The sequence below is a fragment of the Haemaphysalis longicornis genome, unplaced genomic scaffold, assembly GCF_048455015.1.
Source record: "Haemaphysalis longicornis isolate Haplotype H1 unplaced genomic scaffold, Haemaphysalis longicornis Haplotype H1 scaffold_6, whole genome shotgun sequence".
Classification (NCBI taxonomy): Eukaryota; Metazoa; Arthropoda; class Arachnida; order Ixodida; family Ixodidae; genus Haemaphysalis; species Haemaphysalis longicornis.
Window position 1 is genome coordinate 90455549 of NW_027526407.1, and position 72089 is coordinate 90527637.

The 72089-nt window shown below is 45.1% G+C and overlaps 1 protein-coding gene across 1 annotated transcript; it reads right to left on the reverse strand.

Moving 5' to 3' along the window:
- Positions 1-2617: 2617 nt before the first annotated feature.
- LOC144143135 (uncharacterized) lies at positions 2618-56473 on the reverse strand. The gene is made up of 19 exons (XM_077674942.1): positions 56336-56473; positions 47850-48087; positions 45583-45687; positions 44764-44859; positions 43226-43351; positions 37314-37481; positions 32612-32686; positions 30802-30879; positions 29940-30032; positions 27789-27845; positions 27274-27300; positions 27143-27199; positions 26043-26099; positions 22435-22461; positions 22302-22358; positions 19883-19942; positions 19753-19812; positions 2775-2834; positions 2618-2656 (listed from the first exon to the last, which is right to left on the reverse strand). The coding sequence occupies exons 2-19, from the start codon at positions 48081-48083 to the stop codon at positions 2618-2620; spliced, it is 1476 nt and encodes a 491-aa protein (XP_077531068.1). The 5' UTR covers positions 48084-48087; positions 56336-56473.
- Positions 56474-72089: the final 15616 nt, after the last annotated feature.

The window sequence follows — 72089 nt, forward strand, 5'->3', positions numbered from 1 at the left end:
CCGTTAACTCGCCTAACAAAAAATGATGTGCAGATCAGTTGGGGCCCAAAAGAGTGTGCAGCGTTCGACGAACTGAAAAGTCGGTTGCAGACTCCACCTGTGCTCGGCCACTAGGACGAGGACGCTGACACTGAACGGCATACTGACGCAAGCAACATCGGGTTAGGTGCATTGCTTGAACAACGGCAAGATGGTGTAGAGCGGGTTATCGCTTATGCTAGCCATACTCTGTCACGCGCCGAAGCCAACTACTCTACAACCGAGAAGGAATGCTTGGCTGTCGTGTGGGCCGTCACCAAATTTCGGACATTCTCTATGGGCCACATTTCAAGGTAGCTACTGACCATCACTCTCTGTGCTGGTTGGCCAACCTGAAAGACCCGTCTGGACGTCTCGCTCGCTGGAGTCTCCGGCTACAGCAGTTCGATGTCAGTGTCGTCTACAAGTCCGGCCGTAAACAGAGCGACGCAGACTGCCTCTCTGGCACCCCAATCGATAAAATCTGTACAGAGGAAGGCGATGATGACGGCTTTCTTGGAGCCGTCACTCCTTCTGACCTTGATCAAGACCAACAAAATGACCCGGAGCTTCGCCCAGTCATTCATTAACTCGAAGGATGTACCTCTCAGCTACCCAGATCTTTCGCACGCGGCCGTACATCATTTTGTCTGCATAATAACATCCTGTATAAAAAAATTTCGATGCCACGAAAACAACATACTTCCTCGTTCCACCAAGAAAAATACGTGCAGAAATTCTGCAGGCCTGTCACGATAAACCGTCTTGCGGACATCTCGACTTCGCCCGTACCTTACCCCGCATACGTCTACGGTATTACTGGCCGAAGCTTGCGGTTGATGTCAAGCAGTACGTACAAACTTTCCGAGACTGCCAGAGCGGAAAACTCCGCCCGAAAAGCCCGCCGGTATTCTCCAACCGGTTGACCTTCGAAATTACCGTTTCAGCAGATCGGTATGAATCTTCTGGGGCCTTTTCATTTGTCATCATCCGGCAACAGATGAATCGTCGTCGCTACGGTCTACTTAACGCGTTACTGTGAAACAAAGACCCTTCCCCGAAGCGCGGCCACAGAAGTTGCCAAGTTCTTTATCGAGAACATCGCCCTTCGTCACGGTGCCGCGACAGTTGTTATCACGGACAGGGGAGCTGCGTTCACAGCACAACTTCTTAAAGAAGTATTACATCTCAGCTGCACAAGCCAACGGAGGACAACCGCCTACCCACCGCAGGCGAACGGACTAACGGAGCGTCTAAACATGACCATTGCCGATATGCTCTCTATGTACGTTGAAGTCGACCACCGGAACTGGGATGCCATACTACCATACGTGACATTCGCCTACAATACGGCGGCGCAGGAACCAACACGGTTTACCCCGTTTCGCTGGGTGCATGGTCAAGACATCCTGACAATGTTGTACTGCATGGTTTTACCTGACGAGTGCTCTGTTGTCACCACAGACGCCGAAGAAATCGCACTACGTGCAGAAGCCACACGGCAGCTGGCTCACCAGCGCATTCGATGCCAGCAAGTAAACGATGCCCGGAGGTATAATGCGCGTCACAGGGAGGTTACATATCGACCAGGAGACCTCGCCTGGGTGTGGAGCCCTGTTCCCCGGAAGGGTTACTCCGAGAAACTTGATGCGTCGCTAATTTGAACACTACAAGGTTCTCGGCCAGACAAGCGACGTGAACTACGAAGTTCTTCCTGACGTCACGGTACGTTCTTGTCGCACCACGTCACAGTCCGACGTCGTCCACGTAGCGCGAATGAAGCCGAACTACACCCGCTCGACTGAATCTTGAACTGCTGTATTTGCCGTACGACTCTCGGGACCATCAATTGGTACGATGCATCGGGACGATGCTTGCTCAGGGGAGGGGGTAATGCCGCATGCCTGGGACAATCTCCCTGTGTGGATATGTGTCGTTCTGAACATTGGGTCTGAGAAGAAGAGGCTAAGGTGCTATCACGGCAGCTCTGGTGTTCCGTCAGCTTCGGTGCTGTCTGTAGGTCTTTTAAACCCAGTAAATACTTCTTTTGTACCTTTATTCGTGAAAATATTCGCCAGAAGCGACACTATCTTTTCAAGGAGGTTCCCACACGTTATTCTGTGAAGCTGTATGAAGAAGTTTTTGTTACTTTTATGACAGGTGTTATTGACATTGGTCTGCGTGCGAGGAACCATACCTGCGACATATGTCGGGGAATCAATGTTATTAATTCAATGAGAAGGGTATGGTGTGTGGAGACGTTGTTCAGTGTTTGCGTCTTTTTAAAATTTGTTCCGCAGTCTTTTGATGTTAAATCCGTCATCCCGCCGACTGGTGGCGTACCACAGCCCCCACCAAGTCAGGTTTACGCAGGGCTAGAATATGACTGTTCTAACATGCGGTCGTGATCACTGTTTAAGTGTAACACTGTCTAACGTTTCTCAAATGGCTACAAACCTGTGGTAATTGCAATGTGGTTACCCACTTCGCTCCGATTGCAGAGGTCCTGATTCAGTTGTCCGCTACATTAGATGCCTTCAAATTGGCGGCGGCTTTTTTTGCTGTACAACTGCAACAACAATACCTAGAGTCTTGCACTCTACGGCGAATATGGGAATTTTGCGGCAATGGCTCTCTTCTGGAATGGCAGACATTTTAAGCTCACCAAAAAGAATCTTTAGCCAATGACTCATATAGGTGCGTCTAGAACAGCAGTCGAAAATGAAAGGAATGCACAGTTGTTTGCTTTTACTTACTTGTTCGTCGGTGATCTTCTCTGTGAGTGATTGAACCGTCGTGAGCACGACGGCATTTTCCTGCGAAGCAGCGAAATAGCACTACAGTATACGAAACAAACAGCAAGCAGTTTTATATATATTTCCACAGTGCATGGAGAATACCTTATTTCAAAGGGTAATTTAGAGTACACCAGAAACATTGTAGAAATCAGGGCATATCTGAAGTTTTGCCAACGCAGTCTATTAGTGAAAACCGCATGGCAGCTTAGCATTGTTCTGTTCAGCTTGGTTCGCGGTATTGCTTGTTCTTATGACCGCAACCCTTCTGCAGTGTGATAAACGACCAAAGAAAATTTTTCTGAGGATTGTCCTCTTCCTTCGCATTTCCCAGGAGACAGCACCAAAAAATCTCGACAAGGACACTCTCTTTTCAATGAGTTTTCCTCACTGAGTTTTTCTGGGAAACAGAATGAGAGCATTTCTTTTTAGTTTTATAGCAGTTAAAAGGGACATTGGACTGCGGTCGACGAACCACAGCTGCGACTTCTGTGTTGGAATCAATATTAATAATAGATTGGTCAGTGATGCACTCTCGGTCATCACTTCCTTCAGCTGCCTCTTTTACAGTACGCGTGTATCCTAGGTACATAGTTTCGATAATTCGCACTTCGACGTTTTCGTAAACAAACCGCCTCCGACGAGACGTTGCACCTTGGGGGTCGATGGTTGCTGGCATTGGCTCTACATGTACGGGATCTCTTCAAGGTGGATGTAGCCTCAAAGCACTTGTTGAATTCGTTCAACGTTTAATTTTTCCGCTCATTCGTGAATAGAAAATGAAAATGATTGGATCGTACTAGTACACCCTTCATGATGGTGGCGAAGAAGCCTCAGCTGTCAGGAAGACGCGGCTTGCAGCAGCTGGCAGTCAAGTACTGCCGAGAGGAGCATTGGAGGTTGTGTAAGTGCTGGCGTCATATCATTTATTAAGAAACTCGATGCAGTTAACCTTAGATTTTGATTTCGCGTTTGCTTCAAGGTGAACACTGCATACGAGCAATGAAAATGGGTTTTGAGAAGCACGTCATGAACAAAAATGTGGAGTGCGTTCTGGGAAGTAGAATAACGCTCTTTTTCAGAGAGTACCTCGTGGTTACAAGATCCAATACGACGCGGCACGTGTACGGCATGAACAGAAGTGTACTAAACATCGGCTAAGATTAGAACGAGTAGAAGTTGTGGACTCCTAAATTTTGATAATGAATATGTTTGATTGAGCCCTAATTCGAATGGCTGGTCGATTCTTCTCTGTGTGTTTAGCAAAAAGTTTCCGTAATCATGTGGGATGTGGCGACACGGCATACAGTACTGAGACTACTGGAGTCAGGTCACCAGTATGAAAGATGAAAGGCCTTTGACCAATTGACTGCACTGTATGCAAACGGGGCGAATGTTTTCGCAGCACCCACAATCCAGTTCCCTACTCGCCATACCTTGCATCACATTGTAACCACTTTATTGAGGCCCTGATTCACTGTGTTGTTTCCAGGAGACGTTCCACAGTTCATCCGTAGGGCAAGGTAAAGGGCAGGTGGTAGCTCAGCCGTAAATAAAAAATAGTGGTCATCGAGCATTACCTCGGGTGCACCATGTCGTCGAACACGTGCTCATAAAAATTAGGCTATTTTCAACATGGAAGAAAATAGAAATATCCAGGTTTTCGCACACCTACTCAAACGCCTCTTCAAGTATTCAAGTGCCGCAATAGTCCAGAGGCTCCTTGTGTTTGACATTGTAAAAAGGATTAACAGATCAACTCTCCTATGGTGAAAGGGGACATAGGGGGTTCTATCAGATACATAAATCCGGCAGGAAGCACTGGGAGTGAGTTTCGTCAATGCAAATGGCGGCAAATTTTGGTTTAGGCATAGACGGCTGTGGGATCACATGACCAATAGTATATTTCCTGTAATCCCGCTACCGTGCGCCAGTCACCTAAATTTCTGGCAGCTAAATAGTTTTGCCGACTTCGACAGGAGTGACAATGTTATTATATTTTTGAGTGGTTGGGCAGTACTTTAACGCGGTTTTGTGCCACTGGCTACAGTTCACGATAGTGTCAGCGGGGTGGTACCCTTTGTCCAGGGCTCGAACGGCCTCTGCTGTTTTGCGTGCGTGTTGAATCAGACCCATTTAACCTTAAAAGCAGTCGCTGGGCAGCAGTTGCTCTCATTGCTCCGCATTAGGGATTCTGATTTTGAGGTGGGTCGTTGTGTTTTGGCATTGCCGTGTAATTTGGTAGAGGGTGGGTTTTTATTTTTCACAATGGGCATGCATCTGGATATCGAGTCCAATTAGGTATGCTAAGCAAGTTTAGAATTGAGAAAGGGCTTGTCTGCAGCTGTCTCCAGTCAGTGACTTCTGGCTTCGTCAATGATTTGTGTGGCGGAGGGTACCTTCTTTTGACACCCCTCCAGTATGCCAAAGTGGCCGAAGGTATTCCGGAGCGATTGGCGTTGGTTTTTCGAGGTCAAAATCGTCGGGTGGTTGGTTAGTAGAGTAGCCCCGAGCTACCCTGTTCGTTTCTGCGTTCCCCTCTTATCTCACGTGCACCGTGACCCACCGGATCGTGTGTTGAATCTTAAGTGGATTCTCAGGGTGTTTGGGTTCGCCACGTTTAGCCTAGGGGAGTTCACGGAGTGCCCGGTAGATTACTCGTTTCCTTCTTAAAGCATGCGCAGTCCTCTTGCGATTTGGAAATTATAAGTGACCCGGGAGCCTTCCGCCACTGAGAAAGCAACAGCTATCTCCTCGGCGCCGGTCACCGCAATGATGTAGCCACACACAAGGGCTCACATGAAGATTTGAGTCAATGATCACAGCCACCCGGTGTCATTTCTTTCCAACTTAAGTGGCTGCGTCCACGTACACTGTGTTGTTCCTGGAGGAGAATGCGCGGCGTAAGAAATGCGCTCTTACTTTGCGCCCGCCCTGATGGAGATTGGGGTCCCCATTTTTATGTATTGGGGCCACGCGGAAGTTCTGTGGTATGTCGTTAGGACTGTGTGTGCCCTTTGACATTTCTCTGATATGTTCCTTGTAACGCATTCGGCAAAGGGGCGCCCTATCCGTCAGTGTGTCCGTCAGCGTCTTCGTATGGGTCCAGAGTTGGGCTGATTTATGTTCTTAAAATTTGTTATGGACCCCAATATTCGGAAGCTTTTCTGTTGACGTGCATATCGCTAGCCTTAGCGCCGTCCTTTACGCTCTTATAATTCGGCATGTTGCTCTTTCGAAAGGTTCCTGTTCAGGTAAGGCAGACTATTTGGCGCCTTCTGACTACCAAGCCCCCAACAGCTCCAAGACATCTTTTTCTCATTTTATGGTGCGTCGGTTTGGAACTAGCGTTAGTATTCTGTAGATCTGCGTTGACGTGGTTTTGAGCAATGCTAGGGTGTGGGTATTGCGTTGGTTGGATTGAATCCACACCTCTAGAATTCGTGCCGTTGTTTTTTCTGGTATCTCTTTGCCCTCGATGTATACTTTAATGCTGAGATGTGGGTACACGGGATCAGTTCGTTTTAGCCTGTGCAGCCTAATGCGGAATATTGCAGACTTTTGTGTTGAGCATTCGAGGCATCTTTCGTGACCGTGCTGTTCGATGCATGTGGTTTCTGCCTGTAGCTTGGCTTCCCTTTCCTTCATGGAGCCCTTGGTTTCAGTTTATAATATTATCCGCGTCCATGGCACGTATAATGCCGCGCCGGTCTTCCTAACTTTAGGTGAAGCATATCATCGCTTCATTAAACAGTAGCGGCGATATTACAGAGCTCTGGGGGTACCTTTGTTTGGTATCTAGAATTGTCACAGTCAAAGTCATCTATGCCTGTTGGTATGATCGGATGGATGATGTTATAAAACGCTGCTTTGTTCTCAAGGGCAATGACTATCCATTCACTCTGGTAGTTATGTTCTTCAGAACTTCCTCGTTCAGTTTTAAAAGAGAGCACAACTTGTGCTTAGTGTATTGCTCGATATCCGAAAAACTTGTGAGGGAACAATGCGTGCTCTTCCGTACGGTTTTGAAGCCATTGTGTTATAGTAGCTCGTACACTTTGCCGTGGCCAGATTTGAGCGAAATCGGTGTAAGGTTCCCAAGCTCGAGCGTCTTTCCGAGGGTGGGGTGAGTATGACCTCCGGGTGTTTCCACTCTATTGCAACAGTCTCCGCCTCGCAGTGTGCATTAATGAATGCAGATAGCCATTGGATGACATAATTAGCTAAGTTGCGTATGATAGCGTTTGCTACTCTATCTGTCCCTGCAGCGGCGTTTTTGTCTGTACTCCGTATGGCTGCATATACTGCTCCTTCTGTAAAGGCTCTGTTACGTTTGGAGTTCTTGTTCTTCTGCATTGGTCATTGCAACAAGGCTGGCGATGATTGGCGAATCATTTCCCCCTAGTTTTGTCAAGTCATTCAGATTCAGTGTCTTCAAACGGGTGTACGAGACTGCCAGAGCTCTTGTGCTTTTTTTTTCATGGGTTTGATCGGATCTATGAGGGCTCTTAGATTGTTTCACGGTCGCGAGGTGCCCAGAGTTCCAGCTTCACCGTCTGTGAAATGTTCCCTCTTGAGTCTGGGAAATTGAGTGGCGAAAGTTGCTGCCCTATCTGTGACCTCTCAATCTTGAGCTTCAGCTTCCTGTTCTGCTTTTGGCATCTTTATCGCTTTACTAAGACCCGTTTGGCTTCCCAGAACCGCAAAAATATCCGTCTACTTCGGGAGTGCATGCTGCACGTTGTATGCACTTCGTGCAATCTGGCGGACGTCTCGAAAGGTGCTGCACCACACCACTCAGCAAGTGACCTTATTTTTTCAAGCTAACATTCTCCTTTTGTTCTCAATGAGAACTATTCTCTAATTTTTGCTTGTACCATTCTTTTTCTAACACCTCCAGCATTTATTTGCATGTGTAGTATGCAGTTCTCACTTCCTAGTGTTTCTTGTAGCTTCTCCCATGAGCTGTTCATATGTATGGAAAGAGTATGTGTTTTGCAGACACTATTGCCAATGCTTGTAGGCGTTGCTGGCTCCATTATAAGCTGGAGTACAGAACCATGTGCTGCCTCGGTGATAGTTCTGTCGCGAAGGCTACGAGAGACGTTCGAACTCTATGACATGCACCCAAAATATCCAGCCCCGGTTTGTACCACGCTCGCGGCGTTCGTGGCTGCTTACGCACTCGCGCCGCGTGGCCCGCACTCAGTGCTTGTCACTCAGCCTCAGCGCCATCGCTGCTAGAGCGCCGCCACTGTTCTTTACCTTGTGTCTCTCATCGGTTATCCCCAGCTGAGGTCACAACCAATAAAGTGTTCAACGTCAATTAACGGGTTGTTCTTCGCTATATTCGGGAACAACTTAAGTACTGCAACCGCTCATGTAGTGTATCCCTAGGCAGTATCATCGAACCCGTATGTCATTGCGCGAGTGCGTTTTGAAATGAGATTGCACATAATGCATAACATGGTCTTCTTTTCACACCTTGTCTTTTTCTCAATCGCTACAAGAATATAAAATAACATTAATTGACAGAAGTCCCAAAAACCACTCGTGTCACGTTCGAAATACTCGGACTAGGTCACTTTCTGCGCCTCACACAGCAACAGCCGGCTCTGGTAATGATGCGCAGGGGCATTTGCCGTTGTCGTTATTAGGTTGTCCCACAGAAAAGGTTGCACACTCCGTGGAAGACATCGGCGAACTGAGGGTTTTTTGTCGGTGTGGACCGTAGAGGTTGACAACAAATACACTGCTTTTGCAAGGATGTTTCTCGTTTTTTCACGACAATTTGCGCGATCCCGTATTCAACATTGGTATTTTGTTTGACGTCACGTCTGATAGCTGTTGCCGTGCTTTCTAGCACGGTTTCCACTTGGCCCCCAGTGTCCCCCTCAAAGACCTCGTACCTTTGTAGGGGGGGTCTTCTTCCAGTTCTCTGGACCGCCATTACAGTAAGCGGCATCAGGTGTGTATTTATAGATTTTTGAAATAAGCCTTGCTTTCTCCTTTACCTTTGGGAATTCTACTACCATAAGCCTAATTTGTTTTGGCCTGCCCGGCTAGTGTTTTTTAGGCTAGTCGTGGGAGTTAATTCTTGTGCCTGGATTCTTCTCGCCGTTACGCAGAGGTACTAAGACTGGCCTGTGCTAGGAACTTTTAACCTTGTCTTTGACATTGCTTCTAGGCAGGTGCTTTGTGATCGCACCGTAACTTCGTTGATTTGTGCAACGAATTTTTGTGTCATTTATTGCGTCATTTGCTTCAAATGGTGAAAAGTAACTGTATGCTTGTGAAGCAGGTAAACCTGCTTTGGAGGCTGTTTCTTCTTTCACTTTCTTGTTCTCACAGTCTCGTTGCGAGTGCTATGTAGCACGACCAGGCGCCATGATTGGCAGGTGAACACAATGTTCATTTGCGACAGAACATTGCTTTGAAGTGCGAGGTAGTGCAGAACACAGGGTTATGCTCCAGGAAGAAAAGTTATCTGGCCACCAAATTAGGCAAATACCTTCTGGGTCCGGGATCGCCACGCTTACGCGTCAGTAATTTTTCAACGTGGCTTCTCATAAATAGGCGTTCGCATTGTCTCTGGCACCAGTCTTGGCAGCCACCGCTGGTGCAGTAGAGAGATAGGCCGCATTTGTTTGTCTAGGTCAAGGTGTACGATACACCGAGATCAAGTTCCTGTTTTAGCCGGGATAAAGATAAGCAACCGTATGAACTTCTCATAACCGCAAGCCATCACAACAACTGATGGTCATTGACTATGATGAAAGAACTTCAATAAACAAAAGAAAAACTTTCTGAGCAACAAATGATAGCGAGGAAATTTTTTCTCTAGTTGAGCAGCTTTCAAGCTATGAAGAACGTGCCGCTCCGGTATTCACTTGCTTTTCACTTCTGCTTTATAATCAATGCCGTGCGGAATCTTTTCTTGGTAACGCTGGTACAGATGACAGTCTAAGCCTTATGATCTAACTGTCCGATGCCAAGCACTGTGAGTACGCGTTCTTCAATTCGCAGAGTTACGTGGTTGCTAATGCACTCATGTAATTCTTTTATTGGTGGGTTAGAGCTCCATTTATGGACGAAATGTTACTATTGTAATGTAGGCAGTCGCACTCATCCAGGGTATTTGACTGTGCTTTTGTGCGATATCTCCGGGAAAGTTCTGACTGTAAGTTCCTTTTTTTGAAGATAAGGGGCGTTCAGCGTATTCTTCTTGTTTCTTAACCCGTAGCAAAGAGATTTCCCTCGTCCTAAGCAAATGAACAAGTTTTGCTTCACCGCAAGGATATCATTTCTGGAACTTGTATTACGGCTCTCTCTTAGTCAAAGTCAGTGCTCGCCTAAAGTACAAGCAAAATGACTGCGTCCAGGAGATTGGAGATAGAGACAAAGAGAGAAAGAAGGCTTCAAGAATATTGCGTAGATGTGACTGAGGCAAAGAGTTGGTATCATGATCATTATAAACATCATCATCATCATCTTCGTACTGTGTAACCTCAGGGCAGGACATTGATCTCTCCCTTAGATATGCAATAATTTTCGGCCTGTACTAACTACTACCCATTTACCTATGTAAATTTGTAATCGCCTCTGCTCACCCAACATTGTGCCGCCACCTGCCACGCTTGCCTTGTTTAGGGATTCATTTATGACCACCGGTTCCTATTGCCTGCGCATTGCATGCCCTGCCTACGCCCATTTCTTCATAATTTCTTCTAATATGATCTTCACACGTGTTTGTTTCTTGACCCACGCCGCTCTCTTCTTGTCCTTTAATCTTATACCTATCATCTTCCGTTGCACTGGTCGCTAAGTTAACCGCAATTAAAATTGAGCTCTTTTAGTCAGCCTCCAATTTTCTGTTCCGCAGGTGAATACGGGTTAGTTGTAGCTAGTATACACTCTCCTAAGCAGGGACATTCGTAGGGTTCCTGGGTATCTGAGAATGCCTCCCGGCGGCACTCCACCTCATTGTTATCCTAATAATTATATCTCTCTAATGGTTGGGATCTCTCTTAATTACTGTGCCTAAGTAGTTATACTTGCTCAGAACTCCCACTTCTTTGCCACCCCTCTGAAACCGCTGCGCTCTCTCGAGGACATTGAGGATTACATTAGTTTCGTGCATAATACTTTTCAGGGCCCCCATTCAACAGGGCTTGTCTAGTACGGTAATCTTTTTTTCGAATTCGTCCCCCGAATCACTTCGCAAGGCAACGTCATCAGCAAATCTGCGGTTTCTGAGGTGTACTTTATAAAACGTACTTCCACTTTTCCCAATCCAATGCCTTTTCTAAACATAAATATGCGGTGAATAAAATTTGAGATTGTGCAATCTTGTGTGCCGCACCTCCATATAGGCATTTTACTGCTCTCCTTATGGAGTACCATGGCAGCTGTGAACGTATTGTAGATTTCCTCTAGTATTATTACGTTATGCTCCTCTACACCCTGATTCCGCCATGCGGTTAGGACTGCTGAGTTATGCAGGCATTGCAAAGTCATACTGAGTCATGCTGAGGCATGCTGATACCGAGTTAGTTGCTTCCTCTGAGTCTCACGAAGGCTTTATACAGTCGAGTCCACTTATAACAATACCGGTTTTAACAATATATCGGATATAACAATGGACAGCCGCGGCACCGTCAGCTTTTCATTGTATTCTATGGCAAAATAAACCGCTGATAAGAATGCTGTCATGATGCAATATCGGTTATAACAATTCAATGTGGGCAGTGGAACCAACCCTGAACGAAACAAAAATGCAAAAACGCTGCGACAATGCCACCCCAACCCCGCCTATTACGCAAAAGGGCATGAGAGCATACGCGCGGCGGCCAGGCGATAGCGCAGTCGACCTCGCACGCGGCCAGTGCGCGCCGAAGAGGCTCGCATGCCACCGCTGCTTTCCCCTGCCACGCCGACGCGGAGAAGGAGGAGGACCGGATGGGCGCCTCTACGGGCAGTGGGGCAGTCCATTCTGAGGGTGCGCCGCCTGTAGAAGCGCCTAATCCGCCGAGGCAGCAGCGCTGTGTGCACTGTGCCGACCTCCCCTATTCTTCGCTAATTTGGCCACGTCTCCAGCTCCGCCGTTTGCACGTGTTCCGAGTCTGGTGCTTACCAGCGTCGTTTTCCTTGCCTGCTGTCACTGTTCCTGTTCTGTGGTCACTGTCTAAGCAACAAAGTTTAAGCAACTTCTCCCTCATTAAGTGCTCTTGTTTATCATGTTCCCCTCATTAAATGCTTAAGTTTGTCACGTTTTCTTTGTTATTTTCGGCATAACCCGCATATCACAATAATCCGTTATAACAATATTATTTTCATGGCACCTCAATATTGTTATAAGCGGACTCGACTGTATATGCATGGGCCCTTTCAAGCAGTAGGTACGTACTCGTTCAAATAATCGAAACCGCGCTCATGAGTGAAAAACGTCACTGGAGACTTGTATACACTTTAAGGCATCACCTAAAATTTGAATAGGCCACCCGGGGTGATGAATGTGGCTTTCTATCGGTCGCGCTCCTCAACCTCAGTTAGCCAGGAGTCCTTTCTTAGGCCAATCAGCAAGAATTGACGGACTTACGAGAATCGATCCAAATTTTTATCAATGGGTGACAGTTATTGAACGTAGTTTTTGTTATCCTATCTGCAGCCGCTAATAATGCATGCAAAACCTTAGTTTTCTGTTCTTCCTTGAAGCCGCAGGACCAACTCGGGCGAGGGCTTACTCGTAAGTTCAGTGGCATTGTCTTCGGGCATGTCGGTCAGTGGCTTATGCATGACTTTTCTCTCTCAAAATAACTGAGTAGGTTGTTAATTAATAGATGCATCTCATTGGCGCTATATGTCTGTTTGCGACCGTGGTTTATAAAGATCTGATGACTGAAGCGCAGCAGTCAAGGAACTCGTACAGCAGCTGTTATGGCTCTCACAGATGCATTGGGGATAGCTTTTGGTCGATGTCTCTGGCAACACGCACAGTTGGGCACGATGAAGTTGTTTAAATGCTTAAATTTGGTTCCTCGAAGATGGGCGGTAAATTTGGGCATCCTTTTAAAATGCGAATCAGCTGAAGCCAATGCATATAAGCTTATATTTGGTTACTGGAGGAAGGATGGTAAAGACGGGCATCCTTTGCAAATGCAAATCAGACGAAGCCAATGTCTTGTGTAGTACAGGACTCGCCCAGACATTTCCAGACAGGAATTCGTAACACCGATTGTAAAGCTCTGTTATTCTCCGCGCAACACCAGTTTTTAAACCAAAACTGTCTTTGCCTAGCTGGTTGCGACCGTATGCTAGAACGCACTGAAGCAAAGTCGGCTTTACAAAATTGGAGGGCACATTAAGATTACGGGTTCTCACTAAAGCAGGTATTACTAGGAGAAAAGAATGGACAGTGAGCCACTGCGTTATGCTCATCGAATTCTAAAGATGGTGACTCTCAGTAGTGTACGTAGCCTGAATATTCTCGTTCTCGGGTCCGGCTGGGAAACCATCACTTCATTTAGACTTTCTGGTGCCTCGTGTCCAACCCAGCCGACCCCCGTTGCTGTTGGGTGATAGCTATCATATAAGTGACGGCAGGCTGATCACGTGCTTTGTGACTGGGCAATGAGGAAGACAAATCTGTAGCACTTTATCCTGCACACAGGGTACGAAAGAAATTTTAGCTGTGGACGTGGTAGGATAAAATATCTTGCGCAGCTGCCCTGTTACAAAGTTCCGCAAGATCTCAGTAAAAAAACTAGTTGGCAACGTTTGTAGATGACTGTAGTGTAATAGCTCGTTGAGGCATTGGTAATTCTGCGATAAGGATGCCTGTTGGCTGTCAAAATCCACTCGGTATTTTTTGCTTCCATCCCAAATGTACACACGAGTGTCGTCGTAGTCTGTAAAAGTTCTTCCAAGTTCTTTTTCCTTGCCCCTGCTCAGTCCACGCAACGTCTCTTCGCCTTAATTTGGGTCGGCGCTACAGAATAGCAGCACAACTTCAAAGTTGATCCCTGTATTGTTGAGCACATGGTTTGTGTCCTTATGAAGATCTTCAGCAGTTTATAGCAGTTGTGGGTAGTGTAGGCTCGCCCCAGGAAATTCACACCACAATATGAATTGGTACGCGAAATTTTGAGGTTTTCAGACTAGAGTCAGGCTTCCGTTTCTAAGGAATAGAAGCTTTGCCTGCAGCAGTTTGAAGACCATGCATTTTGACGAACGAATCATTTGTTTATGAAAGCAGGTATTCATGTCTACAATAGCCTGTCCTTGGAATAAAGCAGGCGTTCTCGGACGATACTACAGGACGCAGCAGACGAACGGTGTTCTGCTTGTTGCACCTGGTAAGTCGTTCTCGTGCGTCTGGTAATTCTAGTCTCCTCTCAAAGCCGTTTCAATTCCAGGGTGTTCCCTAACAATCAACGGCTTGTGCGAGTCTGACTTGAAAGATGCAACCCTGGCCAGATTTTGCTCGGTTGGCAGGCTGTATAGAGCCATTCATCATCAGTAGAGGGTACCCAAGTCCTCCACCAGCAAATCAAACTTTTAATTTAGGGAAACAAGCATTACTGGACGCATGGTGGTTGAATCGAAAATATTGATACGCGGTAGTCCGGTATCTACAGAAGGCACAGTAAGACCGACTAAGCGCCGTCCAAGCAAGGGAACCGAAGTCCACACGCGTCCCTCTCAGCGTCTTCTTTCTCATCCCTCTTTGATGATGCTTCCGACTTGACAATGATGTCTCGTAACAGAACCCCCCTCCGTTGAGAGCACCGTCTCGGTGCTGCTCAGGGCATAACTCTAGGCTGGGAACGGTAGGGCTTTAGACGGACGACATGGACGATGTCAGTCTTCGGAGGGCGCGATGAGTCAGCCAGAACGACAGGGGTGATTTCATAGTTTACAGCTGTCACTTGGCGCAGGACACGATAGGGGCCGTAGTAACGGGTGAGCAGTTTCTCAGAACGCCCTACTTGGCGCGCAGGACGCCAGAGCAGCACGAGGGAACCTGGTTCAAAGTGACGGATGCTGTGGCGTCGATCGTGACGAGACTTTTGCGAATCATTGGATGACGTAAGCTTGGTGCGCGCTATGCTGCGGGCAAAGTCAGCCAGGGCAATGGCATCTTGGGCATAGCCAGAAGGCGGCGTGTTGTCTTCGATTAAGGTGTCTAGGGGCAAGACCGGCTCTCGACCGTAGAGGAGGTACAAAGGCGAAAATCCGGCGGTATCATGACGGGACGAGTTGTATGCGAAAGTAATGAAAGGTAAAGCAATGTCCCAGTCGCGATGGTCATCCGAAACGTACATGGAAAGTGTATCCGTTAGGGTTCTGTTAAGTCACTCCGTAAGACGGTTGGTCTGCAGATGGTAGGAAGTCGTAAATTTGTGCGTAGTTCCGCAGGAGCGAAGGATGTAGTCGACTACTCGCGACAGGAAGTTTCGACCGCGGTCAGTCAATAGCTGACGAGGAGCACCATGATGGAGGATAACCTCGTAAAGGAGGAAATTTGCGACATCAGTAGCGCAGCTGGTTGGAAGGGCCCGTGTTATTGCGTAACGGCTCGCGTAATCAGTGGCCACTGCAATCCACCGATTTCCGGCCGCAGACTGCGGAAAAAGACCAAGCAGGTCTAAACCAACGCGGAAAAATGGTTCAACCGGTATGTCCACTGGCTGAAGAGGGCCCGCGGGTGGCGTCGTGGGTGCTTTCCGACGTTGGCACTTGTCGCATGCACTGACGTAACGGCGAATAGAGTGGTAAAGCCCTGGCCAGAAGAAACGCCGTCGGACACGGTGGTACGTTCTTGAAACTCCTAAATGACCAGCTGTTGGATGGTCGTGCAGTTGCTCCAGGACGTCCAAACGAAGGTATTCAGGCACAACAAGGAGCAGCTCGGGACCTTCCAGGCGTGCATTCTTACGATAGAGCACACGGTCCTTGAGTTGGAAATAACAAAAAATTCAATGCGGCACGCACACACACAGCTGGCTGGCGCCGCATCTTTTCAAAGTGCTACGAGTTGTGCCGCGCCTCCGCCAGATGGCGCCACGGGTCCCGCGACCGAGAGAAGACGCCGTGAAACATCCCCCCGGCGAGGGGCACGATCAAATGCAGAGCATTTCCGGGAGCGCACGACGTTAAGTAGTTTGCGTTACGTTAATGTTGTTGCACTTGTGGCAACTGCTGACGAGAGAGCGCTCGTCAGCAGTAATTTGAATGAGTCGATATAAGGCGCGTTCGTAGCGTCCCATTCAGTGTCGGCTTTGTGGTGCAGTGGGTAGAGCACCATGTACATTGCGTTCCGCCCACAGGGTCGAGGCATCAAAACCGGACGCCGGATAGTATTTGTTTTATATAGTAGGGAGGCGTGCGGACAACGACGGTGCCGACTACGGACGTCAACGCGGGTGACATCGTGAGTTACTGAAATGCTCTGCATTTAAAATCGTACTGATGGGTCCGAACAGGAGTTATTCAGGCGTTCAATGATCTGGCGCAAAAATTCATCCTGGCGCTGCTCTTTACCAAAGTGGAGGGAAGAGGAAATCACCAGAAGGGATGGAAATGCGTTGGAAAACGTAGTCTCAGGAGGTTCGACAGAATAGCGCGACAGACAGTCGGCGTCTTGGTGCAGGCGGCCCGATCTGTAGACGACTGAATAAAAATACTCCTGGAGGCGGAGAGCCCACCGCCCGAGGTGGCCGTTTGGATCCTTCAGTGATGCTAACCAACAGAGCGCGTGGTGATCCGTCACATCGGAAAACGGTCGGCCGTAGAGGTATGGACGAAATTTGCCCACAGCCCACACAAGAGCGAGACACTCCCGTTCTGTGATACAATAATTTCTTTCTGCTGGAGATAGGAGGCGGCTGGCGTAGGCGATCACGCAATCCTTGCCAGATTGCCGCGGAGCCAGGACGGCTCCAATGCCATGGCCGCTAGCGTCAGTCCCGATTTCGGTGGGTGCAGACACATCAAGGTGGGCTAAAATGGGCGATGTGATGAGGAGATGCACTAATGTGGTAATGGCTTTGGCCTGTTCAGGGCCCCACTGAAAGATGGTGTCCTTTTTCAAAAGATCGGTTAGAGGACGGGCGATATCAGCAAAGCCTCTTATAAAACGGCGGAAATATGAGCAGAGGCCCACAAAACTGCGGACGACTTTCGATGAGCGGGGTACAGGGAAGTCCTTAACTGCTTTGATCTTATCGGGATCGGGCTGTACTCCTTGAGCGTCGACGAGGTGGCCCAAAATGGTTAGTTCACGCCTCGCGAAGCGGCACTTCGCTGAATTGAGCTGCAGTTTGGCCTGACGGAAAAGAGCAAGGATTTCACGCAGGTGCTGGAGATGAGTCTCGAAGGAGGGAGAAAACACGATGACGTCATCCAGATAGCAGAGGCAAGTGGACCATTTAAATCCGCGCAGAAGAGAGTCCATCATGCACTCAAAACTGGCTGGCGCGTTGCACAAACCGAACGGCATAACCTTGAACTGGTATAGGCCGTCGGGTGTGACGAAAGCGGTCTTTTCTCAGTCCATCTCATCAACTGTAATCTGACAATAACCTGAGCGAAGGTCTATGGAGGAGAAGTATTTCGCCCCATGAAGGCAATCTAGGGCATCGTCGATTCTGGGTAAAGGGTAGACATCTTTCTTGGTGACCCGCTTGAAGTGGTGGTAGTCCATACAGAAGCGCCAGGTGCCGTCTTTCTTTTTTACCAACACGACGGGTGAAGCCCATGGACTACAGGATGGTTCGATGATGTCCTTTGCGAGCATTTTTTCAACCCCCTGCTGGATGACTCCTCGTTCGGAAAGAGAAACACGGCACGGCCGGCGATGGATTGGCCTGGAATCACCTGTATCGATGCTGTGCATCACAGTTGTGCTTTGCCACGAAGGTCTGTCACCAGAGTCGAAAACGTCTTCAAATGATCACAAAAGGCAGCGCAGTTTGCTTGATTGAGCTTGAGATAGTTCCGGACTGATCAGGGGTGCAAATTTATCTGGCGCGGTAGGTCGATGGTTGGATCCATGTTGTTGCATTGGATCACGGTCTAAAGCATATACCGAAATTTCAGCTGCCGCTAAATGGATGAGAGCGGCGACGGTTATACCTTCTGGAAGTACTTCAGTATGGAGCGAAAAGTTGAGCACCTCAACCAAATGATACGCGGTAGTCTGGTATCTACAGAAGGCACAGTAAGACCGACTAAGCGCCGTCCAAGCAAGGGGCCGAAGTCCACGCGCGTCCCTCTCAGCGTCTTCTTTCTCTTCCCTCTTTGATGATGATTCCGACTTGATGGTGATGTCTCGTAACAATATAGTTACTTCCAATGGCTGCACGAACAACCAGACTACACTTATTCGGTTTAACGTCATGTGCGAAGTGTGCTTTGCATGGTGCCATCAGCAACTGCCGAATTTTTTCTCTTAGCATATTCTTTCGGTGGAAGACGACCATCCCAAATGAGTACGCGGGCTATTGACGGATGGTAACGGTGACAGGGGAGAAAAACGATGACTCGGAAACATAAACTCATTCCCTAAGCGGGGCTAGAGGAGCCTAAAAGATGACTCAAACTTATTTCCGCAGTGGCGGCGAAAAGTACTCACAAACTGCATTCAACAACAGACCAAGATGATGAGTTCCATCCAACCTGGGCATTTGAAAGAGGCGCCCACCGCGGCCAAGAAGAATATTTGAAGCAATTGTAGCCGCAACGCTTGCGTTTGCGGAGCAATGGGATTGACGTCGGGCTCTCAGCGCGAGGCACCTGTCGTAAGTCCCTGGGGGGGAAGCGATTTTCTTTTCAGCGCCTTTCTTTGTACTGATCTGCGTGGTCCTCTTACTTCATCGGTCGCGTGCAAGGTTAAGTAGTGAATTAGCTGAGAGAATGATAACCAAAACTTCACCTTGTATACACTTCAACATTAAGAAAAGTGCGGGAAGTGCCTTGCAGTAGTACCTGTAGACCAGTGGTGACACTTGAACAGATGTCGCCGCTTGAAATGAAGATTAGTTACACCCAAAGAGTGTGCTTGGTAAATGAGCCTATATTACACGTAATATGTGGTTCCACCCGGTACCCGTGAGGATTACCACCTCACCCACGCCCACGTCCTACTGCGATCGAGTTTGACACGCACGTCCTGCCATGCGGCGCGGAAAATGGATAGTGATGACTACTGGGGAGTTTATACTTTATATGACGAAAGGGGCCACGAGGTGCTGCAAATCGCACCATTTTACACCACTCCCACTTCCCAATACAAATACAGTATTACACTATGCACTACAAGGGTATCTTTCATATACTCTACGGCCCTTACAACCATATGCGGCTTCCTACTGACCCCTCAAAACTCGCACTCTTGTCTTGGCTCACATTCCTCCATGGCACTCTTGTTATTTCTGTCTACATCATCCTTCTTTCTTTCCATTCCCCTCTATATAGAAATTCTATTGGTCCAATTCTACTTCCTCCTTTCTTAAATCACCCCACGCTCTTCCAATCTCATTACCTACGCTTTCGCATCTTCACCTCTTATATTATTCGTCCGACTTAAATCCTATGTTTCGCTCTCCTTCCTGCCATTCCTTCTCGCAAACATCAACTACTTTTCGTCCTTCCCGTCCAGGGGCTCACCTGGCACACCAGTGAGAATAGGATGATACATTGATGGGCACCTTCTGGTGAGTAAATTGCGATCCAACAAAGCACGCAAGTCAGTATCCCGCTCCACTAGTGAGGGCAACCGCCGGTACCCCTACTGGCTGATAAAGATGCGGCCCACGCAGACCAAAACGTTTTGCTTTTACGTAACACTAGAAAGACGGCTGTCAGAATAAAAGAGCGACCAGGGCCACTAGTACGTTCATACAGCCTTCCACTGAAAAACGGTGAAAAATGTGCTTACTTTGCTAGTCATTTCAGTTGATCGTAACAATAACTCCCTGAAATGGTCTTGAATCTGACGCTGTAAAAAAAGAAAACAAAAAAGTCAAACTTGTGTTGGTACTGTTTTATAACTGTTTATGTGAACTCACCTGGGAATTCAGAATGACCTGTTCCTGTAGTTGCGTGTACTTTTTCCACTCTGTTTGTAGCTGTAAGGAAATAAAGATTTCTGGCTGAGTACGTCCTTCACAACTATCACTTATACATGCCTAATTTCATAGTTTTGAGCTATAAATTCTTACGTATTCCGAAACTGAGAATTTATTTTTCCAAGATACACGTGATTTAGACGCACCGTTATCAAGGTACGCGCCAAGAAATTGGGGGAGTAGTTGAAGAGTTCAACAGTCGTTGTACTCTTGGGAGCGCTGGCGCACTCCCCTCGAAAGTAGCGGTGAGTTTGATGCAATGTTCGCTCCACATGAGGGGGAAGAGTAAAACAAACTGAGTATTCTTCTCGTGTGGGGCTTTTGCCTCTGAAAAAACGTCGGTCCACCGCTCTCCTTAGCTTATTGCATAAATATAATCACGATGAAAGGCTGTCGCCACAACCACTCACAACACCAGTGCGCATGTCGAGACGACTTCACAATAAGTTTAGTTTTTTCCGCATTTATGACACCCCATTTGTATTTATTACAGCGGCACTGCCTCGGATATTTTTATGTGGAATGTTCTTTTAGATTTCGTTCCCGCCATAGCTGGCAGTGAAAGATTTTGAGAACATGTATGTCGACATTTTTTTATGTAAGATGATGCAGAAAAAAAAAACCTTTTGCAAGCCTGTCACATTTTGCGTCGTGTTATTTTTATTGCATTTGCTTTTTACTTGTGCAGAAGGCTGTTCATTTTTCTCTGCTTGAGAGCAATTTTCAATGAAGTTGTAGAAATCTTTGTTTTCTTTTTGTGTGTGTTACCACATGTTCACAGGCTTGCATCCTGTGTGTTTGTGCATATAACGATTGATGTCCTCTTGCATTTTGTTACAATGTTTTCTTCTACATTTATTTTGTTCTGAAGCTTTTATAAAGATTTGTATTTACCCCTCCCGCTTACTCAATGCTGGTAGGATCCTGTAAGGTATTGTGAATAAATAAGCGTAATTATAATGTCTGACAAGGACGGTATATGATTGGATGCAGAAAGAATACTTAAAAGCTTCGGAATGTCTGGCATTCATAACAAAGAAAGTTCACAACAAAACCGTGGCACGCGGATACGATGGTCTTGAAGGAACGAGGCAGGTGACAAATATGCAATACCCTCACACACCGTGCTCCTTGCTTTCGACAGGAACTGCCACAAGCGCCTTGCCGAAATATATGAACCGCATTTCACCGATGTATACCTATAAAGACGTACTTCCCATGCCACAAGGAGGTTTCAGCGCCAAATATTCGCAAATACTCTTCCCTCGCTTCCCTCGTATGTTTCCTTTTGCCACGTGGATGACAGGGAGACAAGTTACCCGGGCCGCAACCTTCCATTTGGCGCGAATCTTGCTTACTGGCCCTTGCGAGATAATCTCCAACTTCTTTGGACTATCTACTTCCTGTACCTCACACCGAGTGAACACGAGGGAGATTTAGGCATTTTGCCTTACTAAATATTCATGTCCACAAAACTCCACAATCTATCAACCTGTGTCTACGTGATATATTCAAACTCAGCCATATATACGTTACTCGGACATGTTACCACACCCTTCACCGCATCTATTTCGATCGCGTGTTTCCTATGCTTTGTGCGTTCTCTTGAGGAGCTGTGACTGGCGATTGCGAGTGCTGCGTGTGGCAACTCTGATCTGTTTTGGCCTCTACGTAGCTTCCTGCGCGCACCTAAGCATTTCAATGTCCAGATTAGGTAGTGTTCGACGTGTTTAAAATCATGTGTTTTGCGTACACCCCTTGCAAAATAGCCCCGCTTCAGTTTAGATGTTAGCACCAGGAAACGGAGGCACCCATTCTTACGTCAGGAATGTTAATAGCAGTCGCGCCCGCTCCCATGAAAGATATTAATCTCTTAGTCTCTTACATCTTAGTATCTAACCCCTTAGTCTCTTCTTATAAGCACTTCTTGCATCCGAACAACACGGGGAATCCGAAATTCTACAAGGCATATGGTAGGCAAGGGTGATTACCCGTTTTTAACTTACCGAAGAACTGAATTTTTGCACAGTCACGCTTTGGATAGAGTAATAGTAAGGTAGAGATTGGATGACACTAATTGCGACAGAATTGGCGGCTGACCTAGCCGAGCCGAATTCATTTTTATGTGAGATCGCCAAGCCCCCTACCTTCCTTTTAAAAGGACTTCATTGTCTTGCCACCAATTTATTTCTGTCTCTCAGACGCGAATTGACACACGCAGGTGCTGGCGCTTAGGAAATCGAACTGATGAGGGTGTCGGTGGTCGCTACTGGTGAAACTCTTGACATCGTCGTCGGCAGTGGCGGGTTTAGCCCCTGAGTTATCTTTGATAATATAAAAAGATATTCATGGTTCTCACGCTTTTCATGTCCTCTTGAAGCACAGACACGGTCTTCTTCAGAATATCTGTGTCGCACTAGAAGCAGACAGATGTTTCACTAATAAAAACCAAGATCTAGTTAAAGGGCACTTTCAATTACGCTCACACTTACATTGCTTTGGGTAGTCGTTTGCTGCAGCTGTAAAAAAAGGATGACAGTCACTCACCGAAACAAAAATAAAAATATATAAAACCGCAAATTTCACAGATAGAGACCAAAAGTAAATCGGCGTTTGCCATAATATATATTTTTAAATATATACTTTGTGCATTACGGCTGTAATGTGGAAATGTTTTGAAAGGTGGTCAACAGGGCGTGGCACACGTAAATTGTTCGAGCAAAAGTTCGCGCGACATTCTCCATTCTCAAGCAAGATAAAGGAACTAGGCTACTGATATTGGCGGTACGAATCAATGTTGGACGGCCTAATGTTGCTTGTGCATTTTTATGCGAACTTCGCGCAGAAGATGGCCACATGGTACTCACATCTCCGTATTTGTTTTCAATTGATTGCATAAAGCACTTTGGTGACCAGCCATAAAGCACGTTAAAGCATAAAACAAACGGCACACACTGAAGGAGCTTTCTGAACGATTTTCCAATAAGAATACAAAAACGTTCCCCAACTTTTGCGCAGAGAAAAGTACACGGGCATTGACGGTGCAGATAGTACCAAAGAGGTGGGATGTTTGCTGAACTGTCTTGCGAGAGTCTCTTCTCGTAATGCTTGTCAACAAACTTTCTTTTCACTTAATAACTCTGAGGTCTGGCATGTGAAGGCGAGCCATTCCTCATTTTGACCGAAGATAAGAGAAATCTATGTTTGTGTGCCCTGCATGCAAACATTGATTTTGATCCAGTAAGATTTTTTGATATGCAACAAAAAGTACCCCGATTTCTCTACCCCTGCAGTGAAAACGTGACGTCTTGTATTGTGCAGTGTAATTGTGCAGATGGAGGCACGAAAAAAACGTTTCTGTAAAACAACACTTCATCAATGGCGTTTTTATTATGTGAGCCTCACATCCTCCTCATGGTTGAACGTGGTATTTCTATGATGTGGTGCGTGCACATGAAAACTTGTTAGTTTGCTTTGAACACTTGCTAAATGATTCATTCTTTGTATTTCGCGTCAAATATTTTTTTCAACACGCAGAGCGGCGTACTTTGGTGCTCTTGTGGTAACTGAACTAACGATCATGTTTCCTATGGGTACAAAGGCTACCGTGGTGGCAGCCGCAGCATGTATGAGGGCATATGTTGGCTTTGGGCTTGTGCTGACCTGCCTCTACTTTCGCAGGGCAGAAAGTGGTCTGGTTTTGGCAGCACTTGATTAGACCGTCTTGTTTATAGTTATGCCCTCACAGGTGGTGCGAAACTGGTCTCTCAAGCTGAAATAACAAATGTAGACATGAGTGGGATGGCTACCAGGGAGGAACAAGCGTAAGAATGATGGATGCCGAAATGTGATTCTCTACAATTTTCACACAAGCGCTCACGCATGGGAGATGTTATGATCGGTGGATTTGCGAGGAGGTTTAGACTTTCTTTTCCCCATTCCAGGGGACTAGGAGTAGCCTTACGACCTGCAGCTCCGGCACGCCCAAAAAAAACGTTTTTTTTTACAAAATTAGGTGCCGCAAGTGTCACTCGAACAACATGGTGCAATGAAACTCGAACGTCGCCACAGATTGTGCTTTCAGCGCAATTTGAATTTCTGGCTTGCAGAAAGGGTATGTCTTTATGGGCTAAGAGTCATTTATCTATGCGCCCCTCAATCTTACTGAGTTGCCATTGATTTGTACTGACAACAAAAAAGAAGGTTGGTTATTTATCAAACATTTCCCAGAAGTTTGCTTATGTATAATCGTTTGTGTAGTTGATGTATTTTCAGTGTGCAACGGATATTAGTTTTGCTTTGAGCATAAGAAATGGTGTGAGGAAAAATTGGTGTTCGAGTAATGTGGGTTAGGAAGCAATCTTCCTAGGCAATAATAATTGCAGACGACCGTTTTCTAGTGATAAATTGCAAACAAAGAATGTAGCCCAATTTCGCGTTTTTCTGACGGGTTGAGTACAGAAAACTATACATATTATTCAACGTTGCTACAATTTGAAGTAGCTAAGTACAGGATAGTCCAGGGCAACAAACACTTCCAAAAACCTAGCGAGTCACTGTGGCCCAAGAAATATTCTCGTTATATATAACTGCAGCATTTTCGTGCCATAAACATTGCTGGATTGCTTTTCCGTAAGTGACATCGTTGGGAAGAAATAATCTCTAATTAGGAACACTAACAATTTTTACCGTGATTATGGTTTTTTTACCGATACCAACACTACTAATAATCGCCATCCTGACCCCGCTGTTAGGAAGCCTATCGAAACTATATCAGTGGGTATAGAAGTTGGCTGTTATAATTACTTTTTGTATGTGCTCTTGATTCGCTGTATTTGCCTGCTTAAGAATTTGAATGTCGTTTTAAATAATAAAAAAATACCTAATGAGATTTATTGCTGGTGTCTAAGTCTGCCGAAATAAATACAAGAAGCGTACGTTCTTTTCATTGATCACTTGTTGAAACTGTCAAAATAAGAACAAGTAGATCTGAAACTAAGCGAAGAATAATTCGAGAAAGTATGAACGAGGCACAACGGACATAAACGTAAACAGAGAGGATTTATTTCGAGAGATTACACAATCCCACCGTTATATGCTAACCAATCATGGTAGCGGTAAAGTTAAAATACACGAACTTAAGCTCGGACATACAAAAAGTCCCTTCAATTTTGTCCTCTTTTATTCCAAGTTCATTGGGACTTGCATGTTTCCAGTCACTCTATACAAAATAGCAGTAACGTCGGCATGTAAAGTGCTGAAGCCAAACTATACATCTATTTTAGCTGGTACAAATAAAGTCCACGAACATTACGGTAATACTCTAAGCTTTGCTACTTTGGATCATTCGTTGCAGTTTGTCCTCGTTTACGCGTAGAATGTCACACCACTCTATTGCTTACGTTTACGCGTTTACGCGTAGAATGTCACACCACTCTATTGCTTGCTCTCAATGCTGTCGATTGAGCCTTTTTATACCGTCAGGCTCCCCCAAATTAATATACCACAGCAAGTTGTCGGTTAGGACAAATCTTTTGGTGACGAAAACATAGGTTAGCACAACACTTAGTTCACATCTTATAATAATATTGACATTGATGAAAAGTCATCTTGGTGAAGGTGATCGCAGGCAGCGACTTAACAAGCGTCTCAAGTCATCATGATTATGATAACTTGTCATACATCTTATGTCACTGCCAACGATATGCTAATTACCAGAAAACTGCGCCAAAAGCCCCTGTGCTACTTCAACATTGTCCATCACCATCCGTATCCCGATGTAGGTAGCGCTCTATTGCCCCTGCTTCCCCCTTTTTCTTTCCGTTCGCTATTCTATCTGGCAATATGAACTCTCATCTGGCGAATTTTGCCTTAAAGCTTTTGGGGTCGATCGTCAGTTTTCTTAAAGCTTTTTTGGTCTCTGGGTTATTCATTCAGTTTTTATGCGGCTAAATGCTTATCAAAAATTTCCTCACCCTTGGGCTTTCAGGGTGCTCAGAACTCTCCGCACGCAGTTACACCTTAGGTGTTTGAGTTAGCGGAGCAACATACAGTTCCTGAGCCACCTAGGATGATTTAATAAAATTTGAGTGTTTCTTACATTCCTCGTGTCCACTTGCAGAGCTGACATGATCGACTTAAGATGTTCAGTGTCGTTCTAGAAAGAAAACATTGCTTTAGAAAGTAACAAATGTGGATATACCAATGTGATAAAACGATGTTGCCGAAGCTTGCGGCCTTTTTGGGGGCTCATTCGCTGTTTTAGCAGAAAAAAAACGGAGTCGTATCTCACAATGGCTGTGCACTAAAATTGGAAACCAAGAATAATGTTTTGGGTAAAATCCGCAGCCATTTTTAAGAGTATCAAAAATTAAATAGGAGTAAAAGATCCTAAACATTTGGTTAGAAAACTGTCAGATGTAAACGTCGAACAACTAACAGTATTTCAGTTAATCTTGAATATTGGCACAAATTTTGCCGTGTTAACGATTGGCACAACGTGTTTGAAAAGTACATTTTATGATAAGCTACAAAAACCACCGCAATTTTAGGACACATTTTCGAGCTCTTTCATGTTCCTGCGAGCCGTAGTAAAATTTTACTAGAAACCTAAAAACCATGAATGTTTACACTAACCAGTTTCATCATGTTGTTTTGATGGTATTACTTGCGTTGTTAGGAATGGATAGTGGGAAACTAATACTGCAGTTCTGCCTTTGTTAATAAAAGTAGTGTTGAAAAAATTAGCGTTTCATACAAGTGGCCAAGGAATTTTCAGGCGAGTTGACAAAACGAAACCGTGCTATGGTTTGTATTTCGCTACACAGTATGGTAGCGTTACGCCACTTAATTTTGGCAAGCCAACTCACTGGCGAAGATCTAGTATGTCAGTATCGCCCAGGAATATTTATTATTTTATATAAAACATTCTTGCAATATTTCTATGCCAAACGAACATCTGGGCCTAGAATGATTCGTATAAAACATTTGTGCAATGTTTATATGCCGAACGAACGTCAGGCCTGCTCTTTTATGCGAGACTAGGTAGCAAAAAACAACTCATTGGAACATCCTGAGACATTACATCGCATGTAATTCATCACAAAATACCCCACTTCCCGTATTCGATCTCTTGATTTTGGGGTAACGAGCCCAGCCGCATTATTGCTTTGGGTATGCAGTGTTGAGTGTATTACTTACCTTTGTTATTTCGTCTTCGAGGGCAGACACTGCCTGTTTAAGAGCTTCGATTTCATTCTAAGTAAAAAAAAATCCCCAATTAGTAAGATTGCCCACGGTTTAGAATGGCAAAGCGCATCGTAGAAGCTTACGTCTTTCTTGGTGACCATTCGTTGCAACTAGAAAAAAAGATTAAAAGAACTGTAGTTGAGAGAAGCTTTTTTTGTGTAATACCTCTATGTGCATCCTGTTTTCTTACTTTTGCTCCAAATCTAGCTTACGCTCCACTATTCAATACATCTTGACCCTCTTTCTACTCCTTCGCTCTAAGTGATGTCTTCCACCTTCTTCCTTCCGGTTATCTACCTCCCTTTATTATACATTTTTAAATTCTCCTCCTCTTCGTATTGGTTACAAACGCGTCTTAGCTAGTCCACCTTCATCGCACTATTCCGGTCTCTTTTTTACCTCCCCACTCCAAACTATCTCCGTGCAATTTTTGACATCCTTTCTGTTTTTTTCTGTATTCTTAGACACTACTTTACGCCAATTCCCGTTGACCATCAAACGTCTTCTCACTTCAACTGTCCAACTCAATTAGTACTACCAATTCTCCTGCTAGAACCCCCACCCCACGCAGTTAGAACACAATTTGCATGTCTCTTACACTTTTTACTTCCTCTTGCAGTGCAGATACGGTCCCTTTCACAAGATCGGCTTGATTCTGAAATGAGCAAAAAGATGTGACCGACCGACCAACCAAAAAGCGGCCACCGCGGCCTGGGATGGAGCTCGCGCCCTTGAGTTCAGCTGTACCACGCCTTAGCTCCTGACCCAAGATGAGCAGAAAGTTTAGCGCTGGCCACAACAAAACCTGGGGCTAACAGCCCGCTATTACAACAAAAAATATTCCGCCACTTCGAGGTGCGTTTTTCTGCAAATAAAAGGAATACACTCTTATGTGGCAAAAACTGTACTTCAAAAAATAAGGGCAGTGTCAATACCAAGAATTTTCACAACGCCTCTCCAATGACCAAAAACTGACATAGAAGCATGGCAGTGCTCATGAAGAAGGACGTAAGGCAGAGGCAATTTATTCCGGTAACGATGCTCAACAATCTTCGCCTCCCTCTTAGCGCCTTTTTTTCGTTAGCGCGGTGATGTTTCCGATTCTTGGACCAGATAGCAAGCTTGACACCAAGTCTGATTGTTTTATCCTTGATGTAAGCTTCCATGGCATACTGTAGTGATATCTTATCGTTGAACTGGCGCATGCTTGAAACCACTGGTTTTTACATGTATTTAATGTCGTGTAATAAATCGTTCTTCAGTTGGTCGTCATCGCTCTAGTTTGTCATTTCTTCCGTCCTCGTCGCTGCGCTGTTTTTACCGTGAATAATGCTTCCGAAGTTGCATTTACACATTGTGGCAAGGAACAGCATAAGGACGCAGGACATGTATGTTCCCGTGAGGCTTAAGATGTGGCATGGGAATGTGGGGCCCCGGGTGGCTGCTGAGTACAAGCGAAATGGAAATATTTTCAGTGTTCGGAAGTTTATAATCGGAAATTGCTGCCGCATCTCCGCGGGCGCTTATTAGTGTCGTCGTACTATGTTTAGTATTGCAGGCAGCTTGTGGTGGTCCCGGGTCTCTGTGACATTCTAGACGTAATGAGATAATTTGTTTATTTAAACCCTATTTACTGGATATGGTTATGAATTAAAAAACCTTTATTTCTGTTCGTTTTGGTTGATAATATCGGGATACCATTTATTTGGTGGAGCCTTCCCCAAATTTTGTAAACTAGTTTTAGCCATACGACACAATTTTGTGACGGCGTTGTTGCCAGGGTGAGAGGTGCTTTTGCGTGATGGCTTCAGTTTTGGGCGTGGCTTGTGACCCTCCCTGCTGAACACCTTTGGAACTGCGATTGTGGATGAACATATTCCAGTCCGCAGGCGCGCCTCTTCAAAAAATCACGTTTTTTTTTTTGTTCGTGGTATGATCCTTTTCGGCGAGCATCATGTCTCGCATCTCTTCTTTCACATTACGGATCCCGTTACGCCTTATACCAGCTTTAGATCTGCGGTTGCATTTGGCCGCCGCGATTTTATTTTAAGTGCAGAGAACCTTAAGCGCTCGCCTTGACGTCCTAGCTCACTCGCTCGACCCAAGTATGTAGACCACCAAGGCGGCATCCCGGGGTAACGCTGTTGTTCGCGGCGTCCCTAGAGGCTGCGAAATCCAAGTGGTTTATATAGTCATAAGCGTTCCAAATTTGTGAAACGCTGGCGCTTGTCATGTATCTTCCCGTTATTCAGCGCAAAGAAAACTATAGGTACATTTCAGGAAAAATATACATCATGATCTGGCAGCGCCGCCGTTTCTTTAGTTAAGGACGCCCGTTGGGTTGGTTTTTGCGCTAGTAAACGTGAAATGCTGGAGTGCAACTCCAGCACGTGCCGGCAGAAAAGCACAAAGAGCACAGAACTCCCGCTGGCGCAGCTTCAGGCAGGGGGCACGCGAGCACTGCGAAGGCGAGAAATTTGAATTGCATGGGGTGGTAGCAGTAAGCCGAAAAAAGGTGGTACAGCCCATTATGCCGAATCACTGCTGTGCACTTCCGACAACTGTGACGTTGAGTGGAACAGCAGTATTTTTTTTTGTTATCACTGATGGTTTTTTTGTGTGAACACTTGCTTAGGCAGGCAAAAGAGCATCTCTAGGCAGGCTAAACAGCACCGGTCAGAAGATATGCGTTCTTCAGTAAAATACTTAGAAGCCACCGTAAATATTAGCGGAAGCCTTCTACTCTTACCTGGTTTTCGGCTTGTAGTTTACATATATGTCCTATAAGAAGGTCTGCATGCGTGGTTGTCCCCCCGTGTGCGGGCTGCTCACGTCGCGCCGCCTGAAGGCAAGTGTTGGCAATTACTACATTTTTAAATAAGAAAATATTATTCCGTTGTTGAAAACTTGCTTTACCAAGATGAGTTATTTAGAATAGTTTTATTACCACACTGTACTGCGATGGAAGCCCAAAAGCGCAGATGCGGTATCCTACCTTGTGCTATTCAAAGACAATACCTTAATATTTGGAAATTATACAACGGAACCATTACTGTTTTAAATCAGCTCTGGTCCAGCCGAAAATATGAAGTTTTCTGCTTCTTCAGCTACCCTGAGAGGAAATGGGAATGTGGAATCATTATAATAAATTCCAGTGTTGGAGAAGTAGAGTGGTTCGTTTTACGTGTTTGATGGCTTCTTTGCCCGGGGCTCTCTGGGATCTCATCATCCTGTTTTCTCAGGAACAAGTAAACGCAATAAAATAACGATCATCCGTGCAGCTCTTGTTCCTGCGGTGCCATAAACACTTACAAAAGCCAAAGGGAATGTAAGTCAAGACAGTGGAACATCGCAGCCATATTTCCATCTCTAGGACTAAAATTAACTTGCGAAGCGTTCAATGGCTCTCTGTTTATAGCGCACATACTAGAAAATGGAGACGTTCGGTGGCACAATTGCTTATCTAAGCACGTTATCAAATGAACCCCTGTTGAAAATCGCAAAGGTCCGCCGCTGTACGACATCTGCATATTATAAGAGAATAACCACAGCAACATTTCTTTTGTTTTTCGGGTGCTGTGAATTCAGTACATGCGAAAGCCTAAACTCACGACAAATGTGCACCCGAGCTTGTGGAATGAACAGTTGACTGGCATCTCTTCACATTTAGGGTAATGTTCGTCTTGAAGCTGAAACGGAAACAAAGGTTTAACACGTAGTTCCTAACAAACAAGTTGTCAGGCAGACGGCGAACATTATAAAATTAGTACCAGCAATTACGGTGACATGAGAGAAGTTAAGTGTGTAGGGGGTACTACACAAAACATATGGTGACATGTAACAAAAGGTATATTCTAAACTGATACTGCCCGTAAAATCTGTAATACGTTCTCCTCTTTCACTTAAACCCTAAGTGTACAATCCCTTTGTCAACATTTCCAATCCTTACCTGCACTTGATGAATACACTAGAGCAAAAGCGCCTAAGCAAACGGGAAGCCTGCACTGTACATTACCCCACAGCTGCAGGCTTCACCATTACTAGCGCCATTTACACCAGTGCGAGTTCACCCCATTAGCGCAAACTTATTCTGTCACAATTACCCCTGTACAGTATCAAAAATGGTTGCCATAGATCGTATTTGAAGAATATCGAAATATAAAGTTTTTTCACCCCTCTTATGTGGCAGAGAGCTTGGCTGGAGTATTCCTTATTGAAAGTCCATATCAAACACAGAAGCAAGCATCGGGGCACCATGAAAACGATCAGGTGTAAAACACGTTCTGCATATACTGCGAGCCTTTCTAACCGAGTTTGCAGCCTGGTCAATATAAAATTTTGCAGGGGCAACGCCCAGAAGCATTAACCCCAAAAATTGAAAGGTAACCCTAGTGCATGCTTGGTTAGGTTAAGGTGCTCGCACTTATCTTGTAGGCTTTGTTTTATGTTTCTTACGTACTCCTCAGTGGCGGTATGTTTGTGAACTTGGACACGACGCTATCTAAAATGCTGTTTACAATTTTCTAACACAATAGCACAATGGAGCGAAAATAGAAAATATCAGGTTACCACACCAGCCTGACATAACTATCAAAGTTTCCGAATAGCACACTAGTACCCCTAGGATAGCCAGTACTTTTATTGCTCAGAATAAAAAATGATGCAATTGGTGCATAATAAACTCATTCTTTGTGTTCAACAAATGTAAATTGCGATGTCTACGAAGCTCGCTGTTAAAAAGGGGTATCTAGAATTTTCAAGTTTACTCTGATATTCTGACAGTCAAAGTGTGATTTGTCGAAGTCTCGTGCATTGGAAAGGCCCAATTGCGCCCCGAGCTTTAGTGCTACCAGCCTATTGAAAATATTCTCCAAGTAGGGATTCTTGTTTTGTTCCCAAGGCCTCCTTGGTTTGAAGCTGCAACACCAGCTCTTTAGCGCTCCGTTTGTAGTAACAAACACCACAGCAGCCTGTCCATTTTTTTGTCAGAAAAAAGACCCGAAGAAGAACATCAAAACCAAGTGGCTCATCGTCCTTCCGGAAGGAACAAGAATGTACACTCTGCTTCTCCGAAATAGCGGTCGTAGATGTATGGTCGATTATGCATCACAGCAATCGTTTAAGATACCTTTTCTACTCCACGAGCAGTCAAATCATAAAAAAACAACATTGTGCGGTGTCTACAGAATAGTCTATATATTGACGAAAAAAAGAAACATTGGCACTTGGCTGTTATCCGGGAGGGACATATCTTAATGGGCAGCAACAACGGATGAAAAAAGAAACAGCAGTCACATGTACGCAAAGCGTGCATGTAATGTCTGATATCCTTGGTTGCAATATCGGATGTTCAAAGGGTCCACGTTTCAAGATGACGACTGGGTATTCTGAAAAATGGCAGTACCATGCCAGGGTGTTCACCTCTGCAATGGTACGAAATTCTTTTTGGCAGTGCTCACACATTCCGGGCTGATGTCGGCAGCTTGCTTCGTGTACCTGTAAATGAAAGATAAATTGAGGAACGTGCTTGCCGACTGAGGCGTTCCGCTGCCACCCGTTGCCGAAAGGTGTATTTTATCTCTGGTTTTATGTTTTTTTGGTTAAGTGATATAAAACATGACAGAGGTGGTGCTCCAGCAAAGTAAAAAAAAGGTTGACAAGACCGGCAAGAATTGCAACAGTCAGTGCACAGAAACAGGCACAAAAAAATAATAATCTCAGCACAGAAATAAAATGCAGTGCCGCTAAGCAGTACCGGTTTGAAAAGTAGTTCCTCATAACAACAGGAGTCATCTCTGGTAACAAATCAAGCGCGGTTTTAGTTGGTAAAGTGTCCATGGTTGTTTGCTACCCTGTTGTATGGTGAATAAATCCAGGGTGACGCTTAGGAACGGTTTTCGTCCGGGTAGAACAAATGTACCCGATACGTAGCCCGATGACGGCGCTTCGATGCCTGAATGTCATTTTTACTATTTTTCACGTTTCGTTTGAACTTTTGGAACATTTATGCTGTTTTAAATTCCGGTTTTATATGGCACCACCGACTATCCGGTGTTGGTGCTATCTTGCGACGAGAGTTTTGGGGAATTTAGTCTGTTCACCCTATCTCTAATTTGGCGGTATTCTCTCCTGTTGTTTGTAGCACAGTTTGGCGGTACTCTCTCCTGTTGTTTGTAGCACAGTTGAACACGAATGCTAGAAAACACATCGATCTAAGTGTCCCGCTCACCCTGGTTTTTATCGGTCGTATCATATACAAGCCGCACGATTAAGAAAGACCATTAAATGTATTTCGCTAATTCTACAATTAGCTTCGCTTTATTGCTGGCACTGAGAAAGCTCTGGCCCTTACTTTTTGAATACCATTCTTACAGTATCACCGACCATTACACATTCTATTTAGTGCTCATATAAAATATTGCTTTGTTCGGTTTTTTCTAAACATTTTTTTTGTTTTTTTTTCTTTTGCCGCCACGGCTGTGTGACGTACTGATTGTGTGCATCAAGGCACACTATCTCTATTTTTTAAGCGGAAAAGTTTTGTATGCAAATTCTTTTTATCCTCACTTTGAGTTTTTTTTCATCTCCGATGCTCGGCGTTAAAGGGGCCCTGAAAGGCATTTTGAGCACACTAAATGAAGTAGCGCAATCGTTAGACTGGGTCGTCAAGGTCATCTGAGCCAAGTATTACTCTTTTACGCGCAGCGGAAAGCTCACACTTTTGTTGCAAAGTTTGTCGTTTTTTTCTCCCCCTTCCCTTCGTATTTTTGGACGCCGCCATCTTTACATGTCTACATCATCGATTCCCAGATGTTCGTCATGAGCTAGACATCCTGCTATTGGGCGGCTTTTTCACGCACTTCCGGCAAAGTGATGAGTCGTCTGCTCAGCGTCGGCTCGCCGGCTGATCTGCCAGCGGAGTGTCGGAGTGCTTGGGCATTTTACGAGAAACGAAACAAGTGTAAAACAAATGCTTAACCGTTTGTATTGAATGCAACACGGCCATAACACGACATGGATATTCTGTTACCTGAGTACGTTCCATAAAGAAAGCGTTGAAGCCCCGTGGCACATCTTTCGTGCAATCGCAGAGAACGCCCTGAGCCGAATGCCCGGGTCTGACGCATACATTTTATTCAACTTCAAAACAATCCAGAGATGCGTTTCGAACGAACACAACGTCACAACATGCGTTGCAAGTCTGAACCGCGATTGACAGACGATGGGTTGCCTCCTCCTGCCCGTCGCAAATTCGGCACTCACCTCGCGCGCGCGGTTTGCGGGGACGAACAGCAAGTCACTTAACTCTGGCGCGCAAGCCGAGATGGCTTTTAGCCACGCACACTGCACATACCCCATGCGAGGTTGAGTCATACGTCACTCGAGAAAGATAATCCAGGCCATAGGAAGCACTATCCACCCGCAGAAGCACAACGTCGCATTTCATCGCGAAACAAAGGCGTCCACAACACACACACCATCGCCTCCTGTAATGCCAAACGCATCTCACACTTCTTAATGAGAGTAAGTGGTACGCCTGCAGTGCCCACATGTCGCGAGGTGGGGCCCCGAGCTGAACCGGGATCACGCAACCGTAACTGACCTCTGGGGCGGTTTGTGCCTTGTTGCCAAGGCAACCGATGTTTGAGATCGTCAAAGAAAGGCGCTCGCTCCAGCGCTAGAAAGCTCAGAGCCGCGCCGGAGCATGTTTTGCCAACGTTGCCGCTCTCCACCACGCGTCGCCCCAAGCAGAACTGGTCACATGATTGAAGCGTTTTGTGCACGGGTTCTGTATCGGTTTAAAATGTCTTTTTCACATGGCGCCGGCATGAATTACCACCACCGCAAAATAAGACCCGGCACCAGCGGGGCCACATCTGATACGGCGCTTTTTCGATAAACAGTGCGCGGTGCATGAAAGGGACCGAGCGCAAGATCCTCCCCAGCGGCTGCGAGTTCGCCGCCGATTAAAAGTCACGTGCTGCACTGCAGCAACGCACACCGCAAAAGGGCAAGGCCAGGCCACCGCACACATGCGGCCAGATTTTTCGTTCGCTTACCCATCCTTGAGCGGAGTGCGGAATTCATGGTGTCAACAAAACTTGCCCGTAGCCATGGAGGAAAAAAAAGCTTTTTTTTCCTCCATGCCCGTAGCAGACGGCAGTCGGAGGAGCGTAATGCGGAAGTACGTCACCGCTGACTAGCGCAGCATCATGGGAGGGAGTGCTCGCGCGCCGTCAACAGTTGAAAAGAGGAGGAAACGCGGCGCGACGATAATGCGCGGTTTTTGATTTACGATTTCTCAGCTAATACTCATCGCTTTAACAAACTTCTTGCGGGAGGAGATTGCTAATACATTGTCTTATTTGGTTACATGTACATCCATGCATCGGCGGAAGGTATTTCAGGACCCCTTTAAGGGACTTATTTTTAGATTAAGGTTGCCTTCCTTCTTGTGCAGTGGCACCTTGAAAGGCACCTTGTGGCACCTTGTGCAGTGGCACCTTGAACTGCTCTCTACTGACCAGTACGGCTCAAAATTAGAATACCTAAATGTTTTAGGAGTCAATTGTTGACATCACCGTAACCTCAGCGGGCGAGTTCGAAGCGTATTTGTAGTGAATGATTTACGAACAAGGTGGCAATGTTATAGAACACATGCTACCGCTTCTTTGCGCACACAGCGCGCTATCTCCTTCTACCGCATACAATTCACCAAGTTCTAGGCTACCCGATCCATGACCAGAATTTTGTATGGCGAAGCTACATCACGGCACCCTTAAAAACAAAGTGGCTGACGCCATCACTAGAAAAACCCGCCGCGGCAGCTCAGTGGTTAAGGCGTTTAGCTGGCAAGAATGAGGTACCAGGGTCGATTCGCGGCCACGGCGGCCGCTTATCTGATGAAGGCGTAAAGGAAAAACGCCCATGTGTACGAGATCTGGCGCACTTTAAAGATACCCAGTTGGTCGAAATTAATCCAGAGCCATCCCCTATGGCGCGTCTCATCGACTACGTTGCCTCGGCGCGTTAAAGCCTACAATCAATCAATCACTCAATCAATCAATCAATCAATCAATCAATCAATCAATCAATCAATCAATCAATCAATTGATCGATCAATCAATCAGTCAACCAATCAACCAATCAATGAAGCCATCACTCAAGAATTCACTGATTTAGCGAGCGCTGGGAGAAGTGCTGCCGAATCCGACCGCTTGCTGAACTTCAAATCTTTCTCAGACCGCACGCAGCACCTCAGACTGCCGCGTCAGACACTTGCTTCCCCTGTAAAAACATCTATGTCGAGAGCACGAACGCAATTTACGCGCTCTCAAAGCTACTATTCTACAATCCTATCCATGTCCTCCTTTTTAGCCGTATAAACTCCTTGCTTTGCGATCTTGCGGAGCATGAGGAACGGTGCACCATTAGCTAGGAGGTTGTCATAAATTACCACTCATTTCTCCCAATCGGCAACTTTCTACGGCCGAGCTTCGGGAGAGCGCCTTCGCTTGACCGGTCTGAACGACCAGCTTACGCTAGCTGAAAGGGCTATCGACCACTCGCACTCATGGCAAGTTGAAATTAGGATGCCTCCTCACAAGCTTCCATAAAAGTCTCCCTCTTGGCTTCAATAAAAATCTTTCTCTCCCTAAGTAATAACAGGCATCCCTATAAAGACAACGACTCGTCGAGTTGTGTCACACTATATCGACTCTGGCATGATGCAAACTTGAATGATGATGAGGTTTAATGCGCCGACACTATACATGCGATGAGACGCACAGTAGTGGAGGGCTGCGGAATAATTTTGACCACCTGGTGATGTTCAATTTGCGCCGAAATCTCGAAAACACTGGAGTTTTTGCTTTGTGAATGCAAGCTTCATGTCAGTGCCCATTTATAGGAAGTGTACGTAACGTGCTGGAGTCGTAGGATCGTCCAAATGGTCTCCTCAAACTGCAATGTTCGTCTTTTCACGGCAAGCGTCTAGTTCACTGAAACCATACACAAATACAAATAAGTTCATGAGGGCGTTTTGCAGTCGAAGAGGGTTGCGGGTTTTTTATAGTGGGGGCAGTAGTGGTAAGATCTGCTGTTGCCAAAGACAAATTCGTACCTCCTTGTTGCAGGACTCGACGTCCCCACGGCAGAATTTGCACTGAACCACTCTCTTCGGGCACTTCTCGCTGATGTGCTGGGCGACATCCTTGCGGTCAAGAAGAGTGCTGCAAAGCGGGCACTCAACCTTGGTTTTCAGCCCGCCAATCGTATTGTTCCCATGTGCCTGCAAGGCAGAATGAAATAAAAAGAACATAACACGTTACTAAGCCTTATATTTGTGGTTACTGAATAAAAGTGTCACCTGCAAGCTAACCGACAACCATACCAAGCATTGGTTTAAAATTGATGAGACACAAAAAATGAGTATATAATGAAGGAGTGCAAATATATAACCAGCACAAAAAAGAGTTGTGAAAAATTGGGACGTTAAAACTCCTCGTTTCTGATTAATTGAAATATTTATTGTTTAGTGCGCAGGTTCGCGGAGAGTTTTTTTTTTTTTAAATAGAGACATAAAACTTACTTGTGGTAAAAAACAGCAAGCTAGATAGAATTGCTTGCAAGTCCGCCTGTTCAAATGCAGAGGAAATAAACTAACTGCACATACATTCTGCTGTCTCTGGTAAAATATTGGAAACTTGCTCCAGTTTTTACAGACTTGCTAAGGGCAAGCCTTCCCTTTAGGGGATAGAAGGATGGGAATCGGTTTTAAAATCTTCAGAAACAAAATCAAACAGTCCAGTAACCAACACAGGCGTCATGAGGCACCTTTTGAAGTCCCGTAAGAAGCGAAGACGACGAAGTGTATGCCGAGGTTGGAGAAAAGGACGTGGAAAAAGAGAGAAACAAATGAAGAGGAAGATGTGGCGCGCGCTGGAGGCAGCAAAGAGCATGTGGTTTTAGAAGCTCACGGCTGGGTGAGAACGCCTAGGAGATCTTTATTGCGGAGCCGTAATTTCGACTCGAAGCTCTCGGCCGGGCGAGAACGCCCAGCAGATCTTCGGGCCGTGCTATGCCAGGTCTCTTCCAGCCTCGATCGGCCGTGGCGCACCCGGTCTATTCCCACGAGTTGTTCATCGGCCGCAGCACAATCATCTAAAAGGGCATCAAGCCCAGCGCACCACATAGTTTGATATTAATACATACTACACGATAAATCTGGCGCTGCATTCCCGGGCCGCCGTGGGCGGCGCCATTGCAGCAAGCTACGTTCCTCGCCTACTTGGCTTGGTTAGGCACATGTCTTCTTTGTTGTCTCGAAGCAAAAATCAACAAAAATGGGTAACACTGTTTTCATGTTTATATTGCATGAAGCTTCTAGATAATCCGCGAAGAATACATCTTTCTGGACATTCATTTTATAATACCAAAACAAAATTGGTTATTCTTCTGCAGTAATATTGCTGCTTTTTTGCAGGCAGAGGCAGCTTTCCAGCCTTTTCGTGAGCCATGCCTAGGAAAAGTGGAACGTGCCTGCCCAGTACATGACGGAACCCTAGCTGAAGCGCGGCTTCGTTAGACAATGACGCTAGATTTCCCTCTAGTGTATATTAGTATGAAACTCTAAGCAGCGCACTGAGCCATGTGCACCGAGCAGGCTCACCGACAGGGACCCACAAGTATGCGCTAACAAAGTAGAGTGGGACTTTTTTTCATACGACTTTTTTGTCATAAAGCTGTTGTTAATAAATTACCCTGCGTTTAGTTTGTGCACATTACATTGTAATTTGTCCCGTCAATATATTTGTTTTGTGTCCATAGCCAAATATTCTCGACTTCTCACCACCAGATAAAATTAACCTCCTCATCCATAGAAATATTCTGCATCATTTGCATAACCTTAGTTGGGGTATTAGCTACCTTCTGAATTTCGAACCCTGACCTCCAAACTCCGAGTTGTCTGGTCGTCAAACAAGCAGAACCTCTACATTGGCACTCTTATGCTGCTAAAAGTTTCAATTCACTTCGTTTTTGTCTGATGCATTAGGCGCTTAGTTTTATTTTCCTCCTTGAGAAAAGCATGACAAACAGGGCCAGCTTGCTTAATCTTATGCGCCACCGGTGCACGTATTATCACACGCGCTTGAGGGTATTGCCTAGACGTTTGTTCTCGATTCTCTACACGCCCTGAGACGCAATGGAGGTCATCTAGACGTAGTGATACATCCTCGATAGATTTGTGTGGTTAGCATACATAGCTATTGTAGAAGTGGTACTACATTGTTAGATTTCAAACAATTGCAGGCGGTGGCACCGTAACATCCTATCAACTGCCCTGCACAGCATCGCTAACTATTACGGACAGCCAACCGGGTAAAGCTGCCAGACAATATTTCTAAAAAAGGTAATTCTCGTCGCTTTATTTTTTTAAGTACGACATGTCCTCCGTTAATGTGTTTTAAAATAATGCTGTTCAGTAAATTTTGAGGAGTATTGTAATTGGGCAGTTTTGAGGTAGATACGACAGCTGCAACTCTAAGCAACACCTATACAGACATAAAAGTAGAAAACTCCCTTTATTAACAAAAGCCCTGATTTAAACTAGGCAAATAACACCATTGCGCTTAAAAAATTCCTTCGCTTTGCGTAGAGTTTTGAAAAATATTATGTGCCTTCATCCGGGATAGTACAGCCAGACGAAGAGAATCACGCTTCGTGCAATGGAGACCCTACAGCTGAATGCTAGTCGAAGTTGCATAAGTGAGTAGATGAATGGTTTGCAAGAACCAGTTCATGCCGCCAGTTGTGGATGCTGGCCACTACGGTGACACGTCGGAGTAATATTTTATAGGGTAGAGTAAAGATATAATGGATTAAGAACACCGTAAGCCCAAGGAAGAATTTTTGCTTTTTGTACCTTCCGCTCTCTGAATCCGCAAATTCCGTGCCGAGTACCGTTTCATCCACCGAGGACGACATTTGTGCGGGAGGTCAAGGTAGGATTTTTTCCCCTTATCGCTTTTTGTTTTAACGCCTTCGTGCCCCCGTAGGGTGACGTCGTGTCCCAGCGACGAGATGTATCTAAGACAGTGTTTTGCAGGGCTAGTAGGTGCATATTAAGTTTAGACGAATCCCGCGGAACGTTTAAACAAAAGACTAGGCAGAAACAATTATTTGTCAGGGACACTTCTTAGCTGAAACTTTAATGGCCGCTACGCATGCGGGCATACGTTTGACTGTCTCCAGAGGTGTCACAAAACATTTCGCCCACGAAAGTGCTGGCAAGAAAATGTGCTATTGTGTTTTATCAGTACTTGTTGCGGTCTCGTTTATTTGCAAAATTTTGTCGCGGGTAGTATTCTGATGCTTTTTCTTTGCTACAGGCAGGGAATTTAGCCACTCTCTGCTTCGGCCCTTCATATCAACCTGACATGACTAGGATATGCGAGGACAGTAGGGGACGCTGCTTAGATCCTTCAAAAAAGCGACACCCCATTGTCAAGAGTCGGTTTCCTGGCCCCTCAAAGTAGCTCTTCACTGTCCACTTTGAGAAATAGCTTCCGCTCGTAAGACCAGCCACTTAGGTCGACTCTGATTTGGTTACGTATTATGGGACTTCGGCTCTCCTTAACAGTTTGTAATGGGTAGCCAATTTGATATAAATATTTTAATTATAACGTGGGGATATAAGTTCTGGTTATAAACTCTTTCATGTCCTGCCCGTCGTTCCCAAGCCTTCATCCGTCTCCCAGCTGGCAAACATCACACAACTCTCTTCAACTTTCCGACAAGAGCCTCTGCAGGACCTGGAAGTTTGTCGGCCGCACCTGCAAACCTCAGGTACCAATACCTGCTCACTCTCGTTGGACGCGGTCAAGCCCGTGGAAGCAAAAAAAATTTAGTACAACTGCGTCAAGCACAGGCATGAAAAACGGTTTGCGTGACCTTTTTAGTTGTCAAAAAAAGTTGCGTGGATCTTTTACAAAAAATTTTATACGGATGTAAAAACATTGCAGGCCAGCATTATGCACAAGCTACCTTTATGATGAGCAATTACCAAACCTGCCTTCCTGCTAGTGAGACAGGCAGCCTGTTTTCTAGAGCCTGGTCGATTCTGCGAAGGCCACCACTCATGATTTATGCCTTCCAAGATTTGACGGACCTTAAACGATTGGAAAGCTTATGTATGGGATTGGGTAATGATTTTATATGCGGACATTCATAGTCTCCAGAACTACTCAATCTGGCTTATGTGTCGATTTAATATAAGCTTGTGTTCGCTCCCCCCACTCGATTCTAGCGTATCCATCACGAGATGGTGTTGGCTAAATTTCTATAAAACCCACACCCTAACCTTTCCAGTATTTCTCGCGTTTGCTTTTACATGTACGACGGCATAACCGACACGTTAAAAAAGGTATAGTCTTAAGCGCTTTAGCTAAATAAAACCCGGGGTAATTGTCATAAACCCATAACATTATCAGGTACAGTCATTTATAAACCATGAGCCGTAATTTGATATGTATATTCGTAAAGTTTCAACAAAGGAAGAAATTTCTACGCTATGCCGTGTTATGTCCCACTATGCATACCCTGCACAGGTCGCTTCACCCTCTCACGAATCTTAGCGTAATGTGAAATACACACAATAGGTGCTGCACCGCGGGGATGTCTCTTACACAGAACAACACAGTCGAAAAGTAACGCAGAGCTCCGCAGGTTGCCCATGCATTCGCCAAGGTCACAGCTTGCCATCTAGGCAAACCTTATACCTCTGAGAAAGTTTTCTGAGCACCCCAGTGCGGCACGAGTTTAGTACGAGATTCAGGTTTCCTCTAATATGTACGAATCGGTGTGCCACCGACGCAGTCGCCGACGTCAGGACACCGCAAATAAAGGCGCCGGAACAACGCACCCAAACGAGCGAACAGAGAAGTGAAATAATTATTTTTGGCCTTTTTATTAACATTTGCACTTTCTTAAGTACAGCACACTAAAGTAACAGGAACAACAGGTGCAAAACGGAGCCCGTCTTAGTTCCTGACTCAATGCAATCTACATTCTGCATGCATTGACTAATTGAAGTAAGGAGACTCAGTCTGTAAAACTGAATAACAAGGATTTAGGATGGAGCGCTAAGAGAATAAATTGGATGAATTTGCCAAATAGAATACATCACTAAGCGTTTAAATTGGATTACTCACATGATGAGGACGGTTGAGGAAGTGAAAAAAAAAGTGTAATAACGAGGTGTATTAAAGTATACTCGGGTGCTTATTAGGCAAATTAATATTAGCGGAAAATGTGGATAGTTAATCATGTGTGTGGAAGTTTTACATAGAGGTTTTCGGTCAAAATTCGCGACAAACAGCACATATATCACAAAGGAACGGGGAAATAGCGTTCATGAAACGTGTCTGCTTCAAATTGTTCTATCTGAGGCAGTCGCTTTTAGGTTACCTTCGGGATAACAGAAGAAACGCGGCAAACTTTTTAACACCACGCCAGCGTTTTTGTCCCTGTACAAAAACGTTCCTAATTGCATACAAGCTCGCGCTGCTATAAACATTTCATTTCTGAGAGGTGTGGGATTTCCGCATTAAGATTACTTAAGGCCGAGTTCCTCGCCAAATTAGATAGGTTAATCTACTGGAAAGGGCTGTTGGCAGGTAAGAAGATAAGCTTATGGAAGGCGGTATCAAAAGGTAGAAAAGACACAGAATTGCGGCGTTGCCTGCCTGTCCAAAATGAAGTGAAGCAAATCTTGCAGGTGCCTAATAAATTGAAATGGTGCAGGATTTTGGTAAGATATCAACTAAATTTTTCTTAATTTTCTTGCAATCTCACCACCTTCGAACACACCGGAATCTAAGGCGATCTGCCGGAACATTTTTATATTTCGTAGGAAGTGAATGCGAAGTGGTGCTAAAGCACAGTCACAATTTGCTTCTTGCCGCTAGCATGTTCCCTCCGTTAGGGCCTAAACACGCCTGTGCTTAAGAACCGGAATAAAAAATATACACTCACCTGTTGCGTGTTCCCTTCGCCAGGCCGAGAATCCAATCGTCCTTGTTTAGAGCCACTCAAGCATGACTTAACATGTTGTGTCAAAGTTTTCTTTGGCATCGTCTGCTTGCAGATAACGCAAGTGGACTGTTGGGAATTTCGAGAGAAGCATAACACCAGCAAATTGATATTTAGTTTAGCCACAAATCGAATTTTTTAACGGAAGATGGTTTAGGTGCAAAAAGTAATAAAACAAGCTTTTTAATCACTACATTTTCAAACCGTGCGTCTGAATGAAGAACAAAACAATAGTCGAAGCATAAAATATGACGGGAAGGCAAGAAATACAGTTTACACTATATATATGTAAATATGTTAATAAAAAGGGCAAAAATACCGTATCTCGTTCTGAAATTTCGGCAAACACGGCAATGGTATAAGGTCACCTATACTAGCAGTTACCTCTAAAGTCAACCTCAGGATCTGATGTGCGACAGCTTCTGGCCTAATCATAAATCTCTCGTCTTTCCTATTGCTCATGTCTCGGCTGAAGCCAAATAAATCATATTCAGTATTATTACTTCACTCACGAAGTTGTGTTGACCTCTTTCCGCTAATGTAGAATACCTGTTTTTGCGACCAAGCTTCATACACTTATAAAACATGCGGCCTTTATACGACGGCTGTACGCAGGTTCTTCCAATCATTCAGAAGCGACCACTCATTTTGCTGACATGGTGGCCAGTCTTTTTTATATCTATTTTTTTATTACAACTGCAACATCAAGTCCATCTTTTAGCAGAAGTCAGCTCTGCCCTTAGGTCAAAATATTGTTGCCCCTCCCTGAGTTGTTGGTTTGGAATTGAAAGCAGACAGGCGCCGGGAGAACGACACGCCAAGAGCATTTTATCAATTATTTAGGTACCCGGTCCTAATTTGCGCTGTTTGCCCACTCCCAGTCACCCGAAACGTAATGTCTTTGTCTATACTGCACTCAGCAATCTCCATTCAGTCATCTCTATACAAGAAAATAAAGAAATACAAAATACATCTCAGAGGCTTCCCAGATAACACAGAAGTATATTATTTGAAACCTTCTTTTGCGGCACCACTTCAGTTTATTATATAAAATTTGTCTCTGAATAAATACCACAAATGGCTAACCTCAGAAAACCGGTGATTGCGGAAGGTTAGACAACACTAAGCGCCCTCTACGGCAGCTTCTCTCTACTACCGCAATCGCAACACAAGTTATGGCGATGTATTTTTTGTGCGAACTGAAGCAGCGAAACCTCTACTCTGACTCAGTTCACGAATGACTTTGAATTAAGGTTTGTTAATTTGCAGATCTTGCAGTGTATTCATGCTACCACTGCTGTTCAGGTTTGTGGAATTCTCACCTGGCTGTCACTGACGACATCCGCACATCGGCGGAAACAATGAAGACGACGTCATCGTAAAAGAGTTACCCCTTATGTTTTTGAAAGACGTGTATTATTTTAAGAAGGCAGTGAAAGAGTCAAACAGTACTGCCTGCAATAAAAACGCTGAGCAGGTACCTGTGGGTTATTTCCTTTGAGCTGGGTGCCATGGTCGTCTTTACCGGGCCTTGAAACTCCTGAGGCAGATTCTGAGGAAATACCTTTGAGGTAGGTCTGGAATAAAAACGAATTTTTTGTTTTCTGTTATTTTATTCATCACTGCTGCTGCGTATTGACGCCCGTTGCAACGTTTGATGATGGCTGTGACTAGTTTTAAAGGATGTTCTTTTTTATAATTTCGCGTTTCGTCAATTTTTTTTCGCTTGTTTGTCTTTTTTTTGCCTGCGGCTTCGTACCCTTATGGGTTGTACAATGTCCTTAGCTGCCCTTTCAGGAATAGTTCTGCTGGTATTTATTTTTGAATATTTTTGTATATTACGAGATTCATTATTCCGTTTATGAACTGAACACTTTTTATATATCTCCTTAAACAATGTCCTCTGGGCGAAAGTACTATTCTTAATAAATAAATAAATAAATAAACAAATACAAAATTTTATATTTAAATAACATGCTTCGGGTTGCATTCATTGCAATTTAAGTAGCCAAAAAACTTATGTGGGCTTTACATGATCTCTAGAAAATTTACCAGTTCATTGATTTACTCACCCCTTGTTCTGAATGTCTGTCGAATAACGCGCAAAAAACATTGGGAAGACATTGCGATTTAGTGAAAGGGAGTACTACGTAGGACATAGGAGATAACTATAGCCGAACAAGCACTTATGTTATTGCTTTGTACACCAAACATTGTCTATTTTGCCTCGATTAGAAAAGCCTAAATCTATAAACCATAATTCTTGAAACTAATTTTTAACGTAATATAAACTACCGTACCTTGAGTGCCGGGAACGGTATCTCCAACGCCTCCAATTCGCCATTGTCGGGACAGATTACCATTTTTTTGCGCAGCTGGTGTCGTATTGTCTCATCTATAACAAGCTTTAAAAAAAAGAGATCATGCCAATAAAAGCTAAGTTTTTTTATCACGGAAAAAAAGTGCAAATGCGAAAGTGGAAAAAGTAGATGAATTTTTTTAGTAACGCGAACTTGGTAGCGCCTAAACGCCCTTTTGTAAAGATGTTTTGCTTAGCCTTACAGTACCACGATTTATCAGGTGCGAAAAAAGGAAGCATAAGTGTTTAAACAGTTTTAGGTGCTACTCGGAGAGGGGTAAACAAAACCTATACCATTTAAACGCAAAACAAATGTCCAGCAACTGCAAAAACTAGATATTTCAAGGACTATAACCTTTCAGATATTGAAAGCTTTCTACGCAGCTCAAGGTAATACTCATAAAAGTTTTTTATTCATGTTTCACTTAAATGATCGTTCTAATGGGTTTGTTGCAATGTCCCTTCGTCAGAGGCTGTTTCGTCAAGACGTGTTTATTCTCTCTTTAAGAGTATGCACTCCTCCGTAGATTTAAGGGATTTTTTGCCCTGGTGTTGCAAATTTCTGGGTCACAGGAAGTTACTGATAAAAATAATTGTTCGTTTTTCTAATTGATTTATTTACACAGTCAATATAGTATCAATTTAATTGCCATCAGCCTACTGCGTTTTTTTTTGTTCTCTGTACTTAGACTTCGTTCAGTCGGCCATAGCACTGTTTTTAAAAATTACCCGTAGCAGCCGGCTCAACAACTCATTACGCGGAACGTACCCACGGACTCCTAAGACTAAAAATACTCCACGCCGACGATTTTACATTATTCATTTATCCTCGAAGACAGATTATTTCACGGTGCGGCACACAGTTAAAGTGAACAGGCGAGCGCGTGGCTGCCGTACTAAGCAAAGTGCCGAGCAGATGTGGCGAGAATCGGAGAATGCCGGCACTTGCGTTCCGACAGCACTAGCCGGCTGTTACGGTGCTGCGCCGTGCCGCTAAGCACCTTTTGAAAGCGAGATTTTGCTTCTCTCGGAGGCTGAGCAGCGCGGTTGAGCGCCGTAGCAGACGCCACGGGGCGGCACCCGCTTTGTGCGGACACTGCCCGTGTGCCGGCAGCCTCTGATTCTCGCCACTTCAGGCCGCCCGCCCTTGTCGGAGCGTGGCGGCCAAGCTCTTGTTATTTTGGTTGGCCATAAAGGCAGTGGCGCTGCGGTGATATGTGTACATTGGGATCCAGTAGCTAGGGGGCGCTGCTAGCGTGACACAAGTTTGTGACATCAACTATCAGAAGGCCTCTCCAGAGTAGAAAGCGCGGTTTGGCGTAATGTGGTAAAAATATCAATTTTTATTCGTTTGAAATCCACCTCACTTCACGAGGAGCGAGCGTGAAGTGGTGGAGCAAAGAGGTGGAGTATCTTTACGCTTTGCGGAACAAAAATGCTCTGGATGTGTAGTAAGCCCAGAGAAATATGGTTTGCCCCACTAAACAACGCCACTTTTCGGCAGCTTCAAGAGAGAGTAGTAAGAAAGGCAGAATGAAAACAATTAAACTCGTCAATTTTAAACTGCCTAGCATAATAAACCACTCTGTAGAGCGGGCAAAATATGCAACATTTCCTATTACCTCTGCCGCAATATATTACTGCACTTGAAGTAGGGCTCATCATAGGCACTCAATCTTGAATAATACAATGACCGTTATGCACCCCTTTTTTTAAAACCTCATTGCTTAGATCTAGCCAGTTTTTTGTCTCAACCAGTTTTGGACTATGAAGTATACCTGAACATTTCTAATAAAAGAAAATATAAAATTCGACAGGAATCTGAAGGCTGCCATTGAAACGAAAAGCGAAAGCCTGGATTTGGTTTCTCAGGTAATAAATGTTATTGCTTTCAGTTTAGGTTCTCCAAGTTAAAAGTTGCAGCTCCGCAAGTCACTTATACGTCAGCACTGTGCCAGATGTTTCTTCTTTCCTAGTCAGAGCAACAACACCACTAGCAAAGTTTTTGTGGCAATAACAGCGGTGCAATTGCAGAGATTAACGATTTTTGAAAGTTTAGGTAGTGTGCAAACCTGTTTTTACATTATATGCCAACAATATATGTTTCTGTAAGCAGCTGAGTTTTATATACTTTATCGTGATATTTTATACTTCTATTGTGAAATGAAAGTTAGAACAAAAGGGAAATCTCTAACCTCCTGCTCTTACCTTCTCAACGTTGAACATTTCCTGACACCTCGAGCAATTAAAGCTGTCCGCAGTCGTGCCCAATACTTTGCACATTCCGCAATATGCATGTCCATTCGGGTCCTTGTACAGCTTTGACGAGACATTTTTGCACTCAATGCACAGTACAGAGAGGGGCAAGTCGTCGCTGAATGTAACCGTCTGATCCTCGGCAAGGTCCGGTTCGAACCCTCGGAGAAGAACTTGTACCGGCATCTTCCTGCACAGTTTAAGTTCAATATCCTTGATATGTTTGGTAACTGCTCAGAGTGGACGCGGGCATGCAAAATCTTGATAGCACATTTATCTGCTTTCACATTCACGCCCTAAAATATTTTTAACGTATACAAATTTATTGACCAAAGTTATTTTTACAGCTGTCGGTTATACGAAGTCCACGAAACGACTCATGTGCAAGTAGGTGTGCCTACAGCCGCAAATCACTTCTAGCCATAAGAGTGCAGACGCGGAATGCTGGTATACGCGTGAAAAATTGTGAAGGTGTTCAACATGATGAGGTAATCCAAGATACCACCAGTCCACTAAAGAGAGAGCGCCGTTGTAATGTCTAGCGGCTATAATCTGGGTGTTTCCACACGAGTAGGGCAGATAATTTTCATGGCTTGTGTCTATCCGTACATGAGAACACCAGCAACAAACATGTGGGCCATCAAACTGCTACGACCCTAAAGAAAGCAGCGTAATTTTGGCGCACCCGAAAACATTTAGGTGCCGAATGCACCGCATCCGCGTTTGTCATTGGAATTATATCGCTGGGCGTGAAATCTCTACCTTTGTATTTGTCTATAAATGAGGTGTTGTCTTCTGGAATTTGTTTTCGCCTATAGATCGGTGTTGTCATAGCAGATAGCTCACTTATTTGCAGGTCTCCGTTGTCATCAAGATTGTCAGCGTCACCCGCCTCTGCTTGTATAGTGCAAAACGAAGATCTTATTGAGATTTTAAACACTGCATTATTCTCACCTATCCGAAGCAGTGCTTAGAGAGAAAAGCATCCTGCTATCCTGGCGACCATAATGTGTCTTTTACATCTAGCACCACCTTTCAGAAAACATTATGTTACATTGACAGTCCAACACTTGCGTTACCCGCAAGCTATAGCGAACTAGACTTCACATCTTTCTGTTATTTAAACTTGCAACTCTCTTTGCTTCCCTCTCCAACACGCTCCTTTAATAACCAGAAGCCATTTGCTCATCATTGCTTCTTTTCTGTTTCAGTGACCGACCTCGGTGTCCATACGAGTGATTAGTAACTACCAAACAATCTATTCAATGATTCATCAGAGAGAGTAAATACATTTGTATACCGTTCTTTTATGATCGCGGTAGTGCACTGAATAACAGTTTGCACCGTGTGGTGATCACCCGTATCCGCCGTTTCTGGGCATCTTATGCCTGATTTTCTGAGCGTCGCTTGGATCAGCACTGAAACTTGCTTACAATAGTAACATTTGCTCAGGTATTCTATTGCCTTCTTTCCAAGACGTAAAGTCCACTTTCTACTGGTTTATTTAAATGTTTAATTTTGTCACTTGTAGCGCCCCTACATTTCTTCGATATTTGCTCTAAATTTCGTATGAGCGTTTCCTAAATCTCTCTTTTCTTAGTAATTTCTTCTCTGTTAGGTGTCTACTGATACAAAAGTTTTTATAGCCTATAAATACCATGCAAAAACTTTTTATACTTCGCAGATTTCTGCCGCCCTTTATTGAACAGATAATACTGATTTATGTTTTGTGGCATTTTCTAACAGAAATACTTCTAACTTGACGAAATGGTCAAGGCAAGCATGTCCACCACCTAGTAGAATTGCCGCAGCATTTCTTCTTCAACGCACAACTGGTAAGTAAATAAACAAAGGGAAAGTTAGGGATAACAGATTGATATTTGAGAAGCATTCCATAAGTTACACAACGTAGTAAATGAGAATATGCAGAGAAACACCTCAGACAAGTGAAGCTAGATTAGAAGCCATAAACAAAGGCCAGGGCAGCATATTTGAATGCAGCATTGAACTCATATTTTGGGTTACCTTCTTTACATCTGCACTATGGCCCAATTAAACTCGAAACGAATTCCTTTCTCAAACGATAACTTCAGCTTTGCCCGACCTGCTAGCCTCTGTTTAGCTCCCCCCCCCCCCCCCCGTTACTTCTAATCAGGGAGTGCGGTCAACCTCACTTCGATGTGGAACGCCCTATTCACTCTCCGAGAACTAACAAATCAGAACCTAGTAAAAACGCAATTCCATACACAACACTTAGGACATCCCAGACATTCTGGAGGTTTGAAACAGCGGCTTCTAGCCTATCTCGTAAGCCTGGTTTCTTCATAATGTTACTCAAAATCTGTGACATCCCCTTAACTCCTCAACCTTCGGAAGTATTTGACGCTATGCGTGGATATCCCTCTGTGCGAATGGCTGTGACTTGCTTTTCTTATTTCCTAAATAACAGAGTTTTACGTTTATCTCATCCATTTATTGCGAGGCCGCGCTTATACAAATGATATTTTCCTTGTTTCCCCGCACTTTATTTACTTATGCCTTCCCCTCGGTTATTCAGAATACAGAGTATTTATTTTCTTGTTAATTCATATCTTTGTAAACAACATGTATAGACAGAGTATCGGCTGATGAATAGCTCTCAAACTGACATAGTCATGCTTATAAATTATGTTCACGCCGGCATTATTACGCAGGTTGTGTCCTGGAGAATCCTTGGAATATTTTAACACGAACGTGTTTCATGCGTGGGTGCACAACCCTCACCTACGTCATATCCGTCACGGAAATGACATCACGAGAACAAGATTCATTGAAGCAGCGGCGCTATGAATCGAACTCACATTACTTCGGCATCAACGTTAGGTGAGAAGCACTGTGCCTAGTCGGCCATAAAATGAAGTCCGGAGATGTGTACGAACGTGCCTTATGTTTTTCCCTCTCTCTTTCTCCGTACAGACGGTGCGACTGTCTACAACAGGTGAAGCGCGTTAGTCCGTCATGATGCTAATGAGCGCCGATACTTGGCGCCTCGATAGGGCAGAATGCAGCAGCGTTTATCCGTCCGCCTTCTATTCTGAGGGTGTGGTGGACCCGTGCCACGTGAGAGGAATGGCAACTTATTTCTCCACCATGGCCTCTTCTGGGAAAATTGCAGGATTAAGGCAGACTGGCAACGACACCGACTGGCGAATGTCCGTCTCCTGAGTGCTTTGGTCCGACAAGATACGCGCCAGCGGTAAGCGGAACGCGTTCACGCATTCACAATTCAACTTCGCTGCAAAATCTGCCAGTCGCGTTCCACAAGCTGAGTTCGTCGCAACGCAAGCGTCTGCCAAACACGCCATGGAGCCCGAGCGAAGCGGCCACACGTTTGCCGAAGCTACCATCCAGCGGGACGTCGCTCGGCAAGCACGCCCACAGGACTGCTGCCGAACAGCAAATCATGCTAATTTCGCTCTAGCTCACCGTCACTTCACCAAAATGCGCTGACAAACCGTTCGGATTGCTGGCACGATGCGCGAGCGCCGGGGGTTTTAATCTGATTTACGCACTGCTCCGCCGCGTGTAATACAGTGTCTAATGATGTGCTTCTAATTGAGATTTACCGACAAAATATAAATAGCGATTTCAAAGTTCATATCGATGCGCAATAAACACTTAACTGCTCCTGTGAAAGCACATTTCATTTCACTTTCGTGTTTTAAAGATTTAAATAAAAAGGGATCTACCACATTTTTTACCCAATAGTTACCTACTCAAGATAACGCGCAGTTTTATATTTTTCGTAGCACAACAACGCTGCCACCCTTTTGTAGATCCTTCATGAATCGCTTGATGTGTGAATAGTTGCCGCTTATTTTGCTCCATACAAGATCTCCAAATCCTTTGATGTTATGGCGGGCACCTTGTTAACCAAGGTCATTCTAAAGTTTTATTTACTGTCTAAAGTTGGTAGAAATATATTTTGCATAGACGTACAAAGTGGCGATGGGCACAGCTTTAGGTTAGTGTAATTACTTAGTTGGCTCCTTTAACCCCACAAAATACCCTGCCTGATGTGTGAACCGTTTAACAGGAATAGAAGAATGTTTAGTTTGGTCGTGTTTATAGTTCCACCCGACAAGATCCGGAAGAGGCACGCTAAAAATGGGCATCACTGTGACGTCGAGCGTATTATGAAAAAATGTAGCCATGAACACCGCAAAGATGTTGAAGCAGCATGGCTGCGGCCTCTGTTTACCTACGTGCTACTCTCTGTAGTTCTTTGACGTCTTCCTGGTTAAACACTGCATGAGTTGGGTATTCTGTTTCTTGGTTCTGTTCCTGCCAGAAAGATAAACGCAGCCATGGCCTATCCATTTTATTGTAACTCCACCCCCAACATGGTGCTTCCCGGAAGCACACGAGGTTGTACCGCAAGAGATTTTTCGGTAGACGTGCCCAGCCCATTTTGTATAGGTATATAAAGGCTCGCTTTAAACGCTGCCGCATCTCAAGAATAGGTGGGAATCTACCTGTACCTTAGCTGTAATTGTGGCACTACTGTTTTAAAACGAACATGCATGTGGCATTTTATAGTAGTATGTCCCTTTCTCCAATTAAGGCTACAAGAGGTGAATTATTCCACAAATACGCGACGTAACAAAAAATTTTCAACGTCCTAGTCTCTCGAGAACAGTGGTTTATGGCACCACACGTTTTTGTCACGCGCAGTGATGTAAAGCGAAGGTGACACCTTCGAAGACGCATGAAGTTTAGATATCTCCTTGCATCCAGAAAGCACTGGTTTTTCGGTATCTAAACCCCGTATATCAGCTGCCTTGTCTTCCTTACTTGTTTCTCTTCTCACTTCTGCGTGTAGTTCTCACTAGGATTACCGTCTGTCGTCGTAGTATGCATGCGGGAAGCGTATTCACTTCGGATTTTACGCGCATTGAATGATATTCTGGAGGCGTACTGTTCATTATGAATAACTGCACTCCCAAAAATGTATACGATAGACATTTGTCTAGAGAATGCCCTATCGCTAGTCTGTTCTGATACGCCTTGACGTCTGATCACATACGTTCAATCTCAATTGATAAAGTTCGCAAGACTGTATGCTCAAAGTTTTTCTGTCAGCTTTTACAGTACTTTCCTCGAAAGAAAACCAAGATACCGGCGTTTTGTAAAAATATTTCCCGAATTTCTACGACGTTATAACGGCAATATTTTTAATTGGGCCATGCACACAAAACAAACGGCTGTTGGATTCGAGAGATTTTCAGTTTTATAGTGTCCTCAATGCTTGTCCGGACGGAAACGCTGCTTTTTCACTCGGAAATAAACAATTTATTCCGTAATTTCACTGCTCCCACCGAATAGTAAGTTTAGTGACGCAAACATTGCGTATCCACGGCCGTTTTACAAGGCCCCTCTTAGTAAGGCGGCTGCTCACGGTAAAACAAATTTAGTCGAACACGTTACGGTCTGTCTACATAGTTTGCGTAAAGGTATTGCAGAAGAACCACTGTCTCAACGTGGTTTTTATAGTGACTAGACTTGTACCTGGCTCATTGTTAGGGCTGCTAGTAATTGTGTCACTAGACAATGGGTATGGCTCGACAGGACGGGTATCTTAACTGGCAATGTTGCTTATGTCAGTTGGCCAAGTCGTGTCAGAGAAGCAACGCGCTCGACGGCTGTGCAGTTTCTTGGGGCATAGAAGGCGATAAGCTTACTCTTTCTATTTAGAAGTGTTCGCAGTAAATTTCATTAAGCCAAACCATCTTTCTGCATTAAAAAGAATGTGCTCTAAATGTAAGGTAAAAAGCTCGTTCAGCAAGCTTATATTCCCGAATTCGCCTACTAAAATGGCTTTTGATTTCCTCCGCTCAAGCCAAATGGCAACAACTCTCAATAGTGGTTACAGATTCTGCGCGCAAAGTCACAGGTGATTTGCTTGATGATTCCTAGTTTTACAAATTATAAAAGGAATTCAGGAAAAATTTGCCTATAAGTGGTGTCTTTGTTACTCTAACAAGGCATTGTGGTATTTTGTGGTATGTGAAGGGTGCGCCCACGCATTATGTACGGTTAGTAGGGGGACGTTTTATTGCATAACACGCTGCCATCAAAATTAGCTAACTTTAACAATTTTGCAAGATACATTGCGCCAGCTTTGTGTGGTCACTTTTGCCGAGTGAAATAAAGAAAAATAATCGCAGCAATAAATTACCGATCCAACTAAAAAACATTTTGCAACTGAACACGTACGTCAATGTCATTTATTTTCCTACTTAGTGCAGCACAACTAATTACACCAGAGTGCCACGACAAAACGGGTCTTTCGAGATGTCAATAGAAAACCCATAATTTTCCTGCAGGAGGAAATAGTGTACTCTGATTTTGGTAGGTATCTCCTTGCTGCATGAAAAGTGTCAAAACGACCACTTTTATTGGCAACAACTTCTTTAGAGACAAAAATGGCGTTCAATCGGTTCAATAGTGGAACTAATATCGTTTAGACCGACCAGGAACAATTGTGTAATGTTCATGCCACACAAGAAGGCCCGTTTTTGCAAAACTAACCATGTACAATTTACCCTGAAAGTTACCCTAGGACACTTGCCTAAATTATAAGTACACCCGGCGGCAAAATAAGCTGGGACACGCCAGCCCGTGTCAAAATATATCATATCAGACGCTACAATTCTGCGTAGAGGCATCGATGTGCGCGTGGGCACCCAACCAAGCGCCCTGGATTGTCAATCGGCACAGCTGATCACGTTCAGCGTTTGGGGGCTACACGTCACTTTCTCTGCTCAACACGTCTCGCTCACACACGCTTCAGCGCCAGACGACGCGGTCGAAGTTTGCGTGGCTCGCTCTGCCCCGATCCAACAGATATCTTATCCAACAGATACCTTAACTGGGGCCGCATATATCCCACTGCATTTTGGTATTTTTGCCTAAAACATGCAGTGACTTTGTAACTAAGAATGAGCACGCCAATAACGGAAAGGTTGTGAGAAATATTTCGACAACTGAACTGCTGTCACTGGCTGAAAGTTAGAGGTTCGCGCCCGCAGAAAGCTCTCCGCGAGGAACACTATCGCGCAGGCGTCGCGGAGATGTAGCAACACCAAGTCAACAACAGAAAGACGTGATAGCGGCCACCGCAGCACTGGGAAGGAGCGTGCTTGAGTGGAGAGCGCTTTAACTTTGACTAGTAAATAAGGAGGAGAAACACCCTAATGAGGCACCCTAATGAGTCACCCTAATCGTCCCAACGCCAAATATGAACAGAAACGCCCAAAGCCTTCTCTGGATGCTACCCGCCCCAGTGGTTCAGGGGCTAAGCCGTTGCGCTGCTGTGTCCAAGGACGCGGGTTCTATTTTCGGTCCTGACGGCCACTTTTCTGATACAGTCGAAACGCGAAAAAGCCCTTGCTTTCTAAATTTCAGCGCAAGCTGAAAACCTCCACGTAGTCCACATTCAGCCGGAGTCATTCACTACAGCTCGGCTTAACGCCTCTGTAGGGTCGGTGCGTAAACCTAAATCAATCAATCAACTCTTTATGTATGCTGCGCTACGAGAAACTGCTAAATTTACAAATTTCGCGAATGCGCGGGTTTATAAAGGTGTTTGTGGACTCTGTCTATGCAAGTAACTTGAATCTATTTTCAACAATTAGACGCAGCGCGTTTCTTTTTTGTGAATTTTACTCGCCTCAACAGCGAGCAAATCAATTTAGCTCGGTAGAAAGCGTCAAGTCAACGATATTTTTTTTTAAATTCCGCTGGTGTAATTTGCGCTTGAAAGCACACAGAAGCAACTATACCGGTGGGTTTAAGTTCATATTGCGCATTGGAACGCAACCAAGCATGCTAGGTTCTCATCTACAAAAGAGGGACAGTCCTATCTGAAGCCGCAAGCAATCTTCACCAGTTCGTTTTGCTATTGCTCGGGACAGACACTTCGTTCTTGCTAAGCTGCGAGTAGCGCTGAAATCCGCCGCTAATTAAATATACAAGTTGGCTCAACTGAGAAGGCACGTACTGTAATATTAGTGAGAAGTTATGTCAAATGTGGGAAATACCAATGCTTAAGCAAGGCTTTTGAGCATGGCAGTGAGGTGACGTCGCATGTATTGGAAAAGGCACGCACGGTTTTCTTTGTTTCTCTGCTATCCACTTGTAAATACCTCCATAAATTGCATGCATGAAGGATGACGCAATCAAAACAAAAACTGCCATATCTAGCACATGTTGGAAGGTAATCGACGCAGGACTCCCTCCGGCAGTCGAACGAAGGGGCGGTTTCACGAGTCCTGATTGCGCGCTTCGATGATAGAATCGCCTGAAACTTAAATAAGAGTTCGTCTGATTCTACTAGGAACTACCTTGTACAAAATGACAGAACAGAAGCGTGGAAATGAATCATGAAAGCAACTCACCTCTGTGCAATGAGCGACTATGCACAGCAGCCTTCGACTGACTCAGCCAAGCAGTGACAGTGAGACTCCTTCGGTTGCCGTGGGAACAAACGATAACAGCTGGCTTTGCCTTTTTCCTATATTGCTGACAAGCTTGCTTGAAAACGCCGGCGTTATCGTTATCACTGCAAAAAGCCGAAAACAAAGTGGTGAGCGGAGTCCCAAAACGAAACTTCGGTCTCCAATTCTTCGACGGTTTCGGGTAGAATCCCCGAGATGTATAGAGATGACATGTGCACATAAAAAGATAAAAATTCCGAGTTTTGGCTACAGATACGTAAACGCATTTAGGCTGCATTTATTGTGTAGACAAACAGGTGTTTCTAGTATCACTCAAAGAACACATGAATCCAGACAGCGTATTTTACGGCAAAGCCGTATATGTCTATCCCCCACCCCCCATCTGGCAATCTAACTTTCAGCCACCCCCTGATACGCTTGCCTCCTCTAGGGATCCATTATGTTATCCTTAATGACCAACCGTTATCTTGCCTTCGCATTAGATGCCCTGCCGACGTCCATTTCTTCTCCTTAATTTCTACTAATATGCCTTTAAGACACCTTTGTTCCATGCCCCACTCCGCTCTTTGCTAATTACTTAATGTTACACCTATTATCTCCCATTCCATTGCTCAATGAATCGTCCTCAATGTAAGTTGAACCCTTTTATCGGCATACAAGTTTCTGCCCCGTATGTGTGCTCACGGTAAGATGCAGCTTTAATAGTCCTAATTCTTCAGGAACAATGGTAGCATGCCATTTGTTATCTGAGAATGTCTGCCGCGTGCACTCCACCCCATTCTTATCTTTCCAATCACCTCTGCCTCATGGTTAAGATCCGGGATCACAACTTGGCCAAGAAGATATATTGCCTTACCACTTTCACTGTCTCGCCACCTATATCCAACCGCTGTGCTCTCCTGATTTTATTGATGATTACTTTAGTTTTCTGAATATTTTTTTCCGGCTCAGGGCTCTACTCTAAACTTGGGCGAGTTGGTAAATCGTCTTGAAAGAAACACACACAGCGCGCAAAGCAACAGGACGAAAGACGGAGGGATGTACAACACAAGCACTGACTCTCAACTAGTTTTTATTAGAAACCCAAAGAATATATACACGCCAGTGTGCACATGCGCAGAGGAACAACATACGATTAAAGCGACACATCACACCGTGATACGCTAAAGGAATAAATAACAAGCACACATTCCAACTTAACAGACACACGTGGCGAGTAATTGACATTTCACGCAAGCGTATGCCCAACTATCTTTGCTTCCTTTTCGTGTAACTTGATGGAAGTCTGGCTGACGCAGTCATCTTGATAGAGGTTAATGTAGAAGACCTCTACTATTTCTCGAACCTTCTGATTTCTGTGCTCGAAGAGCACTTCGGTATCAGCGAAAAGTGGTTCACACCCACGCGTTTCACACTTTTTACAATGTGCGGGCAGATTTGCATACGTGCAGTTTTTATTGTCTCTGCGCGCTCTCCTAGTCTGATATTCAGGCAACGCCCCGTCTGCCCCACATACACTCTTTTGCAGGACAGCGTAATGCGGTACACAATACCTACTTTGCAAGGCACAACGGCTCGCTTGTGACTGACACCGCACGTGTTCTGGCTGATACCAAGGGGACGACTCTTGTTCATCATGGAACAAAGCCTGCCTATTGTGTTCTTTGCCGAGAAGATAACTTCTACACCATATCTTGACCCGACATATTTCAGACTAGGAGACTAGGAGAGCACGCAGGGACAATGAAAAACTGCACGTATGCAAATCTGCCCGCACATTGTAAAAAGTGTGAAACGCGTGGATGTGAACCACTTTTCGCTGATACGGAAGTGCTCTTCGAGCACAGAAATCAGAAGGTTCGAGAAATAGCAGAGGCCTTCTACATTAACTTCTATCAAGATGACTGCGTCAGCCAGACTTCCATCAAGCTCCACGAAAAGGAAGCAAAGATAGTTGGGCATATGCTTGCGTGAAATGTCAATTAGTCGCCACGTGTGTCTGTTAGTTGGAATGTGTGCTTGTTATTTAATCTTTTAGCGTATCACGGTGTGATGTGTCGCTTTAATCGCATGTAGTTCCTCTGCGCATGTGCACACTTGCGTGTATATATTCTTTGGGTTTCTAATAAAGACTAGTTGAGAGTCAGCGCTTGTGTTGTACATCCCTCCGTCTTTCGTCCTGTTGTTTTGCGCGCTGTGTGTGTTTCTTTCAAGATGATCTACTCTAATGGTACAGTGCGGTAAGCATGCTTTGACATTCGTCACCCGAGTTACTTATAAAGGCAACATCAACAGCAAATCTGAGGTTACTGTTACTAAGGTGGTCTCCATTAACCCTTACGCCCACCTGTTCCCAATCCAAGTTTCTTAATACCTCTCGTAGACATGCTTTGAATAGCATTGGGGAGGTTGTGACTTCTTGTCGGACACCCCTTCTTATAGGTATTTTACTGCTCTCCTTAAGGGGGACGATGGTGGCTGTGAACCCATTGTAGATATCCTCTAGTAGTCTTACGTAACGCTCGTATACAGCCTGGTTCCGCAATGCCTCAATGACTTCTTAGGAACCACCTAGTCAAATGCTTTCTCATATTCTATGAAGGCTATATATAGGGGTTGAGTATACTCCGCGCACTTCACCATCACATGATTAATCGTGTGAATATGGTGAATAGTTGCAAAGCATTTACGACATCCTGCTTGTTTCTAGGGTTGACTGAAATATAAGGTTGCAGAAATTCTGCTAGCGATTACCTTGGTACGTACCTTGTAGATGACTGACAGTAAGCTGATCGCACTGTAATTTTTGAAGTCCTTCATGCCAACTTTCTTAAGGATTAGGATGATGTTCGCATTCTTCCGATATTTTGGTAAAATTACGGTCATTAAGAATGGCGTGTGCAAACTTACTAGTACAATTTTACAATTTTACTTTACAGTTTTACTAGTTCGGTCACTATTTTTTTTTCTTTTTTGACGCCCAGTTCTATATATCATATACTACTTCATTGTCCTTCCCTTTATGTATTTGACTTCATTATGTAATGCCTTCGGACCCTTAAGGAACTAATAAATGAACTGAAATGAGATGAAATGTGACCACCATCCTTCAACAGGTATAGAAGTCGAGGAGTTCTATTGAGATCTGTACAGGAGCTGGGACTTACAGGATAATACCGAACCAGAAAGTAGTTCAGAGGAGATAACCATCCGAACAGTAGCGACAGAAGAAGTAAGGAAGGCTTTGAAAGAAAGGCAGGGGGTAATGCACCTGATTAAGGTCAGATAACAGCAGACTTCTCATTTAATGCCCTCTGATTCCTTAAACACCTTTGGGCTCACCTCGCTAGATAAGGTTCTCCTTTTAAACGTGGCCAGGTTGAGATGTCAATGGCGGCCTGTCCGGATACGATTATTTTTAGTGCTCTCCTCTGACGCACAGGTCCGACCACCGTGGTGGTCAGTTGCTTCGAAGCCGCCTGGGACTCAAGGCCGATGGTTAATTGGCATATTCTTTGGAGGTAGAGGCAATTACTGCTCCAGGGTGGCCAGTCCTGCTCTTATTAGGAAGTGAGTTGCCGGCAATGGTCAAGGGGATCATGCCGCACCGCAAGACTCCTTTTGCAATTCCATCAACATGCGAATTTTGTTTTGTCGGGCGGGAATTGCGAGACCCTGATATTCGAACCATGATCCCTCTGCAGATGAGGCGGCTGCTCTACCTCTGCGCCACCATTGCGTAATAAAACCTAAAACCAAACGTAAGAGACAATAAAACCCGCCGCGGTGGCTCAGGTGCTAAAGCGTTGTGATGTCGAGCACGAGGTCGCGGGTTCGATTCCCGGCCACGGAGGCCCCTTTTCTGATGGAAACGAAAAGCAAAAACCCGTGTGTATGAGATTTCGGCGCACGTTAAAGATCCCCAGGTGGTCAAAATTATTCCGACACCCTCCACTACGGCGCGCTTCATCGACTGCGCTTCTTCATATCGTGGCACGATATGAATGAGATTTCGGCGCACGTTAAAGATCCCCAGGTGGTCAAAATTATTCCGACACCCTCCACTACGGCGCGCCTCACCGACTGCGCTTCTTCATATCGTGGCACGTCAAAACGAAAATCTAGTAGCAGATTTATTACAGAATTATTCAAGTTATCCTTAACTTCTTTCCAGGCAAATGGTCGATATATTCCACCTGCTCGTGCTTTGACGGCTATAAGGTGGCGCCACAGAAGCCGCGGTTTGTTTATTTTTTGTGTCTGCTGTTTTGGAGTTCACACTGAAGTATGCGTTTTAAAATAATTCTGAATAAAACATTTTTTTACGGCTTTTTAATTCCGCATCGCGCATGTGTCTTGCCTGGCGTGGTGCAAAACAAAAAGAACTGATGTTTTTCCTTGGAAGATGCGTCTGATAATGCAGAGTAACATGCATTCTGTGTTGCGTCCTCAAAAACGTTCGGTGGTAATAAGTGTTTACTGAAAGCTTTTGTTTGAACCTGAAGATTACCGTACACATCTCTGCAATCCTACACATTTTTTTTTACAGTCTCGTCTGTTTTGACTGCGATAACAAACTCGAGATCCCATGCAAAGCTGAAAACTGGCGTAACGCAAGGTTTCATTCTGCCAAACATTGGCAAAAACTGGCGTATGGCATTTTTTCTTGCGCTTGAAGTAGTTGCTAATTTGTTTTATCGGTGAGCCTTGAAGACCATAAAGAATATTACCAGACTTGGAAAGAAATGCTTACACTTACCACCGCCCTATGAAAATGCCACCAGCTATAAGCGCTGAGGTTCTCCAAGCGTTCCCCCGACCCCACAAGTACCTTACTCACTCGGTTTCCCGGGGCGTGCTACAAAAAAGCCAGCCTTATCGCACGACACTTCGGGAGGCGCTCCTAGACACCCAATTTCAGGTCCACACGGTTGCTATACGCGTAGGTGAGCTGCGGTATATGGTTTGAAGACTAAATGTATCTGTGCAATAGGTCAGAAATGAGCGGCAGGAGTAGCCCCTGAAAACACGAGAAAGATCCAAAAAACCATGTGAAGCTTTTCGGCTCATCGTACTTATTTTAGAAGTAATTACTGCGCAGTTACTTAAAGTAAATAAAAGAATTTTGGCACTGCAAATACTAAGGGTGACAGTTAGCATTGTACGAAGTTTGAAGTTCTGCGGGTAACTCTGCCACGTTCCAGAGCAAAGCAACTATCCCACAGAAATTTATGGGCGCTAGCCTGTGACAGCCAGCAAGGCAAAAACTATTTAGAGTTGTGGAATGTCATTTTACAAGTTGATCTCTTCTCCATGCGAAATATCACTTTCCAGCAGTGGTTCCACTAAGTTCCTGAGAAATTGGAATTATAAAGAAATCTAGGGGTGCGCTCACTTTAAACAGCGGTTCTTTGATAATTATTCATATTGTGTAGGGATTAGTTGTGAGATGTCTTTGTCGTTTTTTTACCACCTCCAACGTGTTGTACCCTCCTTCACCACCTAATGTGTTGCCGACCCGCTTTACTTCTTGCATTTAATATTAGGTGGAAACATATACGCTCTTTTTAAAAAGCTGTTCGAGATAGCTGTTCAAGAAAAAAAAAACTTATGAACGACGTGCGGACAGCTTATTGAACGCCGTTTCATTAAACGAACGTTTGTGGGAGGCGCGTGAGTGTTTTAGGCTTTTCGTTTAACCAAATTGGCAGTAGTTCATTGTTATCAATTTTCTTCCTAGCTCTCTGTGTTCCCTATGAGCAAGGATTTTTCCAGAGAGAGCGAGACAGGGGCAAATGAAAAGAAGAATTTAATTGAGTGAATGGTAGTAGTTCAGCAGTTACTCGGGGGGAGCGGGACGGAGGGGTTCCCCTCAGCCCAGATACCAGGTACCTTTGTGTCTTGGCTGCAGCACTCTCTTGACAGAGAGTTTTTTAACTCAGCAAAAGTTTAACTCAACAAAAGAATTTGCTTTTACACCGTTTTATTTGCCCCAAATAAAGGCTAATTGTTCATTCTTCTTTATCTACATAGGTGCGGTACATCCTTTCGGTGGTGTGCCCCACGCCAATAGATTATCACGGAAGCTAACAATAACCTCCTATCTTGTGGCCCAACATTGTTCATCGCAACAGCGTCGTAATGAGAATATTATCGCAAGGCACACAAATTGCACCAAAAAATATTAGCACGAAACTTGTCTTGTAACAATGCAGCTACTGGAGCAAGGGTTTCTTATTTGTAGTACTTTTATATGCGCACGTAGAAACATTACCGCACCCGCCACGGCGGCTCAGTGGCTACGGCGTTGTGTTTCTAGCTCAAGGACGCGACTTCGATTCTTGGTCGCGGCAGCCGCTGTTTTGATAGAGGCAGGAAGTGAAAAGCGCCCGAGTGTTAGATTTTTAAGGGCACGTTATTGATCCCAAGGTGGTGAAAATTAATCCGGAGCACTTCACCGCGGCGTGGCTCATCGACTGTGTACAGTCGGTGCGTTAAACCTCGCAATCAATCAATCAATCATTCAATCAATTCATCCATCGATCGATCAATCAACCAATCAAATGACAAACAATAAAACCAAGAAACAACTAATACTTGAATCATCATCATCATCATAATCATCATCAGCCTAACAACGCCCACTGCAGGGTAAAGGCCTCTCCCATTATTCTCCAATTACCTCGGTCCTGTGCCAACTGTGACCAATTTATCCCCGCAAACTTCTTAATCTCATCTGCCCATCTAACTTTCTGCCGCTCCCTGCAACGCTTGCCTTCTCTAGGGATCCGCTCTGTTAACCTTAATGACCAGTGGTTATCTTGCCCTCGCACTACATGCCCTGCCCACGTCCATTTCTTCTTCTTAATCTCTACTAATATGTCTTTAACACGTGTTTGTTCCCTGACCCACTCCGCTCTCTTCTTGTCCCTTAATGTTACACCTATCTTTTTACGCTCCATTGCCCGCTGAGTCGTTCTCAATTTAAGTTGAACCCTCTTAGTGAGCCTCCAAGTTTCTGCCATATGCAGCGATGGCGTAGAGGTGGAGCATCCGCCTTGCGTGCAGAAGGACCGTGGTTCGAATCCCGGTGCCGGACAATTGCCACCGGATTAAAAAAAAATCCGCGTATTGATGGAATTGCACAAAGGGGCTTGGGGTGCGGCCTGACCCCGGCGACCATTGCCGGTAATGCACTCCCTCACCAGAGCAAGAGTGGCCACCCTGGTGTAGTAACGGTCACAACCTCCCTGGAATACGCCAATACGTGAATGATGTTAAACAAATAAGGATCTTTACAATCGTTCCAAAAAAGGAAAATAGTTTCTTTTGGTGAATACACAAACCGCATTTTCTGCAATATGATTGTTGCGTAATCAAAAAACAGAAGAAGCCACAGAAAGCATATCATAAGCAAGGTAGAGCAAGCCAAGTTCAAAGAAAAGAGGAAAAGGGTGTGTAGCTAGCGCTTTGTGAATAAAAAACAAATTTTGGCTCAACTTAACAGCGCGTTTTTGTATCGAGAATGGTTCTGAAGGTACAGTACATTAAAAAGAGTTGTTAAGAAGATATAAACATCAGGCCAATCGACAAAACAGCAAAAAATTCTATTTTTCCAGCATTGATCTTACTTCATAAAACCCGCTCCTTCATAGTCCAGCTCGCGTCAATATTGCCATTGGAACACTGTTGCTGGAAAAGTAGTAGATAATTTTTATATACTCATGTTCAAGAGATCCTGACCCACGTGTAGCCAATCACCCAAATGGCAGCTCAGTCCAGATTAGATACGTGGAATTCTCATTTCTACCACCGCGGTCCTCTACCCCTCTTCACATTCTGCGCATTCCTTTTGGCTCAAGTATGGGTCCGCATTTTATGGTCGATCTAACCAGTGTCCCGAATCCTGAGACGAAGCACTTTTGGAGCCTCAGGTGCACGGCGCTGCCACCCAAGGCCCAGAAGCGTTGTAGCTCAATGGTGTTACCACTGCCAGACGTATCTGCGCAATGGGGTACCGTTCTTGGTAGACAATATAATCATAGTCTCCGTCATGCCCATACCATTCATGGCGCGGGGGGGGGGGAGGGGAGGAGCCGGGGCATTCGCTGAAGATGGAAGTTACGGAAGTGAATCTTGAGCTTCCTCGCCTATAGGGCGGGGTCTGGTAAAGAAGCCAAGCTCACAAATTTCTTGCGCTGAAAAGCAGGCAGGCTGACTCAGGAATGTTGCTTGTCCATTGGCTGCTTTTACTTCTAGCTCTTCATCGAAAGATACCATTGCTGTACGCAGTCTGCCACGCTGATTCACTCCAGGTGAGACGTGATAATGAAAAATTGATTCGGGTGATGTACAAACTTTCGCAGATTTTCTTCGCTCCTTCGTCCACACGTTCAATAAGTGCGTCATCTTAGCACCGGCAACGAGTCGTGCACCACTTTCTTGAAGTCCAGGTGGCATAGCTGCTGTCTGTCCGAAAGCAAGGCTCGAAATATCGCGCAGTTCAACTTACTGCGGTCCTCCTTCTCTCGCTCGTGCAGGACTAAAACCACCTGCATATCGCCGCCCATAGCCGAAAATCAAGCTGCAATTTCATGTCGTTCTTCAGCTCGTAGAACTGCTGCTCAAAATTCTACCGCCGCTTCTGCTGGTGGGTTTTCGACTTCGTCCCGCGTTTGTACAGCAGGCCAATTTCGTTCTCCAAAGCTCGCAAGTGGGGATTGTGGGAATCCCATAAGGACACTCGCCTGTCATTCTTGTGCTTTTCGTTTAGAATGTAACAAGACAATTTTTCTAAATTATGGCTACATTATCTTGTTTTTGTGATAAATGGCAGTGTCGCAAAGTTGACGGTGCAGCAGCCCACGCACCTTTTGGCCTTGTTTTAATGAAGGGCATGGGAAAGCCGTGCCTTTTTCGTAATTTCTGCGTATATATTTCCCGCAATGTTTCTAAGATTCACGCAGATGGGTCCTTGACACCCTCGCCGTAGTTAGCAGAGTCCTTATAGGCCTCAAGCTGGTTCTTCATGATATTGATATTATGAAAGTCGACCTTGTGTGCCTCCGCCTTCACAATATTGGTGGAATCGAGCAGGTCGTCATCGGAACAGCTCTCTCGCGAAAACCGGCGAAAGTTCTCCCGAGGACGAGTGAAAACACATCAACTTTGGACTTCCACGGCGATTTGTCAACCTTCATCCCCTCCATCCGTGGCGACGATGAACCGGGGAGCAAAGGCTGCTGGCATTAGGGTCTTCCTGCTATATCAGGAGTAGTCGGGGAAATTCATTTGTGGGCATCAGATTTTTAGATACCCTTTGTTGTTGTTAGTGTGGTTTTCCTGGATTACTGTTGCCTACCAAGTCAAGGGACCGGCCAAACATCAGTGATGAGAGACGATATAAGATTCGGTCTACGTTACGATGATCGAGGAAAATATTTAAAACGGATTCAAAGCTTTTTACCCTCTTTGTTGAAGAAGTAACAAGAAAATTGTTTTGTAAAATAAAGGAAAAGAAACTAAGTACAAAAATTCAGGCATCGGAAAACAATTATGAGACACGACAGCGACTGGAAGAAATCACATTGCAAATCTATTGGAATTTCAATACAGTGCAGCGGAGCAGAGCATAGGCGGACTCAAACTTCGTAGTGGCAGGATGACCCCAATTACAGAATAGCCGGCACTGAAAAGACTATCACAAGACCACAAAGAGGGTCTATAAAGAGCTGAAAGCTGACTTGAAAATCTTCGACAGGTGAAAAGGTTGTGCTGCACAGGACAGGCTGTTTGTGCTACCCGAGGCAAGAGTATATAGTTTGTACAAGAATTTAAGATGATAAAGATCCCTCAAAATCGATAAAACTAAGTCTTCCGGGCTTAAACAATCACCACGTATGATATCTTACCTCGGTTTAAAATGTGTTGGCTGAATGACGTCGACAACAGGTTAGGAGTGTGCTATCCTGGCTACCGATCCTGTGGTTTTGTTAAAAGTGAGCACCGCGTGTCCAGAACCCTTTCGGTCGCCATGCTTCTTGTTCTCATAGTGCTTACGTGCAGTATACGGGGGTGGTTGTGGTGGTGGTTCCAGAAGATATCCTTATACCCACTGAAGAGAATTGGCCAGGAAAGGGGTCCTCACCGACAGAAATTGTATACTCCGTAAATAAAAAAAAAACATATCAGGAACGAAATTAAAATAGGCTTTAGGAGGGAAATATAAACAGAAAAAAACTGCCCAAACATGAGACGGCACACCAGGAAGGGTTGAAACCGAAATAAAATACATGGTAGTTCTGCTCCTCATTTTTGTATACAAGCTGCTCCATTTGATCACGTGATGCTACTGGCAGAGCCTGTTTCCAGGACGTTAAGGTCCATCACATATATCACGTACATGAAAAACCTATTGTAACGTATTGCAACTCAGAGATGCTGAACACAAGACCAGCCAAATTTAAGGTAAACCGAATTAAGACTAACCTGAACCTAACTTAACCTCATCTGAACTAACATATCACGTATTTTCAAATGTCATTCCACTAAAAACAGCCCCATATAGCGGAAAGAACTATAAACATTCTCCCTACACTAATCATTTTACCTCCCGCAAAAAAATTAAAAAAACCTTTGATGTTATGCTTTCACCCTCACGCATTCAAAAGACATCTAGCTTCAATTTTGACACCACGGCTATGGTTACTGGAGGAAGGAAGTATGCAGCCACGAATGAGGAGGTCGTTCATGTTAATGTACCCGCTTGTCCACTTTAATTGTTTACCATTCAGGCTGAATTATTCTTTTGGCCTCTCTTTTTGGTATCGTTTACGTGGACTCAGTAACTAAAACAAATTGTTGTATGTAATTTGTTGTATCTTTTGTTGAATGTTTTGTTTTGTTCTTGTATATTCTATTTTATTTGTTTGGAGGGCTGTGTGTAGTTTGTTTGAATGTTTTTGTGGCATTTTGGGATGTTTACTATTTTCGATCGTTATGTGTGTTTGCTTTCTTCCAGAGACAACGTCTACGCAAGACCACGCCCATCGCTAGACCCCGTGACTAAACCAAATTCTTCTAATCCAATCCCCATGAAAGAGTGTGCCTAATTTTTTGGAGCAATATCATCATCGACATCGTCTCTGCATCTTTTTGTTGTCATCGTTCGGAAGAAAATCCTGTATTAAGGTAACTTATATACGATGCATTGACAGAGCTGTGCGTTGTCGCTCTAGAACAGTTGCTATTTATGGGTGTCGGGCATAGTTCGGAAGCGCATAAATATGGACGAGCAGTACATAGATATGTGCTTTTGGCGCAACTTTGAGCATGCCTGCATTATACGAGAACTATGGATATTTACCCTTGCAAAGGGGAATAGCAGTCACGACGGTAGTTGATCGCGGAGGTTTATTCAAGACGTAGCGTAAACCAACGGGCCTAGCGTCGATCCAGCCGGTACGACCTCATGGACGTGAACGTCCGAGTTGGACCTTCGCCATCTTTGCGACAATTCTCGGGGCATACCCGATTGGGCGAATGGCGCTTCGGCACCTACTATTGTTGTGCCGCATCGACTGTTCTTGTTGCAATTGCGCCCGGTGCAAAAGGAGTCATCCTGGCTACTCAAGGGCACGACGAAACTATAGGGTCGTAGTCGGCCTTCAACCGATCCACGTGAACAATGCCACGCCGTCTACGGTGATGATCTGTAGTTCGTGGAACTGTTCCTACAAGGCAATTGACGGGCGAGGTCCACTCAATAACTCTGTACAGGCCATGGTACTTAGTGATCAGTTTTGCGGAGAGACCGAGTGTTGAGCAGGGCACCCAAAGCCACACAAGGAAGCCGGGATCAAAACTGCGATCTTTGACGCATTCGTCGGGACGATGCTTCTGCAACTGCTTATCAGTCGATGTAAACGAACGGGCCAGTCGACGGCATTACTCTGCGCGGCGAGCAAGGCCTGAAATCGGCGTAAATTCGGTTGCGTCGAGCTTGTAGAGGAGTATTGTGTCGATTGTGCAGGACAGCTCTCGCCCATACAACAAGAAAAACGGCGAGAATGCCGCGGTCGTCCGCGTTGCCGTATTGTAAGCAAATATTACAAATGGGAGTGCGAGGTCCCACTTCGATTGTTTCGCAGACACGTACAAGCAGAACATGTCCCAAATGGGGCGATTGAAGCGTTCCGTGATCCCGTTTGCTTGTGGGTGGTGTGATGTGGTTGTCCGGTGAACTACGAGGCACTTAGAGAGCACGGCTTCACTAACCTCAGACAAGGAAATCCGTCCTCGGTCGCTTACAAGCTTTTTAGGTGCCCCGTGTCGAAGACCAAAGCGGCGAAGCCGGAAGGAGGCTAGGTCGTGAGCCGTGGCAGCTGGAAGAGCATCGGTCTTGCCGTACCGAGTAAGGCGATCCACGGCGACAATGATCCATCGGTTTCTGGCTGCTGTAGAACGAAGTGGGTCATACAGGTCGATGCCCACACGTTCGAAAGGCGTTGCTGGGCAAGGTAGTGGCAGCAAAAGACCGGCAAGGTGGGGCGGCGGTGATTTTCGGCGTTGGCATTCAGGGCAAGAGCGCACATACTTGCGTACGAAAGTATACCAGCCGCGCCAGCAGTATCGCAGGCGAAGACGCTCATATGTCTTTAGTACGTCAGCATGACTGCAAGGTGGATCAGCTTGAAAGGAGGTGGATATGTCGCTGCGCAAATGACGGGGTATGACCAGCAGCCACTTTCGACCGTCGGAGCAGTAGTTGCGACGGCAGAGTAGCTTGCAAAGTGAGAAACCTGGCAGCGTAGGGCCGGAGAAAACCCGGCAGGCGATGTACCTTAGAGCATCCCAATTAGAGAAACAATCCACGAGTACTTGCGTTGCTCGGCTGACATGTTGCGGACTGCACGAGGCAATAGACGTAAGTCACTAGCTCTTGAGGCAAGGCAGGAAACTTCAGCAGGCAGTGGTGAGCGCAAAAGGGCATCCGCGTCAGAGTGCTTGCGGCCTGAACGGTAAATGACCCGGATGTCGTATTCTTGCAGTCGGAGAGCCCACCGACCAAGGCGACCTGATGATCGGTGACGACATCGACTGGGCGACCATACAAGTACGAGCGGAACTTTCCCAGTGCTCAAATTATCGCCAAGCACTCCTTCTCTGTTACAGAGTAGTTCGATTCGGCTTTCGTCAGCGTGCGCCTCGCGTATGCTACGACGTACTCGTCAAAACTTGGCTCTCCTTGGGCGAGCAGAGCACCCAGACAGATCCCACTAGCATCAGTGTGGACCTCGGCTGGGCGGACGGGTCGAAGTGCCGCAGTATCGGAGGGGATGTAGGAAGACACAGTAACGTCACAAACGCTTCGTCGCAGGACGGTGACCACGGAGATATGTTGATGGCACTGCGAGGAGCTGAATTAAAGGCGAAATTATGCTGGCGAAGTTGCGTACGAAGCGCCTAAAATAAGAGCAAAGACCGATACAGCTCCTAAGCGCCTTTATAGTGGTGGGCTTAAGAAATTCGGCTACAGCTCTCGGCTTCGTATCATCTCGGTGTATCCCGTCCTCCGACACGTGGTGGCCCAGGATCATCAGTTTGCGCGCAGCAAGACGACACTTTTGCATGTCTAGCCGGTACGAGCTCGTCGGCATGACCGTCCGAGTTGGACCTTCGTCGTCTTCACGATAATTCTCGCAGCATACCCGATTGGGCGAATGTTGCTTCGGCACCTACTATTGTTGTGCCGCGTTAACTCTTCTTGTTACACCATATCTATAATTCGCACCAAAACTGCGGCGATCGGCGTATTTCCGGACGCACAAGAGCTCTCATATTTAAACTTTTCGAATAAATACACTCGCTAAAACAAATCAGAATACCTTTCTTAATAAAAACTGGTTAAAAAGCCAAGCGTTCCCTTCCAACCTAAGTCAAAGTCAAAGTTTGAAATCAAAACTGCCTGGACCGTGTCGGAATGGCGGAGTCAGATGGACTTAGGCTCCTTTACTTCAGGGACAGAGGTTTCATTGCGAACACAGAAATCGTTTTCTTTCTTAAAGCGGTTTGCGCTTATCAGTATCATCATCATCATGATGATGAAAATAATCGTCTTGAGCCCATCGTGGAAACCCGTTGTGTACATTTGGCTTTCCTGCAGTGCGTTTTGGCCTTGTTATTGATAGCCCAAGTTACAAACAGCAAGCCTCGCTTTAAAACTTCAAGTGCTCTATTCTATTCAAGCGCGATCAAGTGCTCTATTCTTCCGAATGGAAAACTAGCGGAGAAAATCCTAGCCACGAGTATAATTTCAGGTCACACCATAGCTGAGCAATTTGTATTTCAAAGAGACGACTCGCGATAATTCAAAGTCGAAGGGTCCTCTGAATTTTTCTTTCGAATTTTGAATTCTCAACAGTATGAATACTTCAATTTTTGCAAAAAAATATGACTCGCGGAAACAACAATTTGTGTTGGAACAAAACATCGCCATGTTAATGAATAACATAAAATTGCCTAACAATATTGAAGCACTATTTACTCTTTACAAGAATCTCGAATGAATTACTTTTTTGCCTTTGTCGGCGGCGTTGCAATGCGGCAAAATCTATGTGGCCTTGCCATAACTACGTTGCCAGATGGAAGCAGCTGAGTTGGCCAAAACCACACACAATGCAAACTCTAGAGGCACGTTGGGTGCGTTGGTGCGTGCGGAGTTTGTCGAGGGCCACGCGTGTCACTTTAGTGCATGGCACGCTGTGCCCACCTGTCGTATTGTTGTTTTTAAGGGCCGAACACTTCATGGGCCCAGCTTGTTTTCATAGTTCGCCAAGTGTCACCGGAATCAAGCAGCGTAGCAGCCCCAAAACAGAGCCCTGCGGAACAACGCACCCAGACAGTTGCTACTAGTGTCACTGACTAAGATACAGAGTACCACCACTGAAGCACGCACGTGAGCAACGGCAGACATTTTGGTGTTTATCAGTGTTACCAGATATCCTCTTGTGCGGCCTCACCGTTAAATTCGAGGAGGTCATTTGTAAACAACACCGCCTAAGACGCAGCAACACGGCATCTTCGGACAGACTTCTGGAGCTGAAATGCTGCGAAGCGCGTTATCTTTGATTCGCGTTCGGAACGACTCCCGTAGCGCGCCGACGCAGAGCAGGGAGTACAAGCTGAGGCTACCCCAGTTTACCGAAAGAGAGCGCATAAGCAACAACATAGGGACGCCCAGGAACCGCCGCAGTGTAATCAAAGGTCACGTGATGCAAACAGGCCAATGATCACGGCGGCGGCACCGAATAATAGGAGAAAAGAGTGTCGATACTCTGTAACCCTACCTAGTGACACTAGTTGCTACGATAAGGTACCTCTTGTCGCTGGTTTCAGGCTAACGGCAAAACGTTAACTGGACACTTAAACACAAGGTTTATACCAGCAGGGCCATTTGAAACTCCCGGGGCCACTAGAACTTGTCATACAAGTCGCCATTATTTAGCGCACAGAAAAACTGCAGGCAAAAATATTAAAGCTCTTCCACTAAGCGTGAAAGTGGTCAACATCACACAGCAGTGATTCATCCGTCAGAGGCTCGGTGATACTGTTATCCGCGCTTTGCTCCCACCCTTACCCTCTTCCTCTCGCTTGCTCAATGCTCTGTTGATGAATTGAACTTAGGTTTTCGGCC

Coding starts and splice junctions, on each gene's coding strand:
- LOC144143135 (XM_077674942.1), bottom strand. CDS start 48,083: ATGCCGGTACAAGTTCTTCTCCGAGGGTTCGAACCGGACCTTGCCGAG. Junction 43,352..44,763: donor TCAAAGGAAATAACCCACAG/GTACCTGCTCAG, acceptor AATTCCCAACAG/TCCACTTGCGTTATCTGCAA. Junction 2,835..19,752: donor CAACTGAAATGACTAGCAAA/GTAAGCACATTT, acceptor GCTGCTTCGCAG/GAAAATGCCGTCGTGCTCAC.